The 72,089-nt window shown below is 39.9% G+C and overlaps 1 protein-coding gene across 1 annotated transcript; it reads left to right on the top strand.

Moving 5' to 3' along the window:
* Window positions 1–22,433: 22,433 nt before the first annotated feature.
* On the top strand, window positions 22,434–44,987 carry DIO2 (iodothyronine deiodinase 2). The gene is made up of 2 exons (XM_063439722.1): window positions 22,434–23,204; window positions 39,257–44,987. Exons 1-2 carry the CDS (start codon window positions 22,983–22,985, stop codon window positions 39,794–39,796), a joined length of 762 nt encoding a protein of 253 aa, XP_063295792.1. The 5' UTR covers window positions 22,434–22,982; the 3' UTR covers window positions 39,797–44,987.
* The last annotated feature ends 27,102 nt before the right edge of the window (window positions 44,988–72,089 follow it).

Genomic DNA, 72,089 nt, shown 5'->3' with positions numbered 1-72,089 from the left:
TAAATAAAAATAAAATAAAATAACAAAATATATTATATATATATATATATATATATATATATATATCTAGAAAGCGGCATATGTTTTTCTATCTAACTTCATACATTTTTCATCAATAACTTAGTAGCAGCTAGTGGTTTGTGGGATGGGATATATGCATGTGGTGAGGAAGGACTGCTTGTTCATATGTCAAAGTCTTAAAGGTTTTGTCAAACAAATATTGGAAGTAAAATAAGGGTACATCAATAAAGATCTAAATAAAATACAACACTATGTTTCTAAGTCATCCAGCATTTGACTGGTTATTAGGAATAGTTTAATTTTGCTTTCAAATGACACCAAACAATATGTGAAAAGTTATAATCGGAACATGAAGGTGCGTGAGTGGGGTGAACAGTAGCATGGGACTTTGTCTCATTAATTAAATAGTACACACAGGCTTGCTTTCGTCCGACTTTCATCATCTACTTTTCTGCTCCTGACATATCACATCTTGCAGACGTAAAATTAGATGTTTTAATTTATTTTGTGCCCTTTCTGCTTCCAAGTGATTAATTTTTATCATACACAAAATAATATTCCGAAACGGTTGCAACTTTGCATTTGGTTGAAACAACAACAAAGAATTATGCATGAGTGGTGATTAGAGAAATTGGAAAACAGGACACAATGTCTCACTGTGTCCTAGAGTGACCGAAAAATATGAGAGAAAAGGAGCAGGATGAATCAGATCGTAAAAGCAGAACAGAATCCACAAATTCAGCTGCACATTTCCTGGTTAGTAGTAGTAATGAAGTAACACGTCAAATATAGGTACCAGCAATATTTAGTTTTAAAACTATAAACTATACGGGCATCATGCCAGAATAATGTCAGTCACTGTCAGTGCAAGGTAAGTCAATGCTTCAAGTCAATGCCAATACAAATGACTAAATACATAGAACAGCAGCCAAAAAAAATCTGCACACTATCCCAGATCCCTATGCACATTTAATGAACAGGATAGTAGTGGGCTAGTACACAGGTAACTTTTTTTTGCTTTTGCTCTAAATACTACGGAAAGACTAGATATTTATTCTATACGATTAATCGACTAACTAAAATAAATAATGCAGCCCTAGTCCCTTCTGAAAATGGTAAAACTATTCATTGCCTGCATTACTTCTCCTTCACCCTATGAAGTTAATACAGGTTGATTATCTATGCGGAGTACACACCAACTAATAGGGCGCTATTTATTTTTTACATTCCCACATCCCTGACATAACCTTTGCCCTCCACCCACAGACATAAGAGGGAATCTTACTTTACTGAAACATTGGATGATTAAGAATAGACTAACACTCTCCAGAATATACACCAGCTGCCATTACAGTCAAGCAGAACACATCTAAGATTATGGTCAGATGGTTTCATTCACAAAAAAATCATATCCCCTGCCCCCTACACCTCCTTTTTGTTTTAGGGGATGTGGATTGCTGGGTGCATAGCTATAACTTTTAGTGGGAAAGTCTGGCAATTAAATAGCTATGGTTAGTGCGACATTTGGAGTGGCCATCACTACGACATAGGAACTTTAAAGTGATACCTTCACTGTCTGGGGACTTCCGGTGACATTGCCATTGTGGGAGTGGTGGCCGTGGGGGGCAGACAAAGGCAAATTTAACTTACCTGAGCCTGACCATTGCAGGTGCAGCCATCTTCCTCCGGTCAGTACACTTTAGCTCCTGGCAATTCAGAGACAGGGCCAATTCCCTGTAGCTGTAACAAGTGACAACTGGGGCATTGACACGATTAGATGGCAATGGCTCTGCCCAATGTCTATCTTTATGTAATACTAATTTTTGCAAATGGGGGGAGAGAGGAGCAGGGCCTCTTTAGGAATTTCAGCTTTGTTTCAGACCAACTTGTTTAGTTGCTACTGTCTCTTCACGCTCACCAGTTGAAAAAGTGGCAGAAACATTTAGTTAGGAAGCTTACTGTTTCAATTATATATACTGATGACTCTTACTTATAAATTTCTTCAATCTGGATAGAGAAATTTCATACCCTGTTTAGATCCCCCTGTACTCTAGACAATAACCCCATGTCCAAGACTAGTGTGGTTCAGTATGGTCGTTCCACCACCAGCCTCAAATCATCTTTTCCTATATTTTCGTTTTTGAAGATCTGTTTATTATTAATTTATTACTGGTATTTATAAAGTGACAAACATATTCTGCAGCGCTGTACAATTGGGAAAAAGACAATACAATAAGAACAAACCAATACAACAGGTAAAGGGCCCAATTATTGAGGTATACGTAAAACATACATGATAAACAATGCTGACGTAAATCAAAGTGAATAATAGATATTTAAAAGTTGCACACAACATGTCAGTTGTGAAATTTAATTTTAGAAATTACACAAATAGTGACTGTATTATTAGAAAGTGTACAGTAAGATAAAAGCACATATCTAGAATGCAGATTGTCATATGTAGATACCAAAAAAATTAACAAAAATAAAAACAACACAGGGGGGTGAGGGGGGGTGGGGGGGCGAGGAGATACTAAAAATTGCTGTAGCAACATTATTTTGTCCAGAACAGCCCACACACGTCAAATGTTAAAGATTAAATATTATGTTCAGGGCAATCGAGACAGTGAATTATTATCTGCTGTGAACATGACAAACAGTCTCAGACTAAAATGTCTTGTAATCTGTGGGTGGGGGGATCTTTTAAAACCCCAAGATATCTGTAATGAATGTGCAGAAATCTATAGTGAACTCTACAATTTCTAAAATGATCGATGCCTTCATCAACTGTACTCCCATGAAACATATTTCCTCTAAGGGATCCAACTACCTCACTTGTTCTCTCTATACAACATGATTTTATATATATTCCAATTTTAGAAATAAAATTGTTAAAATAATAAAGAGCCTTCCCTTTGGAAAATCCCCTCCATTATCTCTCACCAACTAAATGGTTACATGGTTTGACTTTGCCAACACACGTTACGTTACCTTCTGAGGCATTACCTGTTTATCTCCACATTGCCTTTATTATTATTTATTTATTATTGCCATTTATATAGCGCCAACAGATTCCGTAGCGCTTTACAATATTATGAGAGGGGGATTTAACTATAAATAGGACAATTACAAATAACTTTCGGAAACAATAGGTTGAAGAGGACCCTGCTCAATCGAGCTTACATTCTATAGGAGGTGGGGTGTAAAACACATTAAGACAGGAATTTGCAGTCAAATAAGGTGGGTTGCCCTTTAGGAGAGAGCAAGAGACAGGTATGTGAGGTAGAGGTAACTATGGGAGGCCATAAGCTTTCCTAAAGAGATGGGTTTTAAGGCACTTCTTAAAAGATGCAAGACTAGGGGAGTCTGATGGAGGTAGGCAGGCTATTCCATAGGAAGGGAGCCGCCCGCGAGAAGTCCTGCAAGCGTGAGTTGGCCGTACGGGTGTGGACAACGGACAGGAGGTGGTCACGGGCAGAGCGGAGAGACCGAAAAGGGACATACCTATGGATCTGTGAGGAGATATAAGAGGGGCTAGAGTTGTTCAGTGCTTTATAGGTGTGAATTAGAACTTTGAATTGACTCCTATAGCATACAAGGCAAACCTCCAAATAATTGTCAACATTTACGACCCATCTCTTTGATAAACACCAGCATCGATAAACATTTTAAAATAAAAATAATGCATTTGGATTTTTACATTTATTCAGAATGGATTTATTTTAAGGATATGCTTTCAGATATTAATAAAAAAAAATAATAAAAAAATCTACCTAAAGGTAGTCTACAGTCTAAGGGTTGTTGGAATTGGATCAGTTATAAAGTATGAGGCTGTATATTCATGAAAAATTAAGATTTTTGGTAAATGAATTCCATGAATCCAAGTTAATTGAACTTGTGCCTCGTGCTACCAAAACAGCTCTCATGCGTTGAGTAATGGACTCCACAAGACCTCTGATTGTGTCCTGTGGTATCTGGCATTTTCAGCAGATTTTTTAAGTCAAGTTGCGAGGCCGAGGCTCCATGAATCAGATTTGTGGTTCCAACAAATTCCACAGATACTCAATCAGATTGAGATTCAGGGTTTTGGAGGCCAATTTTTTCAGTGTGGCAGGGTTTTTTTCACGGGTCTCTCTGTTATGGAGCGCCTTATCACTATGCACGCTAGGGATCGACCAATTATCGATTTTACCGATATAATCGGCCGATATTCTGTATTTTCGGCAATATCGGTATCGGCCCATATAGATACCAATATTTCTGATAATACATACCCATTACAAGCTCGAAGGTCCTGGGGGGCCGGCAGCAAGCGCTTACTTACCTTTTCAGCAGCTCCTCCAGCTCCCCTGTGTAAATCTTGCGAGACCCGCGGCCGTCAGAGCATTGTCACGGGTTAGCATGGCAACGCTCCGCACGGTACACTAGTCGTGAGATTTACACAGGGAGCTGGAGGAGCTGCTGGAAAGGTAAGTAAGCGCTTGCTGCCGGCCCCCCCAGTGCTCAGCCAATGCCACTGGACCACCAGGGATTAACATATCCCCCCTCCCTGGCCAGGTAAGAAGCAGGGAGGGGGGACAAAAATGTAAACAAAACATAAGTATTAAACATTAAAATAAAAAATGCCCTCCCTCTCCCTCCATTTTACACAAATCACATCCCTTCAGGAAAACACACACACTACACACTCTGTATATAATGCAGAGTGTGTAGTGTGTATATAATGTAGTGTGTGTATATAATGCAGAGTGTGTGCATATATAATGCACACACTACACACTCTGCATTATAGATTCACACACTACATTATATATACACACACACTAAATACACTACATTATATACACACACTATACAAACACACTGCATTCACTATACACACATTACACACACTGCGTTCGCTATACACACTACACACACTGCACACTTTACACACCACACAAACACACGCACTCTGCATTCATTATATACACACTACACAAACAGTCACTGCATTAACTATACACACTACACAGTCACTGCATTAACTATACACACTACACAAACACACCCTGCATTCATTATATACACACACTGCATCCACTGCATGTAGCTTGTATATTTTGTGCATTTACCTTTTAGAAATAGTTTATTTTTTCAAAATGGTAAATGCACAGAATATCGGCAAGTTATCGGCTATCGGTATCGGCTCTAAAAAAAATCAATATCGGTCGATCCCTAATGCACACACTTTTTTCACTTTATTTATGTTAAGATTTTTTTTTTCCTTTAGTACTTAGACAGCGATTGAGAACTTGAGGGAATTACTCTAGATGTAGTATAAGCATAGAACACACATTAAGGTGTTTACAGGAGATTTAGGGTCTAGAGACTAGGGACACCTTTACCAGATACCTCTAGTATTTATAAAGAGGTGCAGTCATTTGTATATATCCCTATCACCTATCTCCTTGTATGCATACCCTTCACTTAATATATTTTTTCCTGTGCTTATTTCTCACTGTTTAGCATATCTCTCACTATTCCTTTGAGTTTTGACTTTTGCCTCTGTTGTAGTAAGTGTTATATACATTTCCATGGGGCTTACAAACACAAAGGTGGAGATTGCTACTTTTTTACATTTGTATCCTGTGGAGTTAATGTGGCATGCTTAATTACCAATTAAAGCATTGAATATCCATGAATGTGTTTACATGAGACTGAAGGTCTAGAGACTAAGGATACCCTTACCACATACCTCTGGTAACCCTAGAGAGGTGGATTTAATTGGTTATACCCCTATAACCTATCTCTCTGCATATACCCTTCCTTTTATATATTTTTTCCTGTGTGCTTTGTTCTCACTATTTAACATCTCTCTCACTATTCCTTTTACATTTTAGTTTTTGCTTCTGGAAGATCACACTAGGCTCTGTCGTAACCAGTGCTGTATATACACCGTATATACTTGAGTATAAATCGAGTTTTTCAACACATTTATATTAACTTTCTTTAGTTGCTGCAGCACCTTGTCTTGAGTTAACCAATTACCATTATTCTGCAAGTTTTTAGTAGCAATCATTTGAACATCTACAGGGAGTGCAGAATTATTAGGCAAGTTGTATTTTTGAGGATTAATTTTATTATTGAACAACAACCATGTTCTCAATGAACCCAAAAAAACTCATTAATATCAAAGCTGAATATTTTTGGAAGTAGTTTTTAGTTTGTTTTTAGTTTTAGCTATTTTAGGGGGATATCTGTGTGTGCAGGTGACTATTACTGTGCATAATTATTAGGCAACTTAACAAAAAACAAATATATACCCATTTCAATTATTTATTTTTACCAGTGAAACCAATATAACATCTCAACATTCACAAATATACATTTCTGACATTCAAAAACAAAACAAAAACAAATTAGTGACCAATATAGCCACCTTTCTTTGCAAGGACACTCAAAAGCCTGCCATCCATGGATTCTGTCAGTGTTTTGATCTGTTCACCATCAACATTGCGTGCAGAAGCAACCACAGCCTCCCAGACACTGTTCAGAGAGGTGTACTGCTTTCCCTCCTTGTAAATCTCACATTTGATGATGGACCACAGGTTCTCAATGGGGTTCAGATCAGGTGAACAAGGAGGCCATGTCATTAGATTTTCTTCTTTTATACCCTTTCTTGCCAGCCATGCTGTGGAGTACTTGGACGCGTGTGATGGAGCATTGTCCTGCATGAAAATCATGTTTTTCTTGAAGGATGCAGACTTCTTCCTGTACCACTGCTTGAAAAAGGTGTCTTCCAGAAACTGGCAGTAGGACTGGGAGTTGAGCTTGACTCCATCCTCAACCCGAAAAGGCCCCACAAGCTCATCTTTGATGATACCAGCCCAAACCAGTACTCCACCTCCACCTTGCTGGCGCCTGAGTCGGACTTGAGCTCTCTGCCCTTTACCAATCCATCCATCTGGCCCATCAAGACTCACTCTCATTTCATCAGTCCATAAAACCTTAGAAAAATCAGTCTTGAGATATTTCTTGGCCCAGTCTTGACGTTTCAGCTTGTGTGTCTTGTTCAGTGGTGGTCGTCCTTCAGCCTTTCTTACCTTGGCCATGTCTCTGAGTATTGCACACCTTGTGCTTTTGGGCACTCCAGTGATGTTGCAGCTCTGAAATATGGCCAAACTGGTGGCAAGTGGCATCTTGGCAGCTGCACGCTTGACTTTTCTCAGTTCATGGGCGGTTATTTTGCGCCTTGGTTTTTCCACACGCTTCTTGCGACCCTGTTGACTATTTTGAATTAAACGCTTGATTGTTCGATGATCACGCTGCAGAAGCTTTGCAATTTTAAGAGTGCTGCATCCCTCTGCAAAATATCTCAATATTTTTGACTTTTCTGAGCCTGTCAAGTCCTTCTTTTGACCCATTTTGCCAAAGGAAAGGAAGTTGCCTAATAATTATGCACACCTGATATAGGGTGTTGATGTCATTAGACCACACCCCTTCTCATTACAGAGATGCACATCACCTAATATGCTTAATTGGTAGTAGGCTTTCGAGCCTATACAGCTTGGAGTAAGACAACATGAATAAAGAGGATGATGTGGTCAAAATACTCATTTGCCTAATAATTCTGCACTCCCTGTATTGCCATGGGTTTTTCTTTAATATATACGGAGGAGAAATAGTTACTGTATATACTCGGGTATAAGCCGAGTTTTTCAGCACATTTTTTGTGCTGAAAAACCCCAACTCGACTTATACTCGAGTCAATGTCTGTATTATGGCAACTTACATTGGGACTGTGTAGGAGGGGGGCTGTCAGAGAGCGTTTACTTACCTCTTCTGCAGCTCCTGTCAGCTCCCTTCTCCCCGCGCCGGTCCGGTCAGCACCTCTGTCAGCTCCCAGTGTAAGTCTCGCGAGAGCTTCAGGCTTGAATAAAGTAAGATTAACTTTATTTATGGAGGCATGAGGGGTCCAGGGGGCTTGATTTTTTTTGGAATTCTTTATTTTTGTTGTGCATTTGCTTAACATAGTCGCTTGAGATGCCACCGCAGCTGTCTCAGGCTTCAAAACATGAAACATAAATAGACATTTGGCATTGAAATACTCTACACATTTTTTTTAATTAGGTTCTTATGTTACAACATTCTATCTAGAGTTATCGCTAGATCGCCATAGTCTCCTGCCTGGAGGAAGAAGTTGTGCATGTTTAATATACTCTGTACGTCCAGTGTGTGACTAGGGTTCTGAGCAACTATTCCTCGTTCGGTGTAAGTGGTTCTTAGTGTTAGCTATGGCGATAAAGAAATATGCCCCACTTCTTGTCAGTGTGGCTTTGTCTAGGGCCACAGGTTATGGCGTGTTTGGTGTGGGCGTAAGTAACTCTGTCCCTGGGTTGCCCTATGTGTTTCATTGATACTCGTGTGGTGTCATGTGGTCAGTGACCCCTAACCAGGGAGGCCGCAGGGGGGCGTGATAATCCAGCGGCCCTGTTGCTGGCCCTAACATGAGAGTGGTTTTCTGTGTAGTGTGCTACTTGTTTGTGGCTGTATCGGTGTGTGGGTTTTTGCCGTTACAGTGGCCCTTTAATCCAGGGAGAGGTTGTGCCGTTCAGTGGTGCCTAGTTGAAAAGCAGTAAACGTTTAAAAAAATTGAAACCAAGTGAAAAAAATTATAACAGCAACGGCATCATTGGTGAGATTTGCCTGCGGGCTGAAAGGCAGTCATTGGTGTCAGGTGGCTGCCTCAGGGGCTCCTCTCCCCCTCGGAACAAAAGGGACAGTCCTGGTGGGGTCCCATGTATGGGAGCTGGCGGGCTCTTCTGTGTGGTCAGGTCCTAGTAGGAGCCCCAGTGCCCTGAGGAAAGAAGCCACCTGCTGAGTGGAATTGAGGTGTAGAGTGGTGCCGTCGTGGTCCACCGACAGTGTTTTTGGTGCTGTCCAGCGGTACCTCATCTTCGCGTCTTGGAGGCGAAGGGATCTTCTCCATTGGAGTGTGGATCTCGTCAGGTCCTGATAAAAGGTAAGACTCGCGGATTCAAAGTCCAGTGGTGTTTTGCCTTTTAAGGCATCGAGGATGGCATTTCTGTCTGTTTGGGTATGGCACCGGACAATCACGTCTTTGGTTGCGCAGGGGGGGGGGGGGGGAGGTGCCTGTGGTGATTTACGGATGCGGAATAACCCTGCAATAATAAATTTTTTGGCCTGTGCGTGTGGCAATATGGTGGCGACCAGGCGTCTGATGTAGTGTGGCAGCTCTGCCTGACTTATTTCGTCAGTGATACACCTAATTTTCACATTGCTTTTACGGCTTCTCTCTTGTACTGCATCCAGCTTGTTAATCAGGTTTGCGTGTGAGGCTTTTAAATAGGACACGGTTTCTTTTAGGCTCCTTCGTTTTGGACGTCTATGATGTCCTCTTTTGTGGTCTTCACTCGGTCTGTGACTGCTTGGACCTGTTTTCATTAAAGCCATGTCTGCCGCAGACATTTGTTTTAGCTCCATTCGGAGGTTTTTAAGGTCTAATTTTGTGGCTGGTGTCAGTGCATCAGGGTCAGCTTGTGCACCTTGGGATGGCGGGTGGCCTAGGGTGTCCCCCATGGCGAGCTCCGAGCATGTGGAGCTTGTGTCTGGGTCTGGTGTGGCAGCCATTTTCGGCACCGCGGTGTGCTGGAGCATACTGCTAATGTCCTGTGTATCTTTGCACGCACCTGTTGCTATAAGCTGGGATTTTCGTCCCATGTTTGCCGGGTCGGTGCCTGTGGCTATGTGCTCCGTGGGCGGTAAGGCAGTGGATGAAGACCACGTTGTGGAGTACCGTTTTGAAGAACATGTAGTTTGAGTAGGCAATGGTTGTGCGGCGTGCTTTTCCGTCCCGTCTGGCGGTATAAGGAGGGCATCGGTCAGTTGAGAGCTTTGTCCCCCTGCCCTGGTCGTCGGTTGTTAGGTCTGTAATAGCAGTTTTTGTCGTTGATTAATCGTGTTGTTGCCGGAGCTCGCTGAACATGCGACCACTCCATTCCGTGCCTAAGCTCCGTCCTCCCAGATGGTGATTTTAACACTACAGGGTCAGGAATATTTGTCTGTGTTCCTGACCCTATAGTGATCCTTTAATTTGTGGAAATTCAAAGTTTAGCAAATAGCCCTGTTAATATCCAGGGCTCTTGGCAGGGGTTTCAATCTTTGAGAATTTAATATAAGATTTGAGATTTTTTTTAAAATTACTTTGCATCAGGACAAGTAAATTGTCATGACGGACAAGTAATGTGGGATACCGCTTTAGTCCCTTGGACAAGGAGATTTTTCTAGATTCTACACCCCTATCTTATACTTGATTTACTTTTTGGTGGGCCAAACACTCTTGCACAGTTCTTTATGCAAGACAGCCACAAGTGACATATTTAAGAAATAATGTACAGGATCCACACACCCACAAAAAGCATGTTTATAATGTTACAAAGCTTCAGAATTTCACCTTTATTGTGGTGTGGGGTAATAGGTCAATAGTTCCCCAGCCACGATGACCGCAATAGTGTATGTTATTATGTGTGTCTGTCTGACTGTGCTGCTATTTGCTCAGTGATCAAATATTCTACTGTCTGTACCACGTAGCATCAATGAGCCAATGGAAGGCCTTCGCAGGGCAAGTAATAGAGCTTTATATAATTGTACAGATTCCACTTTCAGATGTCGAGATGGTCAGCCGCAGCACATGTAAATAAAAGTAGAAAACATAGTGCTCTCTATAAACAAAACCATACAGGGAAACAAATTGATATTACACACTTTTCCCAGAGCTCAACCCTTAAATCCCCACTGAGGATATATTACCAGGAGAGGTGTATTACAGATGAGAAGGTATCAAGGAGCAGTAATTAAAAATAAACTTTATTTTTAAATATAAAAAAAGAAAGGATTATAAAACCACGTGTAATATCCTTGGCAAGATTGTTGCTGCTACATATCTACGAAACTGATCTAGCGCTTGATTCACTGTTTGTATGACAACATTGCGGTATTGCCAGACTCCCCTGCCAAAAATAAAAATAAAAAATGAGCTGAGGGCCACAGGCTTTAAGAATTAACAAATCTTGCCTTCCAACTGTGTCCAAATGGTTCAATAATATACAATGTCTCCCAAGAAGACCATTTACAGCTGCAATTGATCTGTCTGGTCCAAGCTGACCAGCTAATTTTACCTTGGCTCTAAATACAGCTTTGAGACTCAGTTCAGACCCCATGTCAGTTTGCCTTGAGTTCACTAGCAGAGAAATACAAGCTGATATGATACACATAAACTTCAAGCAAATTACAGGTGCCAACCTCCATAATGCTGGAAAGGTGACTCCCCAGTAACCACTTAGTTCCCGGTCTCCTCAACCAGACAAAATCTGGCACCCTGATCCTGAACTCTTGACTGCAGGAGATATAACTGGCCTACAATATAGACAGCCTGTCTTATCGATAACCGATACTACCCAAAGTAGACCCTTTTTAGTGATTTGTTTGGGGTGATTCTGGACCAGTATCTATGGTAGGCCCTGGTTGTGACATATACAGTCCCTATAAAAAAAAAGGTTGCTGCTGGAGCTTCAGATAGGCTATTGACAGAGCAGTGAATAAGAAATTCTATATTGAACACACTGTGCTGAACTAAAGGGAAGATAAAAACGCAGGATCTTTTTAAGTAAGTTTATAAAGGGGCTATGTGAGTCACAGCCACGGCAGTGTGACTAGGGCTAAATAAACAAAATAATTAAACTCCTAAATGACCCAAAACGACCCCATTAAGCTAAAGTTGCGTTGATGGCAAATGACGGCCTGTAGTCTGCTGAAACCACATCATTACCAAATATACACCTCTGTCCATAGGACCAGTATAATCGTATTCAGCCAGTGGAGGGGAGCCTATGTCGAAATGGTTAAGTGAGAGCTATAATGTCTGTCCAGCTGGATTTGTGCGAAAGAATTGTGGAACTACTGTGGGAATTCCAGCAAGCCAATGGTTTTAGGAAAATAAGAGGAAGCACTTTAATGTGGAGTTATGAAATGTTGTAAGAATTGTTAGGAGCAAGTTCTAGTGTCTGTGGGTTCAACGGATGTGTAGGCTGCAACTTGCTATAGACATTCCATAGCATTAAACCAAGAATTAAAGGTAATGGCTGGTGCCTAGTGGTGTTGAGAATTTCAAGTGTCTTGGCTGTGTTTATCTATGAAATTTTGCCGATTTGACTGAAGTGTGCAGGAACTCTAGAGAATGAATTCACTTGCAATGGTTACCAGACTCCACAATCCAGTTTAAACAGGAGTCAAATCATGGATAACATCAATAATCTGTAGTAAAAGTCATGTGAGAAGTCAAAGACTCTAGAAAATTAAATAAAAAAACCCTAGGAATGCAAAATTAAAATGTGCCTTTAAGAATCCATTTTTAGTTCTGCATCTAAAACAAAAACTGCACAAAACGGTTTCATTTTGCTCTGGAGCCTTTGTTTCTGGCACTGTCACACGTGTAGGAAAGAAAAGAAACTGGCAGAACTTCACATTAGAAGTGGTTGCAGACTGGAAAGTGCCTTGGAACTAAAATGTGGTGTAATAATACGAGACCTTATTATTATACCATTAGGACAATGCTCTCAGAAGTCCTCTACAAAATGATTTTGTTCCAAAGTAAACAAAGAGCAAAAAGTACTAAACAGCTATAAAAAGAAAGAGCAACCTTCTAAAAATGTACTGCATGTGATAATCACAGAAATGCGCCAACAAGGTTGAGTCGGGACGGAAAAGGTCATCTCTGGGGCAATCATTGGCCAGAGGTTTAATAACAGTAGGAAGGAGGAAAACAGCACCTGGGTATTCTTCAATGAAAACATTTGTAACAATAGTTATCTCCCTTGGTGTTTTTTGTTTTCATTTTTTTTGGTGGGGTGCAGAATGAGGAAAAGTCACAAGACTAGGCTGATTTATAGAATCTCTTATTTGTTTTATGAGTGTGGATTTTTGCCAAAAACCCATGTTTTGAAAAGAAGCATCAGTTGGAGCCGACATAAGTATAACTGTAGAGGCATGCAGTGAGGTAACCCTTTAACCTCTGCGTAACCCGTAACAGTTATGAGTCCGTTGATATTGTGTCCAAACATAAATTCACACCTCTTCATTCACTGCAGACGTCTTTTTTTTTTGTATCACATCTTCAGGTAAGGATGAATCTGATCGCCCTCTTCACATATATACCTGTAAACCTAATCACAAACTACAGAAAGCAAGCTTCACCTCCATCCAGAAATCTGAAGCGGTCAGTGTAAGACATTTCCACATGATTTAAGCTCCACCTTCTGAACTGCAAGCTTTCAGGCAAACAATTTTGCTGAGGTTCCATATACATGGCAGCCTCCAGGAACGAGAAACAAAGATATCATTATCACCCAATTACTGGGTGATCACTGGGGACCGGGAGACGAAGGGATTTGCCTAAGATCACACAGCATAACACTGGAACCCACAACTTTGTATTTTATGTTGTTGTTCTAACAGAGCATACAGGGTCAATCAGTAACCCATCTCCTGTAATACCTCTCTGTATTAAAAACTTTTTTTTCTGTCCTTTTAACCACAGGCTGAGTTTACTCTTTTTATAACCTAATCTTAAGGAGGCTGCCAAGGACCGTGTTTGAGAACAAAAACAGACGTCTGTGCATCTTAGGCAAGAAAGTAAAGTTAAAAGGCAGAACATCTGCCACACTAAATCTTGCAGGATGTGGAACTGGCCAGAAAAAAAAAAAATAATAAAAATTAAAAAAAAAATCACAATTTAAGACAGGGAAGGATTTGTACCCATGGAAAGCAAGAGGTAAGGAACTATGGGAATTTCATATCTCAACCCAAGCACACAGGACAGGTGAAATAAGAAAGTCTTAAAAGCAAATAAACATACACTAGAAATTGGAGCAAGAGCGAAAGAGAGGTGGTAGTGGTTATGGTGCATAGAGTGTTACTTTACTATTAAGCAAAGTAGGCATAGATGTGGGGACACTATGGGACTAAATTGGGAGTTAAACTTTTCTAAAACAGGTTAACCCCTGGAGATAAGATAGCACTCCTACCCCCATAATAAAGATCATTGCGATTAACTTGTTATGGGGGTGGTAGTGTTCCCTTGATGTAACTGCCCATTGAGCAGCACTGGGATAATTATATAACCCATTACAGCAATCATAAATCCTCCCTGTTTTAGTGCAAAGCACATGCAATTAATTTAGGTTATAATTTCTGTAGATTTCATGGAAGAGAACTATTGTGACATAACTTGTTTAACCCCTTAAGGACCAAACTTCGGGAATAAAAGGGAATCATGACATGTCACACATGTCATGTGTCCTTAAGGGGTTAAATTGTTTTCCATGTGTCCAGCAATTCTTGCTCATCTGAAAAAAAAAAGCATACATTATGTTTATTTTAAAGTATTTTGATGTGCGTGTCAATTATACAACTTATGTTATATAGTGTACAAGATCCGATGCCCCATTTATATTTTGTAGGTTAGGAAGTCCGAAGGCTCTATACATTTAGATGCAGAGGCTGAGGATCTTGACCCTGTGATGTCAATCATGCAATACAATAGCCCCTCAAGGTTTTTCCAGCAGTCTGTTTGCCATACCTACTCTCTCTCGAGGGCCACATAATTGGAAAAGCTGCTTCTTGGTACCATTTTCCCCCAAGCACATTGCTGCTAAACACAATAACGCCTTGGGTAGCAAAAAAAAAAAAAAAAGTTTCCATGTCTCATATAATCTAGGGACAGAGTAAAGGGAATAAAGTGAAGTTAAATAGTAATGCCAGTCAGAGACAAATGGCCTGCATCTGTTTGGCTTTTAACAATATGCCTGATGATTCTACTGTCAGACCAAAATATTGGCCAGGTTAAAGATTGCAATCTGATCAAACAAACAAGAGTCAAATCAAACAATATAAAAAATGTAGCGAGATCAAAACTAAAGAACAACTATCACATTTTCAGCTGTAAAGAGTTTTTTTTTTCTGTCATTCAATTTTCGTTGAGTTATTGAGGTAAAAGGAAAATGTTCTACATGAGACACTTTTGTGCAGAATATGCAATAGGTAGAGTTTTGTCTCAGCACCAGTATCTATACCTCAGTTTTATACAAGACCCATAGTTTGTCAGCAATAAAGTCAAATTGCTCATAAGAAACAATATGCAACAAAGTCAAGTGGCTCACATGAAATGCAAAATTAGCTGAAAACAGCTGATGTTTAGGCATTCAATAATAAGAGCAGTAGTGTTGAGAAAATATAAGGGAAAGAAAGAATGAAAAAGAAACATTGAAATCAGACAGATAAACGTAGCCTAATAGGAAAGGTAGTGGTGTTGACAGCACACTTAAGTCCCTGGAACATTCCATTTTGGTTAACCACTGCTCAGTCTAGGGGCTTGACTATGGCACTTGTGTGACAACATGCACGTAAAGGGAAATCACCACCTGGCCTGCATGCAGAGAACAGATTGAGCACACCATACCATATTGTCTGGACTTTCCATACTCTGGAATAAGGCCAGAAAGCAAGCGTCTAAGGAGTGCTTGCCTGCAGAAATGTGTTCCTTGACCACAGTCTTTTCGAGACGGACGTTAGTGTTGAGGGGTGCAACCTCACAGTGCTTGCCTCCTGGAACGTGGCTGCTATTGATGCCTGCTGCTTGCTTCATAGCATTGCAGGCTCCTGTCTGGGTTCAGGGCCATCTGAACCGTGCTAGAGAGGGGCAATTTAGTTAGCTTTCGTGGTGAGGGTGCACTTGCTCCAGCCTCCATGCTTGCCAGCAGCCGCTTCCAAAATGTACCACAGAGAAAATTAAAGGCTTCTATGAGGCTCCGATGAGGCTTTGGAGGCCAACCATGGACTACAGAGTTGTGCCATTTGGAGCTAATCAGCATGACGCAAGCTTTGATTCAACATTGAGAAACTCTCTAAAAGTATGAAAGGAACATGCCAAGAACCACAGTCACTACAACCATTTTTGTACTTAGTGCTGCAATGTAAAACAGCCACTAGAGGGCTCCCGGAATCGAAACAGGCCTTTGGTCCGTTACCGGATGCTGGTCGTCTTGCTATCCTATGGGAAAATCTAATGTGAGCGCCGCCGATATTTGTATTTGCATATTAACGTAGGTCTCAAGTTTTAATTCACTAAAGTAAAGAAACATTTTTTTTTTCCTGTACTGTTACTTCATCTTGATTGCCTTATTTAAGAGTTCAGTTTACATTTCCTTATTCAAATGTGAAGCAAATTCTTAGACTTTCTTTCTAAGCTAAATGTGTTTCAACAACACATACACATTACAGTATAAAAATCATCACAGCGCCTAAAGGGGTATCAACTACACCTCCCTGATGAGGCCCAAAAAAAAAACGAAACGATTGGGCTTTGTTACTGTATCTCTCATGCAGAAAGTACTTGCCAGTTTTTTTTTGTTCTGGTCTGCCCTTGTGGGTGGGATCAGTGTAATATGTAAATTGTATAGGTTCTCTTTGTAATGGCACAAGTGAGCAAAAACATTTTTTGAGACCTGACCGGGAGCTAACTGAAGGGCAAGCTATTGAGGTTCTCCAAGTTTTGCCCATTCTCAGAGTTCTCATACACTCTGTTTTTGTTGCAATAACATTAATTTGAGTTTATGGAGTGGTCCTAATGAACCTTTTTAGGGAATATGATAGAGTAAATTGTACTAATTAGGGCATGTTTATCCAGGTTAGACTAGTACTCTAACAAGGTCTATGATAAAAAGGAGCTTGAACTCTGACGACTATAACCTTGATGAAGTCTTCAAATTGCTTTAATTTATAAAATTGAGATACTGTACTTTTCTTTACACATTTTGTTCTCCGGGGTATTTCATTTTCTGCTCAGTAATATTGAGCATATAAGCCATGAGAACATATTGTTAATTATCAATTGCATTTTCCTTTGCTTTATTACACCTATTTTCTTTTTTGTTTGCTGATTAAAGCACCTTCTTTTTAAAAGTCCAGCTACATTATGTTTGCCTTTTAATGCAGAAAAACAGCTTCCACTCAGCAGAGACAGTGTTTTTTTTTTTTTTTGTGTTTATTTTTTTACGTATATGTGTACAGTTTCATGTTTATGTTTTACTACCAAATAACGACCTCTGGTTATGTTTGTCTGGTGGGACCATCCTGAATTTGGAAATTGGTCTCAATCTTCTGGCCTTGTTTCCCTATGACCCGCTTCGGGGGGCACCAATAAAATGTGCTTTAGAAAGAGCAGAGCGGAACAAAGTAAACTCAGGGCATTCAGCTCACGGACACCACTGGCTAAATGAATTGGGCAAAGTCTACGGCAACAACCTATATGAAGACAAACTGTTGCCCTTATTCACAGACTCCATGTCTCTATGCTCGGACACTATCCATGTATACTCTAAGTAAACTTACATTTAAGGCCAAGTAAGAGCCATAGATCACACTATTATACAAACTAATAACCCTCATCCCACATCTCTATATGCACAATGGGCACCTTGTTGTTCATTAAATTTGTGCAGCTTTCTCACATCTCTTTATCTCTGGAACTCACTCCTGTCCAGCACCGGTTAGATTTCATTGCTCTGTTGCATCAAAAGAAAACTAAAAGATTAAATGTAACTCTGCAGTAAAATATAAACTAGAACCATATGTACCATGTGCAGCAAGCAAAACAGAACTATCATTTATACACGCTCCTCCTCCTGATACTACCTGTGGCATATAGTCCCTTTGTAAGCTATGTTCTTTTATACGCCTGCATTAACACAGCATGTCCTATCTTGATTGATGAGCATTTAGTACTTGTTGATGCCATCTATAAAAGCATTCTTAGAGAGTGGAAAGGTGGATGGAGGCACCATTAGATTACATAATTAGTCAAGAACACCATTTAAATAGGAAAAGCTGGGATTTATGAAAATGTTTCTGCCCCCTGTCAACCAATACTTGCATAAATAATCCTGACTAAGACCTGTTATGCATAAATTATAAAATTTGTGTTGCAGTGTTGTGGTAATCTCTCCAAACTGACTGGACTTTCAGCAGGTGCCAAACAAAAAGTACACAAGTAACAATGTTAAGTGTATTGTGTATAAGTCAGACGAGAGAGAAAAAAAAAATTAAGGTGTTGTGTTGGTTTTAATAAAATAACAATAGACTGAAAAGAGTTCCATGAGAAGCTGAAGTAATTTGGATTGTGTGGTTAGAGACTGACAGAACAGAGCCCTTAAATAAAAAAATAAATAATGAAATAAATGTAGAATTAAAAAAAAAAAAAAAAAAGAAGAAATAAATTAAAAAATCCAACATTCCAACATTGCTATTAAAATACTTAGCTCATATACAAGGAAACCCATATTCTGTTCACAGCATATGCAGCTGAAACACCACAGGGGAAGTGCGTGAAGTAGAAAGCTCTGTGTAAGGTACAGGGCCAGTTCTTTATCAGAAAGCAGCTGCGACTGCTTTGTACATGAATCTGGAAGCTGCGGTATGTTTACCCCCAGGACAGCAGTGTACATTTTTAAATATGGATATGTCTATGCAATGTATACAAATGAGGCCTGAAATCCCACTTGACACACGGTTCACCTTGAGATAATGTCAGTGCTTTGGGCCAACACTGTTTCTCTGTAAATATCAGATACATCAGGGCTTTCGTAACCAGTAGTAGCAGCTTTGATTCGTTGGGTCTGGCAGGAAATAGGGCCTAGTAATGTACTGAAGATAATGCATCACTAAACTTGAAGGATACATGGGATTAGCGCTCAGCATAGGAGGTAGAGGTAAAACTGTTAAAGGAAAGTCAAAACACATGGAGTAGATGTAAAGCCATCATGGCATTCTTGCCAAATGTCACGTTTTTTCAGGATAATCCGTAATCCTGGCTCCTTGCCTCAAACACTTGTCCCAAGTATTAAACCCGTACTTTCAATGAGTTTATGCCAGGAGTTGAAAATGCCTGTAATGTTTAGGAACCACACAGATATACTCAAGGGTTTCATTCAGCAGCCAGACTAGCACATCTAAAAACTATTATAAAATCAATGGTGCCAGCAGGAACATTTGCCAGAAGCCCAGCTCACTGGTGACTTAAAATTTTGCGCCATATTCTTGTGATGAAACATTTAATGTGTTCCAATGTGAGTATCTGTATTGACTTTGTATATTATTAATATTATGTCTGCCTTGTCACAAGGTACAGCAAGGTATGCTAAAGTAATGCTATGTGCTGCTATTGTCTCCATTGTAAGGTGTCCATGGAAATGATTTGTAACTTTAAACACTATGGATGTGCAATAAAAATGCTGACTGCTTTGTAATCTGACTTAATAAAAAACTATAGGTTGCACTTATGTTGTATGGTAAAATCCATGAATGACAAATGACTACATTTTTAAAAGTGTGTTGTAAGTGAAATATACAAACAGGGTTTTCCACTGAAGTAAGAATTCAAAGTAAATTTCAAATTATAAGGCCAAACTAGCCTAACCAGAAATTCAGGCAGGTCTGCTTCCATTTTAGCTACATTGGCCTTAAATTTGAAATTCACTTTTAAGTCTCACTTTAGTAAATTACCCTGGAAGAAGTCTGTGGCAAATGTGCAAATAATAGCAAACAATTTTCAGCCAGATGAGCATGATTAGTGGTTATAATATTTTATTATTATATTACTGACACTATAGTTCTAAAACCACAGCTTAAGCCCCACTTACCTTGGGTTAGAAATGTGATTTACTCACCTGTTTTCAGCATCACACGGGGCTACTCACGTCTGGCCCCCCCACCCAATCCGCCTCCTTGGCTGACAATCAGAAGTGATGATCTCAGCCAGTCACAATGCGTTCCCACAGGAAAGCTTCAGATTGGCTGAGATAGTCAATTCTGATGATCTCAGCCAGGGAGGCAAGATGGGGGGCGTCTCCAAAACACCCTGGCCAATCAGCATCTCCTCATAGAGATGCATTTAATCAATGCATCTCTATTTGGAAAGTTCAGTGTCTCCATAAATGTCAGTGCTGCACACTGTGTAGAACTGACCCAGCAAGCACCTCTAGTGGCCTTCTGAGGAGTGGCCACTAGAGGTGTTTCTAGGCTGTAAAGTAAGCACTGCCTTTTCTCTGAATATAAAAAGACAGGCATACAGACAATCTAGGCACCATAATCACTTAATCACACTGAAGTCAACATAGTGCCTGTAGTCCCCTGGCACTGCCCCTCTGTTCATTGTTAAGTCTTTGCAAATAGTTTAGGCTTCCTAGGTGCTGCAGCCTAGCCATCAGAGGTATCATGATGGCAGAAAGCATACTCCACCTTAGCTTACCTGATATCAGCAAAATGGTGTCTGTGATGGACTAAGAGCGATAGTTGACACTCTCCATCACTGGCACCCATCACTGCTTAAACATTAGTTTGAGCAACAATGAGGGGCCAGGCTGTAGGTTTGCAGGGACCCTCATTCAACATTAAACTACTGGAAAACAATAAGACTGAACAAAGGGACAGTTCCAGGGGACTCAAGGCATTATAACCACTTCAATGAGAAAAAGTGGCCAGAAGTGCCTTAAGTGCCTTAATTATAAATTAAACAAATGAGCAGCATTAGAAATCAAGGTGTGTGTCAGATTACTGAAATTACAAATGTGTATTTGTAACAGAGTACACAATAGGATGTAATCTGCTGTTAGATTACCTGGCAATGCAAAGCTATCTTTTTTGTTAAGTCACTCTTCTGGGATGCTGGGTGTATACAATAATTGAAACAGATCCAGGTTGAGGTGCAAGATTTTGAATAAATCCACTCCGTGGTATTGAAACCTAACTCATGCAGATTACCTTACTAACACTCTCTCTATATGTGTGTGTATATATATATATAGAAAAAATAAATATAACTTGGCACTCACCCTGTCTCAATAATATAGTTTTAAATGCCTTGGTGCTGTCCCACGTTGAGAGATATGTATGAAGAAATAAGGGAAGCACTCTCCGGTCTTAATAAAGGGTCAATCGGTATTTTATTTCCAACAAGGATTTACATTCTTAGATCGACGTTTCGACCCCTCAGGGTCTTCCTCAAGATCTTGAGGAAGACCCTGAGGGGTCGAAACGTCGATCTAAGAATGTAAATCCTTGTTGGAAATAAAATACCGATTGACCCTTTATTAAGACCGGAGAGTGCTTCCCTTATTTCTTGATTATATTTATTTTTTCGGTGATTGATTTGTTCACCGAATAAACACCTTTGAATAAGACCTCTGGAGTGCTCTTCCTATATCCTGTATATGTACCTACGCTTTGCAGCACCGAGGCTTTTTTACAAGTGAATCAACCTTAAGGTAGAGTGCCAGACTTTGAACAATTTTTATATATATATATATATATATATATAAAATAGCAGTACCTTGCACTCTGGCTTCAAAGTTCTATGACCGGGTGCACTATCAGGGCTCCAGTATTCAAGTAGTTAAAGTAGTTGGTTGCACTCACGGATTTCCATAAGAAATAACTTTTATTGAAGAGTTTAAAACAAGATCAGTCCTCCTTGTGGACTTTCATCATGATCCAATAAAAGTTATTACTTATGGAAATCCGTGAGTGCAACCAACTACTTTAACTACTATATATACACATACACACACTATATATATACATACACACATATATATATACACATACATACATATATATATACATACATATATATATATATGCATACATACATATATATATACATACATACATATATATACATACATACATATATATACATACATACATATATATATATATATATATACACATACATACATATATATATATATACATACATACATATATATATATATACACACTTAATACCGGTCGGTGTGGCACTTAAAAATATCCGAATGTGCAAGGCGATTTTATAAACTGTATTACTATATAAATAAGTAATTGAGCCCAAGACATGCATCCCTGTTCTTCCACTTGTACAGGTGTAGACATTCCTATAGACACCATTTATATCAACAACAATTTAAGATTCAAATAAGTCTCAAAAAAAAACAACAACAAAAAACATAGTGCACCTTTGAAACATCAATATAAATTCTGGTATAACTTATGCTTGTCTAAGAGATAGATTTGTTTGTCCTTTTATTACTTGACACACTACTAGTGAAAGTTACAGAGAATAAACTGCAATCTCACTAGGAGGGATCCCCTCTTTCTCCAGCCAGGTAAAGTCTCTCAGCTGCCTGAGAGTTGTGAGAGGCTGCAAGATGCATGGAGGGAGGGGTTTCAGTTTTATCCTCTCCTTTAATAACATAGTCCCGCCTTGAAAGTTTTTAAGCGGCTCCTTTCCCTATTCAGAGCATCCCCAGCCAAAGTAATGCCCTCTCCTACCCTGACGTCAAAGAACAGATCACAAGCAAGATTAGGGTTTTTCATTTCTCTTATTGCAGCAATTAGCCTGGGACTGTATAAAAGGGCTACAGAATGGGAGGGAGACAGCGGGAAAATCTGGGGACATAAAGAGATAGCTCAGAAACACAGAGAGCCAGAGGGAGGAAGAGAGGGGAAAGAGTGGAATTCACCTCGTATTTCTAGCTTAAGAGAAACTTTTTCTAACTTGCAATAAAGAAATGAGCTGAACTTTGAAATCCCCTGCTCAGCTGCAGTCAGCCTAATTTCTCTCAGAAAGCAGGAGCACTAAATACTGCAGACACCTGTTTTTTTGTTTTGCTTTTAAGCTCAGTTTGATGATTTCTTATTTTTAGCACCTTGCACTTCCACTCCTTTGGTGCAGGAAAACAAAAAAACAGAAATTACTTATTTCTAAAGGCTTGGGTTTTCCCCCCCATTATTTTTTTTAACAGAGTTAATGAGGGATATAGTGGCAGGTAGCGTTGCAGGTTGAGGGGGATTTCTGGGAAGACATTATGGGGCTTCTGAGTGTGGACTTGTTAATCACACTCCAGATTTTGCCAGGGTTCTTCTCTAACTGCCTTTTCTTGGCTCTGTACGATTCTGTTGTGTTGGTAAAACACGTGCTCCTGCAACTAAATCGTTCCAAATCCAGCCAGAGTCAATGGCGACGGATGCTCACCCCTGAAGGGCTGCGCTGCGTCTGGAAAAGTTTCCTATTGGATGCCTACAAACAGGTACGTAGGCTTACAAATAAATGCCCTTAAAGGAACAATCATATAATCTATGTAATGTTTAACAATGCCTTTTAGTCTTCTCTATTTATATTCATTTATCATTTACAAGCAAAAAGTTAAAAAAAAAAAAAAAAAAAAAAGTAAAAAAAAATAACAAATAAAAGTAAATGCCAATCTTTAGAATGTGTGCATGGGGAGTAAAATGCGTTCAGATTTCAGATTAAATATATAAATACATACTTAGTATTTTTAGCTGTTAATGCATTATCTTTAACTATGTAATTTAAAACATACATAATACAGCCTTCTACTTGTACTTATGTTGAATTCTAGAAGGACTTTAGCAGGTGGAAGAGAGAAATCTATGCCTTAATTCAGAGAGTTACAAAGATATTGTAATCCTTAGGTTTTACAAACAAAATGTCATCTCCTTATAGCATTTCTTGTGTATCTAATAAAAGCCGTTTTAGATTTGCAGCTCAGTGAAGCTCTGCATTTCAGAATGGGGCAAGGGAAAGAAAAAAAAAAAGAAAAAAGGCTGGTTTTATTGCTTAGTTGTCTGTACAAGATCTACAGATTTAAAGAGCTTCCGGTGGTTTGATAGCTACTCACGCTGATCATTGAAACAAACTGTCATTCAAACCTCAGCAGGAGCTTCACGCTGTGCTGTACGCAGATCCGCGTGTTCCCAAACACTGCACACAATGATCTGGGCAGCTGGCTGCTGCAGGGCTAAAACTGCTGGAAAGAGCTTGTAAAACGTACCAGAATGCATGCAGCTGCCACTACGTAGAGTAGAAAAAAAGTTTGGGTTAAGGTTTGTCGGGGCGGAGAGAAACCAAGAACACAAATAATGTGCTTTGCTTTCAGATTGTTGAATAATTATTTTAGTCTCTTGGCTAGCACACTTGGTTTGATTAATGCATCACAAAATGACAAGGGTTATTTAAATATGTATTTACAGTAAAGCACAAACGATCACAGGTTTTATCTCTCAATATAAAGACAACTAAGATTAAATAAAAGCATTATTATCTGGCAAACTACATTCAGAAGCCATTGCAAAGACCAAGTACACAGCTCTCATATGTTTTTGCAAGGTACAGGTCTGATTACAGTTGGACAGAATTTGCAAACTCCCCTTCTGTTCCCCACACACTCTGGTAAATAATTCCAGTACGAGAGTCGCAAACCCACCTGTAGGCTGAAACATGGGGCAAACTACCTCAATGTCGCCCTCTGCTGGCAGTCTCAATTTATCTGTAGAATTCACGGTAGACAAAGTGCATTTTTTGTGAACTAATTAATTAAGTGAATGCAAGATCCTGCAACATTGTAGGGAGCATATTGAAGCAGTCTGGACCAGTCTTGCATGCATCGTAATACACAGTTATACATAAAGTAATATTGTTTATCCTGCCATTATAAAGATGGACCGATAAAGATCAACACTGGTACTTGGAGGCAGACAAAAATCACAAGCATTGTTATTTATCTCTTGGACATACAGCGCTCCTAATGTAAGAAGGCAACGGCTATGTTTCTAAGTGGTGATTACAATGTAGGAGGGAGTGATGACAATGTAGGAAAGGGGTAATCCCAGTGTCTGGGGAGGATGTTGGAGAGGAGTGATAAAGCTGGTAAACCTTATGTGAGTCCAGATTACAAGTCAACTCCTATAATGTAAGCTAAATAAACATTGCAGAAACTAAAAGGCTGGACCACTCTACCTCGTTCTGGACACATATGGTGTAAATACGACACAGTGCATGCTGATCTGTTTCTAGTGCATGTTATACACACACAAATACAGATTTTTTACATGCACAGACAAACACCTCTCAAATTGCAGCATTCATGAAATGGCCAAGCCAATCAGCACACACTCCTTTTCAGTAGAGCTGAGCATATTGAACGTGTAATTAAATACTTGGCAGTAATCAAACTCATCCCATGGGATGAATAAAATTGCTGCCCAAGCTGAGAGCTGCTGTACTTGACCTTGCCATTAACTGACCACTCTGCTTAGTTTTGAGATTAACGCAGTTAGGTGAGATCATGGCACAGGCTCTTCACATTAAGCCGCAAAGGCATCTGTTATGGGAAATGCGGATGTGTACAAAGTGCGCAGGTGCAAGAAGCAAAAGTTGCTATAGTGTTTGGAGCAGCCATTACTTAGAAATGCATTTTTTTTCAAATGAGATGCTGGGTGTATTTATGAGGAGCCTGAAACATATAAAAAAAAAAGATTTTCTATATCATCAGTTGCTGGGTGAAAAGGACATCCCTGCATGTTATACCCATTGCATCATCAGATGATTTTGAGTAGCGTGATTTAGAATAATAATTTACAAAACTGAGCCCCTTTAATGATCTCTTTGACCAGTATTGGACATTACATGTTAATGTTACTGTCTAAATAATTTCCCCAGACAGACAACACATTTTCTTCTACCAAGAGTGGCTGCTGATGGCAGCTCACCCAATACAAAAGACTGGAATACAAAAAGACTGGTTCCACATTTGCCGGTAGTGTTCCATATTTGAGCAAGGAGGGTAGACGGTTACTCTCACATACAAGATATTTGATTTCACAGTTTCCTTCAATCCTGTTTATTTTTCTGTAAACAATTAATGAGAAAGTAAAATTTGAATACAAATAATCCAGATTTTTTAGAAATGCTGCAGGGCTGAATTCATTCTGTGCTTTTTTTTTAATATTTTGGCATTCATTTGTGGGTGAGTGCTTCAGTTTCCCCAGGGAATTAAATAACCTGCCAGCAGCATGTGTTCCTTTGGGCAGATCCGTCTGTTTTTGATTTGTGTTTAACTGCGCTCTAAAAACAACCATGAACTTTAATTTACAAACAGGTCAGAAACAGACCAGAAAGCTAACTTCTGCAACCAGTAAGAGTCAGGACTAGTACAACATGTTGCCGGCTTTTCTACCATTGCTACAACATTGCAGAATACACAGCCTGTTTCTCTTCCACATCAAGATCATTACAGGATACACAGCACAGCAAGTATTCTTGCCAGGGTTAAACATTACAAGATACACAGCCAGCTTCTTTCAGGGAACTAGAACATTACACAACTTGCATATGTTTTGTTTCTGAGCAACAATGCAGGACAGGCAGTGTATTTCTCTCCTAAACAGCATTTGCATTATTGTAAGGACAATTAAGGGAACACTACAACATTAGGAATACAAACCTGTATTCCTAAAAATATAGTGACACTGTCCCCACTGTGTGTAATAAAAATTAGGAAAATAAAGGTTTTACTTAACTTTTTCCAGCTCTGAAGCTTCCACACCTGCTGCAATGTCATCGAGGGGATATGGCTTAGTCCAGCAATGGTCAAATTCAATGCTACTCATAAAGGACCACCGCGCATGCATCCAATGCTTTCCTACATACTGTGGTGTCCTGTGAACAGGTTTTTACTCTGTCAGTGCAGCCAATGCAACTTTATTGACTGTCTGGAAGACCCAGCAATGCAAACATTGTAGTTTTTGGAAAACAGAAATGTTTTGTATTGCTGTGTTAAAATGACTGGAAAACTGCAACGTGGTACTTTCAGCATGTGCTAAGTAGCAATTCTGTAGCTACTGGATGCACATGCAGCCAATCACAAAATTCATATATGCACCTCTTATCACACTCCTGAATCGACCGCACATACAGCTCGATTCTGGGGAAAAAGTAAATGGGAGGAGGAAGTGAATGACTTACAGAAGGGGAAACTAGAGGAGCAAAAGAGATAGGAAAATGAAACCGAAAGGTTAAAGCATGACATGATACATAGCATGCTCCTCTCTCTCCCAGGGAGAGAATTCCAGAATTCACAGTCTGCACACCTTCCAGACCTACAACACAGTCAGCATCTTTCCTAGAGTTAGAATAATCTAGCAGCGTTATTTACTAAAGTGAAAATTTTATATGAATTAAAAGTTAATTTCAAAATTAAAGGGACACTTCAGAACCCAACTGCATCAGGAAGTCTGTGATTGGACAGGTACAAAACAGCTGGGCGGGATAAGTAGGAGAAAACCTTTACTGTTTTTAGATATTTCCCCAATGAAAAAATGCATCATTAAATGGATACAGGTTTTCACAGGGGGTATATCTCCTAAACAGTGATGTTTATTCTTACATTTAATATTTGGGTGGTAGAGTGTTCCTTCAAACAAGTTAGCTATGCCTCCAGTTCCAGTTCAGGTATACTGTCCTTAAATTGATAATTCACGTTGCATTCACACTTCAGTAAAAAGCCCTGTCAGGTATAGAGTCTGCAGATCATTGAGGACTAGAACAATATATAATACGTATTCATTCCTAGGGTTAGACATTTATACAGCCTACTTAAAGGGTTACTCCAAGCACCATGACTACCTCACTGACTTGAAGTGTTCGTGTACAGCGTTTTACCTTAAAACAATTCACATACTGGTTTTCGTCCCTCCAGCTGTGTCATTGGGGTGTCACCAGCCAGCCCAGTACTAGAGTTCAGGGTTGGCTAATGGCAATTTTGTGCAACTTTTAATTCACAGATGGTCATTGGTGGAGAACTGTCAGCTGGCTGAATGGAGACAGCCACGGCTTCCAAGGCTCTTACAGAAGTGAAGCACTGTACCATCAGTGAACATACCAAGTACTAAAAAAAAAAAAAAATAACAGGATAGATTGCCTGTTCTTCTCCCATGATAGAATGCTGCATCTCTCTATAGGTTAGAACATCACTTAACACATATCTTGCTTGTCTCTTAGGATTATTTAGGACCAGAATACATTCTACATCTTCCTTAGTGTTATTATTATTATTATTATTGCCATTTATATAGCGCCAACAGATTCTGTAGCGCTTTACAATATTTTGAGGGGGGGGGGATGTAACAATAAATAGGACAATTACAAGAAAACTTACAGGTACAATAGGTTGAAGAGGACCCTGCTCAAACGAGCTTACAGACTATAGGAGGTGGGGTATTAGAAACATTAGGACAGGAAATATCAAGTAGGAGTGAAGCAGAGCTGGAGGAGAGAGCAAAGCACTGTCCCATAGGAGAGAGTAAGAGACGGTATGTAAGGTAGAGATTACTCTGGGAGGCCATAAGCTTTCCTGAAGAGATGGGTTTTAAGGCCCTTCTTAAATGATTGAAGACTAGGGGAGAGTCTGATGGCAGTAGGTTAAAACATTACAGGACACCCATCCTGATTCTCTCTTGGGGGTAGAATATTACTAGACATACACCCTGCATCTTTTTCAGGGCTAGATCATTATAGGAGACATATAGAGCAGACCATTACCAAATACACACCTGATATCTCAGTCAGGGTTAGTACATTATAGGATACAGAGCATACATCCTCCTTGGGTTATAACATTAAAAAACACACACACAGTTCCTTAACAAGGGTTAAAACAGCCTATGTCTCCTGTACTGCCTCTCACTCGGGGCTGGAACATACATAATACATGCCCTGCTTTTCTTCTAGGTTTAAAATGTACATATTATGACGTGCATCTTTCTAAATCTGTGTCTCTCCAACGGTTAGAGCATATAGGATACAGGGCCTAAATCTTTTTGATGGTTAGAACATTACAGGAAAAACAGCATGCATGTTTCCATGAGTTAGAAATAGGACACACAGTCTGTTTCTCTCTCAGGGTTATAACATCCCCAGCCTGTTTTTCTGTGAGGATTAGAAATGTACAGGATTAGAGATCACCAAAATTGTCTCTCTCAGCCAATCCAATGCTTTCCTATAGGCAGATCAGGAGTGGAGCCAGATGTGAGAAATACTGTGCAGCACTGGAAAAAGTTCTCCAGATTAGGCAATAGTTGGCAAATATCGATAGAAGGAACACACTGCACACTATCCCCCTATAGCAGGTAAAATGCATAGGTTTAGGATACACAAATCCTCATAGGGAATGTGACAGGCAGCCATAACCAATCACTCCCTTTTGGAATGATGCCCACAAGCCAAACCCTGGTTTATAGGTTTGTTAGTGCAGAATCTATTTTTGGGACAATCGGGTACAGGTTCCTTAGGGAGTTTCCCTATTACATTTAGGTTAACCCATTTATATATTTATATTAGAAGACATTACTTCCGGGATGTATCTTATGTTCATAAAAGAACAATCCTTACACAGAGGGCAGCATGTCCTATTATAGGTTTCAATGCATAAGGTTCTCAAAAAGACAGAATCTTTAGCTTTTTAGTATCTCCCCTCCCCAAAAAAGTAAAAAGCAGATTTTTGCCTTTAATTAGTGGCAGAGAATAAATGGAAAAGCAAATGTATTGACAGATCTGCAATTTTAAGAATCATGTGATAAGAAGCTGCGGCTCTTACTCTGCTACATAAAAAAAAAAAAAAAATATTTAAAAAATGCTGATCCAAATTTGGAGAAACGGAGAAACTTCATCTTGCTGGCTAGAGTAGACGTGGTTACTGTACAGAGCTGTGAAACTTGGAAAACATATTGGAGAAAACATTGGCTTCATCTTCTACTTCTCTTGGATGCATAAGGGTCAATTGTTTTTTAAATGAAAAGACAGCCGTTTTGGTTTGGATAAGCCTGGCCCTTACTCATGTGGAAAAGTAGTGTCAAAGTAATCACATGTAACCATTTCGTTGCTGTAGCGCAAGGTCTGTGCTTTCCACATGTGCAGTATTGAAAGAGTGGTGCAGTCAGTATGAAGAAAGCACAGTACGTTAGTAGGACAGCAACGCACAGACAGGGAAAAATGAGCGTGCAACACAGAGTGCCAACAGTTGTGGTGTTTACGATGCTGTAAATTTTAAGTGCTTTTCTCACAAAAGTTTTCCAAAACCCATGTGGAGCGTGAGAAAAAAAAAAGAAATAAAAAGGGGGAAAAAAAGATGCTCCAAGGCTAAACAATAAAATAAAAAAAAAGTCAGATGGAAACAGTTTGGACACACTACAGGTCAGAAATGGAGCAGATGATAATTGAGTCCTTTTGGACAGAGTTAGGAGCTTACTAACTCACTCTAAACGAGGTGTCTGAGGATCGTTTCGGTTCTGTCACATCAGCGCAAAATATCAAAAAAGCTAAATTAACAGGTTTGGTAAATGTTAAAACAGTTTTAAGACACAGTAAAACTCACACATATAGATGGATATCTGTACTCTACAAGTGACCTGACAATGAAAAGCAGACAATGGTGATCCCATTTATAATTCAGGGACTTCAAATGGAATTGACGACTAATGTTGCATCAAAAAAAAAAAAAAAAAAAAAAAAAATTAAAAAAAGAAACAGTAAGCCAAAATTGAGCTTCCTGCAGCCAAGAAGAATCGTTAAAAGAGTTATACCAATATATTTTTTTTAATTCCTAAATTATAAGGAAAGCACACAATGAACATGATTACTACACATGATGTAATCCAAACAAACTCTGAATACAATGCTGAGATCGGTAGAAGGCAGGATAGATATTATATGTCTACTTACTGCAAGAATCACTTAACTCTGCTACCAAAACATACCATGCGCGGGAATACAGCACAAACATAAGGATGAAGCGCCAGGAGATGGAAAGGAAGTACTAAATAAAGATTTTGATGAGGGACAGGCTATGATGAGGCTATTCGAGCTGTTGTCAGTTTTCAGTACTCTCTTGCACCTTGTTTTTTTACTCTCCAGGTTAATCCAGATGTGGACCCCTTTCTCACAGTGCCTAGAGAGATATCAGCTATACCGCAGTGACGAGGCCCAACAAGGCTGAAACGATCATCTGGGGTTGCTGTATCTCTCATGCAGAGAGAGTTGGCATGCATTTTGTATTTGGACGGCCCTTTTAGGTAGGATCAGTCTGATATGCAAATTGACCTGGTTCTTTTTGTAATGAGCTAAAACCAGCTTGAGAACTGAGCAGGGTCCCACCGAAGGGCAGGTTATTTGAGCAATTGTTCGTTCTCAGTACTCTCTTGCACCTATCCGCCATACGTTGCAATTTTATCTGAGTAGAGTAATTTCAGATTGTTCAAATTATTTATCTTTAACATTTATACTGTTAAAAAGGTCAAGTAACTTAATTTAAAATATTACATTAATCTGCATGAACACTTGCATGTGCAGCGTCATATTTTGCAGCTTTCGCAATAGCATACAATATTTTGCATATCAATAGTCTTATCAAACCCAATACACCATTAATTATGTAAACGGCAAAAAAAAAAATCTTTTTAAAACATATATATATCTATATATATCTATAATCAAAACTAATGTCCAGACTGAGGGCTGTAATTATGTGTGTATGTTTATTTGTGTGAGTCTTAAATTCAACCTTAACTTGTTTTAGAGGCAGAAAGCCTCAACAAGATGGTGGCCCAAGGCAGAAAAAGACCCATACAACAGGCCTTATTTTATCCTGTATCTTAGCAGGTGAAGTGCTGAAATAAAAGAAGAAAGCGTAAAAACGGAAACAAAATAATGACCACAGACATCACAGGCAAACAAATAATTAGTCCTAATTGGTATGGTGTCAAGCATTGAAAGCAGTCCAGAGCACTAAATGGGCCATTGAAAGGTATTACAGGGCATTCTCAAGGCAATCAGCGGATTGCAATATAAAAAAAAACAAACAAAAAAAAAAACTTGCTAATATGTGAAAATAAGTATCTTGTGTTTTTGTTTATAATAATAAGATCTTTGCTGAACATTACACAATGCTATTTTTAGATGTAAATATGTATATATTTATTTATTGGGGGAAGAGAATAAAAAGGACCCAATAATGACTCACAACATGTCTTTGACATCATAACTACAACAGGAAGCATGTTTCAACCTGGAGATTTATGCTCACAAATGTTTGACCTTGGGCTGGAGTAAGAACCTGCCTGGGAGAAACCAGGTGCTGAAACAGATTTAAGGGGCTGTCGCCCCACTAATGATGTGAATTTACTAGCTGATATTTCTGGCTTAGTTTCAGTAATAAATATTAACCTATTATGTGACAGCAGACCTGAAAACGCCCCTTTTTCCGGTCACACTCAGCTTGTGTAGAATGTTGAGAACATGAGAAATTTTCCTTCACTTGGCTCATGTCTGTATCCAGGGAGGTTTACACTCCACTTTGGGCAGATCTCATTTTCTGAAGCATAAAGCAGACTCAAGAGGAATATGCCAAAGACATAAATAGACAAAAATATATATAAAACAAAACAAAACAACTGGAGACGGCTCACCACGTGAAGTGAACGGTTTAACTGGGCTGAAAATAATGCTGTGCATTTTTCCCCAGTTCACAGACAATGCAAATAAACATTTTTTTTTTTTTTATAAACTTGTAATTTAGATAGACATTTTATGCAGTATATAGAGAAGCTGAGTTCACGACATGATCATATATCCAAAGCTTAGTACGTTGAATGACTGCATCACATGAAAGCCCAGTTTCAAATAATAAATTACTTAGTAAATCAATGTGGATTGAGCATTTAACCCCACAAGGTCAAAATACACTTTAACATCAAAACAACCTGATCCCTAAAGACCTCCAGTCAGACTTTGAAGTCCTGCACATTTAGTTTTTGGCCCTACTACTCATCCCTGTGGTCAGCAATAGAGAAGTTATTTTAATTTTGGAAAATTAGTTTTTCATAGCATAAACAGCCATTGGTCTTTACATGGTTAAAGTGACATAATACATAGAAGGTTACTGCATTTGAAGGTAGGATTCAAAGAAACAGACAAAACAATTATATTGATAGAATTTACCTGGAAGGATTTGTAGTCATGTCTGTCCCTTTTTCTTGCACAGTGCCTCCAGGTAGTTAAAAAAGGATAATTGTCCATCAATGTTCAATCATTCCCAGATTACTCATTGGCTGATCTAGGAAAAGGACATGTCACTGTCAGTTGCACTGCTAGAGGGTAGAATCAATACATTAGCAAGGAAATCACTGCCTGAATCATGCACTTTTGTAAACTATTTAAATATAACGCACACAATCCTATGTCAAAAATGATCTAGCATATATGCTTAATCCCTTAAGGACACATGACATGTGTGACATGTCATGATTCCCTTTTATTCCAGAAGTTTGGTCCTTAAGGGGTTAAATTAGAGGAGCACTCTAAGCACAGTAAGAATTACAACTCATTGATGTGGTCATGCATGGTGCTAAGAGCCTCTAGAGAGAGAGACACACACACATTTCTTCCCACTTAAAGGGACACTATAGGCACCCAGACCACTTCAGTTGAAGTGGTCTGGGTGGAGTATCCTAGGTCCCTTAACCCTGCAATGGTAATTATTGCAGTTTTTTAATAAACTGCAATAATCTTTGTTATAACCCTTGAAGGATAACTCCACTGCTAGTGGCTGTCTACCAGAAAGCCACTAGAGAGACTTCTGAAGCAAAATTGAAAGAACATTTGGTTGCCTAACTGACACTGGACGTCCTCACGTTATACATGAGGACATCCAGAGTCACACAAAACCCAATAGGAAAGCATTATACAACAATTATCCCAACAATATTATACAATGCTTTCCTATGGGGTAAGTCCTAATGTGAGCACGGCATGCACATTAGATCTCCCCCGGAGGCTGAATCTCAACCTGTAGAATCCAGCACATTCTACTTCAAATTAGCTTTAAAGCCCACACAGGTTTTTATTTTACACCTGACAAATTGTTACATAGCTGAAAAGGGCTTTGTGTCCATCATGTTCAGCCTTTCTCACATTTGTTTTTGCGGTTAATCCAAAAGTAGGGAGGGGGAGGGAAACTCAGTCTGAAGCACTTCCAAATTTTACATTAAATTTAAAAAAAAAAAAAACATAAAAAAAAAAAAAATACAAAAAATAGAGATTTAGTGCAGTATATACACTCAGATTTTAAATACGCCTTCCACTATTTACCAAGTTCCCCAATTTTGGCAGGTCTACTCTAATATCATAGTAGCTGTTCTTTAACCCACTTACATGAGACATCAGTAAACTCTGGCCCTCCAGATGTTGCTGAACTACAACTCCCATGATTCTATGAATGAAACAGATAGGATGAGAATCAAAGGAGTTGTAGGTCAGCAACATCTGGAGGGACAAAGTTTGGGGAAGCCTGCTCTATGGGTTTTCTGCAATGAAAGGTTTATATAAAAAAAAAAAAAACACAAAATACAACAACTACATAATATATGAGGATACTAACAAGCCAAAAAAAAAAAAAAAAACATATAAAATAATGATTGCCTAATGGTAGCCTCAAGTACCCCTGGATCAATATGTATACATATTACACTCAAAATAAGGGCTTTATATAATAAAATAGGTCTTCATACCCCAGATAGAATGAATCCAACTTCATAAAAGAGAATGTGTCTATTAAAACAAAAGAAGTGCACGTACTTTAAAATGTAATGACTTATTATACACAACTTAGAAGTTCCAGAACACAAATATAGCAAATATCACCAGTCTCAGAAAGCTCTGCCCAATGTGCTTTGTCACATATGACTTCCTCAAAGGCTTCGGTGGTATTCCAGTAGTATAACAGCATAAAATCACATTTATAAAAAAAAAAAAAAAAATGTACACAACTATCCATATCGCCCCATTCCCTCACAGGTACAAAAGTTAATCCTTCACTGTCTTATTACTTATCTTATTACTGGGTGGCGGGAGTGATAAAAAAAAAAACTTGGTAATCAAGCTTATGCATAAATCCAGTTAAGAGGCTAACATATGTGAATAGATACATATATACTATTAATCGCATCTGTGGAAGAGAAAGTATTTAATATTTTATAAAAGAAGTAAAAGAAAATACAATATCCTATATTACAAAAAAACAAACTTGAAACCAATATTTAAACAATATATCCCACTACCCAAAACGTTCAAAGGTGAGTGCAGTGCTTCTATTTTTAATCACACTTACCCCTCAAGTATTTGGGGGAACAGAAAATTAATGAAAAAAACAACAGTGTAAAATAAAAATGAAAATACATTTGGTACAAAACTGACATTTGCTATAGGCTCTAAACAGAAACACCCCTGTGCCTTTAGGGTGGCAACCAAAAACTCCTAAAGAGATCTCCAGAGAATCTTCTCTTCAATTGATATTTATGAATAAAATTGAAGGAAACAATCTGGGTGCAATATGTATAGCAGAGTAAAAAAAAAAAAAAAGATGTGCACCAAATTAAAATTAGTGCTTACATTTTATGGAGCCTGTTATAAAACTGGCTCCAAAATAACAGATTAGTGTCAAATTGTTAGTGTGACACTTCTCTTAGGAACCAGCATCCATATTGAAATAAAGTCAGCAGACAAAGAAGGGGGGTTGTGATACTGTCCAAATCCAGTTAGTTTAAGGAAGTGCTTAGATTATTTGGGGATAAGGAAACACAATTATTAAAGAAAATCAGCTCAAGAATATCACATTACCTTTAGTGGACCTCCTCAATGAAGAAAAATAAGGTATTTTGACAGATGCAGAATTCAACAAAGACCTCAGACTTCTACTTTTTACCTGAAATCCAGCCTAGACAAATGGCCACAAAGATCGATTATTTCCAGTATAGATTTACTCACAGCACATCTGTCAGAATATATTGACCACTTCCTTCAACCTTATGTTTGAAGGATTCCATCCACACTTCTTTATTATTAGGGATTTAGTGAATTTGAAATGGGCACAGAAACACCAGTAGCTACTACGTCGTTCCTGTACGTCGAGTTTTCTGGTTACAATTAAATGTCTGTTAGGCCACCCTTTGTACAACGCTACGGAATCTGATGACGCTATATAAATAATAAAATAATTATAACAATACCTTCTCTAATGTACTGAAAGTCAATGAAGACTTAAAGGGGCACTCCAGGCACCCATACCACTTCTGCCCATTGGAGTGGTCTGGGTGCCAATTCTGACTACCCTTAACCCTGCAAGTATAATTATTGTAGTTTTTATAAACTGCAATAATTACCTTGCAGGGTTAACTCCTCCTCTAGTGGCTGTCTACTAGACAGCCACTAGAGAGCACTTCCGGGATTATATACAGATTCTGTGCTATAGCGTCGCTGGATGTCCTCACGCTATGTGAGGACCTCCAGCGTTGCTAAAATCCCCATAGGAAAGCATTGAAAAGCATTTTAAATGCTTTCCTATGGAGAGGTCTAATGCGCGTGTGCGGCATTGCTGCGCATGTGCCTTAGGTCTCCCCCGCCAGCAGGCGTGATCAGTCTCCCCCGCCGGCTGACGTGATGAAGGGGAGGAGCGTGGGCGGACACAGAAGCAGCTGCGAGGGACATCGTCACTGCCTCTGGTAAGTCAGTGAAGGGGTTTTGACCCCTTCAGCAACCGGGGATGGGAGGTGGGAGGGAGAGGGGACCTGCAGTGCCAGGAAAGCGGATTGTGTTTCTGGCACTGGAGAGTCCCTTTAAGATGATCTGCAAATACAATTAATATTGAAGGAGATTCAATTCATTCTTAATAACAACTACTACTGGTTTGAAAACTGCTTCTATTTATAAAAAAAATAAAAAAAAAATAATAATAATAAAGGGCAGAACTACAGGGACTAGGTTTGCCCCTAACTTCACCAATTTATTTATGGGAGAATTGGAATTGTGAAATTCTAAAATCACCAACTGATTATACTGAGGAGCAAATAGTGTTTGGAGCACATTTAAAACAATACATTTTTCTCCTTGAATGGCCTATAAATAAGTTAAATAGTGTATGAAATATAATGTAACAGCTTAACATAGAGCCTAAAAAAAAGTAGGCAGCCTAATAATAAACTAGCAAAACCAGAGCGCAATATATGAAAACACTTTTTTTTTTTTTTATTATGATTTTATTTTTGTTTACTTAATCATTATTATTGTGGACATTGCTTAGATAATACCATAACAAGAGTGTCTCATAAAATTTAAGACACGAGAGCAAATACAGTAACACACTGTGTACGATGGAAAGCCAATTCTGATATGAATAGTTGTTTGCCCAATAGAAAATAACCAGTCAGTGTATAAGATGCTAGTTTAGCTGACAAATGTCTGAGGTTAGATATTCTTCAAAATCCTTAAAGATAGCAGTCCGCAAAACACAGACATGGGTTACTATGGAAACCTGATTGCAAAAGTGTGCATTTAATTTAATCAACATAAGAACAGTGTATTTTATCCAATTTAGTTTTTAAATACACTTTTCTTAACATCTTGGTAACTTCAGAATGTTTACTTACACTGCCCCCTTACTAGGTTTTAAATACCAAGAAGACCGTGAGTGACTTTGTACCACTAATGAAGCCCAAAGAGGCAAAACATTTCGCCGTTGGAACTTTAACGTAAAACGACAAAAAAGTGACCGGACCCTATTTAACAAAACACAAAGGAACAATTCCCATCTCCACAATTTTCATCACCCAGAGACTGACAGAGATTCCTATTGCGAGCTACCTCAGGGACTGTTATGCCTGTAATATCCCAACAATATGTGAGAGCCCAATTTGCTTTGTACATTATATTTATCATGAATACATTTTAGAACTTTTAAACAATATTACCATATGGACCTTCTCCTCTGTTCCCCCTCACCTCTTTTTTGTACTTACATGTACACAGCTGAATGTAAAAGGAACAATTCACAGACCTCCTAAAAGGGGAACTGTCTGTTCCCTGAAATATATACCAAGTATACAAATATAAACAAAAGATTGCTTGAACACTGAGGAACCACTGGTCTTCATGGGTATGACCACACAGATTAAAAAAGAAACAAAAAAGATATGAGAGATTTGGAAAGGTTAGGGAGATACAATTTTATATACAAATGTTCCTTAATTTTATAAACCGATTTTCAAACTTAATCCAACTAACCTTAAGATCATAATTATTATTTGAAGGCATTTTTTTGCATAACTAAATACTACTTTGTTAAAATGCATATTTAAATATATATATTACATCATATGAGATAACTGCAAGGCATGCAAATCCCATAATGTTTTGCACATCTACACACTCAAGGTATCAAAGAAAATTGTTATGTAGTATGCATGTATTATTGCATGAAAGAAAACAGAATCATCACCTACTCCAAGGTGATAGCAAATATTTTTCACTGTTAAAAAGGACTGATTTATTTAGTAATTGTGAGCAATTGCTATCCGTAATCCTCTGCAAAGGTGAAAAGTGTGTACACTGTGTGGCAAACATGGTAATCCACACTTGCATTTTCCATTATCAGAGGGAAAACATGTAGTGAAATTTTCTAGAGTGAATAGATAGGAAGATTAAAGATGAGATGTTGGCAAGGTAAAGTAATGTAATTAGATGAAAGACAGGTGGAAAATATTAAAGTAATACTGTGCTTCAAAGGGAATCCACACTGAGAGCATTGGTCTGACATAACTTCCATTATTTCCGTTTGTACAGTACACTCTTTATAGAAAAGCTATTCTTCATATCCTGTTTGTTTGTGTGATTCATTCCTATTTATTTATATTCACTTGTCTTCAGCATGCCAAGCAATGGATATAGTTAACTCCACTTTTGGGGTTTTTGCAATTTCTTTGCAAAGACTTCTCAAAACAATATATTTGCATTTGTGTAAGCGGCTAGGGGAGTAGGTAGGGGAAACATATACTTGCCTAAATATACTCACCCTTTTCTGCTCCTGCTAACTTAATCTGCCAGGAGCTGCTGTCACTACTGTATTCTCACAAAGGTGCAAGCGTACACAATGTGGTCTGTGGATCATCCCCAGAGACTGTTAAACAAGGGTGCCCAAAAGGTAGATCCCCAGATGTTGTAGAACTAAAACTCCAATGATGCTTTGCATGCCTTTAGAATGACAAAGCATCACAGGGATCTACCTTTTGGGCACCCCTGCTGTAGAATATTTCAGATACATTCCAACAAAGTCAAAAAAGAGCTTTTCATAAATATTCTATTCTTACGTAAAGCCAAAAAGTGATAGAGCCCCTGTTTATAAGCATTTAAGAATTATTTTCACACAACATGTAACTCTTCTGTTTACTTTTTTAATAGGTGAAGCTGGGCGGAGATGCTCCAAATTCCAATGTCGTCCATGTAACAAGTAGAAGGAAATGTAAAACACTTGGAGGGCAGTGTCATCTGCTAGACTTTGCAAGTTCGGAGCGCCCCCTAGTTGTCAACTTTGGGTCGGCCACCTGACCCCCATTCATAAGCCAGCTGCCAGCATTCAGCAAACTGGTGGAGGAGTTCTCTGATGTGGCTGACTTTCTGTTGGTATACATTGATGAGGCTCATCCCTCGGATGGCTGGGCTGCTCCTGACACACCCTCCTATGAAGTGAAGAAGCACAGAAACCAAGAAGATCGATGTGCAGCTGCCAGCAAGCTCCTACAACATTTCTCTATCCCCCCTCAATGTCAGATCGTTGCTGACTGCATGGATAATAATGCCAATGTGGCATATGGCGTATCCTTTGAAAGGGTGTGCATTGTACAGAAGCAAAAGATTGTGTATCTGGGGGGTAAAGGGCCATTCTTCTATAACCTCCAGGAAGTCCGAAGATGGCTGGACCTCACTTTTGGAAAGAGATGAAAGGTAGTTGGATAAACTGCCATTAGTTTCTGGAGAAAAGACTGCAAAGGGAGGAATATCACATTGAGCCAGTGTATATTTAGTTCTAAGGATATGTCGGACATCATGAAGTCCTGTGCAAAAAGCATTTGCAATGTACATACTAGACGCAGTTGATATGACCAAAACACAGACAGTTAACTTCAGGAATCCACAATCCATATGTGTGAAATGTATTTTACTGTGAACTCTCTGCTCAGTCAGAATCCAAACAATTCTGCCAAGGCTTCACTAACTTCTAACATCAAACAACAGCAATAGAAAAGAAAGAAACAAACAAACAAACAGAAAAACAATGATCAGACTCCAAACAGGGTTTTAGAGTAAAGATTTGTAAAAAGAGAAAGGGTTTATTTTACAAAGAGGAAGAAGGGAAATTTAGAATATGTCAGTTTACAAAAACAAGCAAAGAGAAGCTGGTACAGACATCACTGCTTATCACTCAAGTTATTATTCCCGCAAAGAGATTGTATGCAAAAGTAGAGTTTATTCCCGCAAAGAAAGACGAGGAAGTAGTAGGGAGGAACAAAATTTTCTGTGCATTTAATGATTTTTTTTATTTTTATTTTTACTGATCAGGTGTCGCAGATTATAGTTTTCAGGGGGTTATGTTTAAACATAATTTATTTTGCTACAACAACTTTCTTTATGTACATGGATGAAAATCCAGATAACGACATTGTTACCTCAATAGGGGATACAACCGCATCAAAACACTCAATGCTTTCTGCTCTCCAAGAAGAGATGTTCTAGGGATTGCTACATGGGTAAGAGGGAGACAGATTATTGTTCATATCCTCAGAGCGCAGAGCCTAGAGAAGCATTTATATAGCCATAAATAGCTTTCTATACAATACTTGTTCCCACACTCTGAGAACTTCCGTACCAATTAGAATCATGCTTGAGGCACATATCTGACAGAAGAGGTAAAAAAATGTGAAAATCCATTCTCAGATTTTAAAAATATAAAGACTGATACACTACTTATTGCCCCGAGGCAACAACAGTGTAAAAGTCTGTAGGAATACTACATAGATCAGAATTATGGTGTCTGCTTACATACGTACACATATTGCTCTTCACTGACAATAACATAATGCTTACAACGAAATTCTCTCAAAAGCTTTTACATGGGGCCTGGAAGGTGACAATCTAAAGGAGTGCCTTACTAAATATGCAATACATTTCTAACAATTAAATAGTATTCAGATGCATAGCAGTGAGCTGTTAAAAATTCACAAAAACAGCAATTTTTCTGCTGAATTAAAAAAAAAAAAATGCTACAGTAACAGTTTGCAAACAGGCAACCCCCTAAACATTCAGACATATTTGGGCTGAGGATAATTTGATAAAATTGCTTCAAAGAGTGGGTGGTTAACTTTGCCATAATAAAATACAGGATAGATGGGTGGTAATTGAAATTAATAGATTAATTTAGTTGCACATTGGATAGTAAGGCGAATTTTGGACGTTCAAAATACTAACCTCTAAATCCAAACAGGTAGTGCTACAAGGAGCTGGCCACACTGAAGACTCATTTTCAGAATAGGACCAGGCCATCCAGTGCCTAATAGAATTGGCAATTTTGATGCTTATTACCAGAAGAGATATACCGTTACTACAATAAGCTAATTGGCAAACATTGCTTCTTTCAGCCACTCTTAAAGAGCTTATAACCCACAGAGGCTTTATCTCATGATTCTACAAATGTCCTGCCACATCTCCTGGAAAAGCTCATTATGCAGTCTAATTGCAGCATCTGTCTAGAACTCATGATTGGGAAACAAAAGGCCACAATACAACATAACCTCAGAAATCTGCTCTTTCATAAAGATATTGATATACAAAAAAAAACATCCAATATTTGATTAAAGATCAAGTAGAATCAGATAGCTTTAAATGCCCTACAATCGACTGCATTTAACTTACCTACTTCTACTCCCAATATAGCAGTAACCGATATCAGTTAAAAACAACAACTATTAACTAGCGTATCTATACCACACAAAATCATTTGCTCCTTATGGTTCTTAAGTGAAAATGATAACTATTTTCATATTATTAGACCAAGCAAATAACATGCCAATGCTGGGTATTAGAACTTGCTGAGAGATAGTATGTGATCTATTAGATATGTTCTAATGAGTATCCAGGAGTAGTTATGGTAGGTGTGATGTACCTTTAAATATGTTGTTCCTAAATTTAAAGGTACATCACACCTACCATAACTACTCCTGGATACTGATTGGAACATATCTAATACCTACTTTGTGTCTTGCACTCTGGGCTTTTTAGTGGAAGCCCTTTTATTGCAGTAGAATAGTACCCTCCAACATACTATTTTGCTCTAAATCTGAGAATTTAATTCTCAAACCATATCCAGTATTTGATCTATATTTTGATATTTTTTTCTAAATATGGGTATGTTAAAGAGAGCTGCAATAATTCTCTTCAGACAAGAAAAGGTTACTCTAAACACCATAAGAACTTGAGTAACCAGAAGTGGTTATAGCGCATGGCAAATGCAGCACTGAACTGCTAATTTTTGACACATTTGTCTTTTGTTTCCTGGGCACAGCTCAGCTCCCACCAATCGGCCAACAAATAACTTTGCTTCCAGGCTACCTATGCCATCCAAGTGTTGTAGGGAGTGTCGGCTTGGTCACAACTTGGGCCAAGCACTCTCTCTTATCTCAGGAGAGAGAACCAAGCTGCAGACAATGGCTATGCCAAAAGTTGCATATAACCCAGTTCACCACTTTTTCTGTGGTAGGACTGCTATCAGTTGACAGAGCAGAGCAATAATATCTAATCCTACACAAAACTACTTATACCAGGGGTGATCAAAAGGTAGATTTCCAGATGTTTTAATAATGACAACTTCTATGATGTTTGCCATTGTAATAGCATTCCGAATGCATGTGAAGCATCATGGGAGTTGTAGTTTTACAACATCTACCTTTTGGGAACCCCTGACATACCATAAAGCCTGATGTGCAGGAGTTCATGATATAGATTTTCTTCCTGGTGTGGAAAGGGACTGCCTACAGACAGAACCATTATTCAGTGAACCAGGGGAAAGTTTTAAGGTATGTGCCTTTTTGACATTATATTGAATGCATTATCTTTATATTGCTTTCAGCAAGTTCCCCTTTAGCAAGCAAATGTCAAAATCCTCAGAAGTGTTGCTTACAATGTAAAACAACAAATACAATCAAACAAGAACAGCAGATTTAATTGTACCATGATAAGATGCTGTATGTTCTGTGCCTAAAGCTGCAAATACAATTTTAACCATCTAGAAACTAGGTCTCTAGTAGAGATTTGTCACATGATTCAGTGGAGCAGAATTCTCAAGGTGACAAATTACAATTCTGAATGCAGAAAACAAACTTCCATCTTCTGACCGTTATTGACAAACTGTAACAATATATTATGTACTGTATTGATATCCTGTCGTACTGTAATATAGCAAAGTGCCATGTTCTTATCGCTGAACCTGACCAATCTCTTCTTCACCTACACAACTAGATGAACACCTCAAAGCATTCTGCAGGTCTTTTGAGTCCCAAGTGCACCACACAAAGAACAATAGATCATTTAGAAATGACTGACCCAGGACTGCTGGGCAGATTCTGAATAGGTGGTGGTGTTTGCATATTTATCTCTTTGATGCAGTTTTACTCAGATCGTTTTAGTTTACTACAACTAATGAATGTGTTGTTACACATTTGTTTTTGGTTTTCACATCTGGGAGGAGTGATCTCTCTATTTTTGTGTTATGTTTCCTATAACCTACCAGTTGTCAAACTATTATAGAGATGTCATAAATAATGGTCTTTAAAAAAAAAAAAAAAAAATATGACCTCAATGGGGCTAGATGCCAATGTATTTTCACTGTATGTATCAATACGATTTGCAGGTCAATAATACCTCACATGGTATGTATCAATGAGGTAAAAGGGTTAGTGATACCTCAATATCTTTATGTAAAAAAAAAAGAAAAAACACAAGAAAAAAACAAACACACAGATATAAGTTTTAAATGTGAGTGTAATATTACTTTGACATACCTCTTTTGCCTTTTACAGTTACAAGAAATCTGTGTTGTAGAAAAAAAACAAAAAACAGGTAATGGGTATAGGAGACTGGATTGAGATGAAATATGTATTCTGACTTTTTTATTAAGTAATCAATAAGAATAGATCTAGAATTCAAGTTTCAGCAAAATAAGAGAAGATATACATATAAGAACACTTAAAAGTTGTACCTCGGGTTATAAAAAGCAGACTTCCTAAAGCAAAAGCTGGGAAAAAATAGTCAAGTTAACCAACTTTTACATATCACTTTGAACTTGTTTTTATATGTGCTCATTTATATACAATGAACACAAGTTGCAAACATGACTCTCTTTAATACATCTGGACTAAGTTCATCATTAATCAAGGAGCACCATTATTTTATGTCTCTCTAGAGCTTAAGGTTTTTTGTTGTTTTTTATTAGCCTAAATGTTATTTTATATAATTTTATAGAGTTAGAAAAAAAAAAATAATAATACATGTTTATAACCATTTATATATCTGAACACAGTACCACTAATTTGTACACACCAATCTGCCACCGGCAAGCAGAGCACACAAAACCAAACTGTCCTGCGTGGCTTCTATTTTGCCAGTCACCATGTTACATTTGTATCTAAACAGTGAAAGGGAAGAGGCAGAGTGTGAAGTTACTTTGTGTCACTGAAGAATAGACAAGCAGGTGACCTTCAGTAATCTGCTGCAATGACTGGGTCACTACTTTTTTTTTTTTTTTTTTAAGTGAAAGAGGTCAGCCAGTACTGTGTGACCAAGAGACAGGTGGATGACAGCACATTACTATAGCTTGGTGGAGAAGCTCTGGCGTGGGAATGAAGGGTGCCATAGAAAGAGTCCAAACTCTGTTGGTACCTGGATAGTGTCACGTCACTGCCAGGCTCTGCCCAGATATGGTTCAGATGCCAATATCCAACTAAGGGAACTCTCTCTTTTTATACTCCAATTTCTCAGTTGTTATACAGCAAACAATCCAAACTGTGCTTTAAAGGTGATCTAATAAATATCAGAATTAGTAAATGTTTTAACTTTACTTTAATAAAATCATGAAATGAAATCTTCTTTGTGAGGGGTTTTTCTTTGGCATATAATTTCACTTTAATAGATAGTTATTCAATCAGAATTTGATTCAGAACCTTTCGGTACAAGAATTAACTTGTCATGTGTGACTAATTGCACATTTACTTTCAATGTTGCATGTTTCTTTTGGTACCAAACTCACAGTAAAGGAGTAAAATAAATGTCCCAAATGCTCTGATGTAAAATAAATAAATGAAGAAATTATTAATGTGGGCAACTCTCTAATTTACATTTATCAGACAACTGTTTGATTCCTATCACGAAAAGAGAAGCAGCTTCTAGAAACATCTGGTAACACAAATTTGAACTTCACATTAAAAGGTCACACACCTGCACATCACCCACCTACCTGTTTAAGCTATTAAGAATTAGCCAGAAGCATAACTGACATATATACAAGATTAGAGACTATTTCATATCTTTACAGAGAGGATGTTTTGTCTTCTGTGCAACATAATGTTATCTGGCAAGTCTGACCCATTTATAAATGCACATGAATATCCGTTCTGAACATTACACTAGTAAAAACCCCAACAGGATGCTGCCTTGCACGAGAAATACATCTGTAACAATGAGGAAGTGATCCTCTTCACGATGTGTGGCGAAGAGACATTATTAAATTGTTGCTTATTTGTAAGGTTGGACCAAAACTCACAATTTATCCTCGTGGGAACGCATACAAATAAAGATTCAGTAGATCAGAATACTTTTTATGTAAACTTTAACAAGAAGGTTTCTGTGGTAACAATTTTGCTTCTTAAAAAAGGGCCACAGTTTACTAAACACTTCTGTGCAATTATATATTTATATACTAATAAAAATAAATCAATACATAATAATAAAAAATACTGTTTTCAGGGTTTAACCCCTTAAGGTCCAAAACTTTTTTTGCAAAGCGTTTGTTATCTTTTTACCATGTATTCATTCCACCATATTTGCTCCATTTCTGTTTAAATGCACCCATACCATACATATCATTTTTAAAATACCTTTTTCAAAACTAAATATGAAGCAAATATTAAAAAAAAGAGGAACAAATACAAACTTTTTTCCCCCTCAGTTTTGCATGGAATAATTTCTACACATTAAGTGCAAGTAAGCAATATAAATAAAAAAAAAAATAACCCAAAAAAAGATTCACCAACTAGTCGTGATTATTAAAATGTCCTATATGTCTAGGATTTCAATTATTTTTAAGAAGTTATAAAACAAATACTGCAAGGAGTAAATTACGGTTTTAAAGCATGCTGAGATTATAACTTTAATAGTAACCACTGATTCCAACACCGCTACACAAAAGTATATATTTGTAGAAAGTACATCCCCCCCATGCTATGCAACTAAGAGAATTTTGACACTTAGTTTAACCCCTTAAGGACACATGACATGTGATACATGTCATGATTCCCTTTTATTCCAGAAGTTTGGTCCTTAAGGGGTTAAAGGACCACTCTACGCACCCAGACCACTTCAGCTTAATGAAGTGGTCTGGGTGCCAGGTCCCTCTAGGATTAACCCTTTTTTTTTCAGAGAAACTGCTATGTTTATAATAGGGTTAATTCAGCCTCCAAATCCTCTAGTGGCTGTCTCACTGACAGCCGCTAGAGGCGCTTGCGTGATTCTCACTGTGAAAATCACAGTGAGAGCACGCAAGCGTCCATTGGAAAGCATTGTAAATGCTTTCCTATGAGACCGGCTGAATGCGCGCGCAGCTCTTGCCGTGCATGCGCATTCAGCCGAAAGGGAGGATCGGAGGCGGAGAGGAGGAAGAGAGCTCCCCGCCTGGCGCTGGAATAAAGGTAAGTGATTAACCCCTTCCTCACCATCCAGCCCGGCGGGAGGGGGTCCCTGAGGGTGGGGGCACCCTCAGGGCACTATAGTGCCAGGAAAACGAGTATGTTTTCCTGGCAATATAGTGGTCCTTTAAGCTGACAGAAGGGACTCAGAGGTATCCTCGGTACCTTTAATGCATGATGTCTATGCCATCACCGGGCATGAAAGCCCTGCACGACATCATAGACCGCCATAAGGTCCCTAAGTGGTTAATGTAGAAAAATAGGTACAAATTATCTGAATATTAATTCTAAGTTATGTTACAGAACTATATAATGGCATGGTCAATGACAGGAGTCCAGTTATTAACACTGACCCTTTATATTCAAGATCTATTTATAAAGACTATATCAATTAATTCACAAAACATTTAATATATATGAAATCAAGGAAGTCTGATTTAATTTTGTTTTATTAAATTTTTTTTTTTTTTTTTAAATTGCCCTCCAGTATATTATAATAACCCAAGATTGAATCTGACCAATACAATGAGAAGGCTACTTTGATAATTCCTGTGTATTGCAATTATAGATCTCACTTCTCAAAGGCACTTTTCAGGGTTGAAAGGACTGATATATGTATTCCTAACGCTATAAAGCCCTCATGGCCGTTAAGGTTACCGGCCCATACCTGCAGTGAGGAGAAAAAATATAAAAAAATAGTAATTTTACTCACCTTTTCTCCCTAACCTTGCTGGCCCTGCCTCCTTGACAGATCACCAAGAATGATGATCTCAGTCACTCCAATGCTGAGATCAACCCTCTGCTATTTCAGAAGAATTGCCTGGCTGTCAGGCCAACATTTATACCCAGCAATGGAAAAATAACCATTATGCAGGATGGAAAGGATTTCAGTTGCAGAAATAAAACAAACGCAGAGGGTTATGGATTTGGGCTATAGTGCCCCTTTAAATTCCTTAAGCCTTTCATGTACCACAACATACAGGTATACACATGGAATCGGTTATTACAAGTGAGTAGTGGTAAACAAGGAGAAATGTTAAACTCAACCATTTAAAAACAACATTAAGGTAAGCGTTGAAATAGCTTTTAACATCCACACTGAATGTGTAGAAAATATACCACAAGGATATAAAAAAAAAAAAAAAATGCCTATTTTGGCTAGTTATTTCTTTCTCCACACTTCACCCAACTAGGGGGGCACGCATATGGGTTATAATAGCCCTGCATGTCAATTCTTGTAAGGCAACTAACGAGCCAGATTACATCAGATGAGACAGCACTTCCAAGCCTTCTCCCTGAAGAAATGTATTGCTTAATTCAATTCAGCTCATTAAAAAAACTCACCTACTTAGAAGTTTAAAATGCACTTGCATTAACTGATTCGCAAAAAGGAGGAAGGGAATGGACCACCAAGAAACACAAAGGCCGTAAAACCGAAGAACAAAACACACTGTGCGGCACCACACTGCTTCTACAGAGCAGGCTGTTCATAGACTTATATGATTGGCATTTATATAGCGCCAACTTTACATAGACCTTTACAATAATATAACAAGACAAACTTACAAAATATTACAGGAACAATTGGTTGATGAGAACCCTATTCGAACGAGCTTACAATCTAGAAATTAACTACATTGGGTAAGTTTTATATACTTATCTTTAGGTTAATCCCTAAACCCTAAATTGTAAGCCAAATTGTAAAATTTAGCTAAAAAAGGTTTAATCGGATATTCAAAAACTCAGCTCAGTCACAGCTTGGCTATTTATTCACTATGGTTTAGAAATCTGGCATTAAATGAATAATTCCACTAGTATAGGAATGTCAGGAAAACATATCAAAACTAAAAGTCAGGACAGTATATCCTAACACAAAGACATTTTTACTACCAGAAAAGATGTGGATGAAGAAAGAAAAGAAAAGACACAGTTGAGGTTTGCATAGGGGACATCCTTAATGTGCATGGCACATAAGCAGGTACCTGGAAGAACAACTGCTCTAACATAGAGAGCAGCGATCTTTTCACATGGCGGAGTATGCCGAATTACAGCTGTAACGGATCGATGGGCACCCCAACTGGGTACCTCCGTTGAAGGAGGCTCCTAGCGCTTCCTGAGGACTCAAAGCACTGCAGCAGACACCACAACCACCGGACCGGAGAAGCATACAAATGCTTTCAAGCATATGAATGCTGTAAACAGCTGAACAGGAAAAGCACACAATCAGCTTACACTCCTGGCAATCAGCATACAATCCAATTCCCCCAATAACCAGACGACACTTCGTTTTGAGGTCAAGCAGAACTGACTGAACTGGCACATACAGCCTCTTTTATACAATCCACAAACATAGTACAGCCCACAGGGCTTTGAAATACAACCAATCAATCCGTACAATACACACAGACACTCCCACACAAAATCCTCCCCTCTGCCTGTGATATGATTACTGAACACAATGGGTAATATAAATCTCACAGGCAGAGAAATACAGTTTTCACAAAATATTAATAACTTCCAAAATATACATGCCTTACATTTTCAGAATCAGCATGCTTGGAATATACACATACTCAAAAATCAGGGCAATCGGTTCAGGGGTTAAAAAGTTAAGGGAAAGTCCTATTTGACCAAATGAAGCATGGCCTTTCTGCCCAAAACCAGTTTCACCGAGTCTTCTATCCTGGAGATAATTGGGAAGAAATCCAATTATCTCCAAGGACAGAGGCAAAACTCCATTAGCCACATGGTAGCAAAATACAATAAAATACATTAAAATATATAACTGTGCAGCTATTGCATAAAACAATTACATTCAACATATCCCCAGATAGCTTAGATCTGAGCGCACATTATGACTGAATGGCGCTCAGATCACATACATACAGTTGAATTGCCATGGAGCCAAAGTCTTTCACATAGTCTTTCGTTATACGAATGGGGTCCATGGCATACCTATCTGGGGTAACACTGCTCACATAGGGAAAGTACAGAATGACTTGGCTTTCCTAATCATCTCAAATAAATAATATTAAAAATACACAAGGAACATGTGTATAGGGTACCTATAGTCCTAAAAATAATTTAATTTTTGGTATCATAGGTTCCTTTCTAGCATTGTGACTACTGTCCACCCCTCTTTATTGACACAAATTTAAGATACATAAATATTACTCCCCTAAATGCTAGTGTCAATATTTCTCAGCTACAGCTGCACCCTCCACCTCCAAAGATGTCAGGATATATGAGATCTCATCCAATCCAACACTGCTATGAGCAGCAATAGATTGCAAGACAGAGTAGGATTTGCTTCTGGATGTGGAAACGCCTCTAGTGGCTGTCTAGTGGCCATCAATGTAGACATCGCTGTTTCTATAAAACATCAATGTCTTACAATGAACATTTGGAATGACAGGACCACTGCACCCAGTCCACAGCAGATCAGCGACTCCTCATTCACAAAACTGACTTGAAAATAACCTTTATAAGCCAGTTTTGAGAATAGGGAGTTACTGATTGGCTGATAGTGTCAGCTGACCACTCTTGGCCAATCAGCGGTGACCCTGCCCGACAGCACTCTGCACTTCCTAAACTGAGATTTCAGAAGCCGAATGCCGTCTGGGGTGAGTTGAGATCGTCGAGAAACCATTCGAGAACGCAGAGATAATTAATCCCGACAATATTAGCGAAAGATGCAGCTTCTCCCTGAGAACACTGGTGCGAGGAGGAAGACAAGGTGAGTAAAATCCCTTGCAGCAGGGGCACGGTCATCTAGACAGAAAGTAGGGCAATATAGCATTAGGAATACACATTTGTATTCCTAACGCTATAGTGTTCCTTTAAAGTTCTGCCAATACTTGGACCTGTAGACCAGCCAAGTGCATCTGACCACCACTCTGGTGCTGAAACAAATTCTATGAGAAGCAAGACATGATTTGACAATGTGTGCCAGTACACCAAATACATGCACCCAAATTCCAAGAAAAATACCAGCCATAGGCACCCATCCTAGATATGCATAAGCAAACAGAAGATATCCTGGACATCACATTCATGATGATGTAATTTAGGAAAATAATATGCTATGTACCGATTACCTGTCCTACATTGAGCACTTTATATGAACTGTTACTGCATAATAGTGTTAAGGATTAGGGATAGTAAAACAATATATATTAGATCACTTTTAACCCCTTAAGGACCAAACTGGAATAAAAGGTAATTGTGACATGTCACACATGTCATGTGTCCTTAAGGGGTTAATGACCATTTTCCCTTTAGAATAAAGTGAGTTATTTAAAGCTTCACTTAAGAACTATGCTAACCAGGCCCGGACTGGCCATCGGGCATACCGGGCAAATGCCCGGTGGGCCGCGGTGGCCATGGGGCCGAGGCCGGCAGGGGAGATCACAGGATCTCCCCTGCCAGCCCCTGCAGGGCTAGCGCTACCCGAGCGCTGGCCCTGCTGTGTGTCTCCATGAGCCGGTGGGGAGATCAAAGATCTCCCTCACCGGCCCAGAGACACTTCCTCCTGCAGGCTAAAGTTCACTCTCACCACTGGACCACCAGGGAAGGATGCAGCACGGCACCCCTCTTCCCCCCAGGAAGAACAGTTCCTCCCCCCAGGCTAAAGGTAAGAAGGGGGGGGGGAGAAATATAACTTTTTTATTAACAAAAAAATATATATTTAAATTTAAATATACATTCACACTCACACACACACACAGCACCCCCAGACAAACACAGCACCCCCACAAACACAGCACCCCCAGACACACACACAGCACCCCCAGACACACACACAGCACCCAGACACACACAGCACCATCAGACACACACAGCACCCTCAGACACACAGCACCCAAACATACACAGCACCCAGACACACAAAGCACCCCCAGACACACAAAGCACCCCCAGACACACAAAGCACCCCCAGACACACAAAGCACCCCCAGACACACACAGCTATATATATATATATATATATATATACACATACACATACATACAAGTGTAGTGGCACTCACCCTTTCAATGAATAAGTAAAAAAACTGCCTTGGTGCAATCCCACGCTGGGTATGTAAAGCAAGAAGGAAAGAGATGCACTCTCAGGTCTTTGTAGAAAAAAACTCGATATTATTTAATAACAGGTAACATACATCTGATCAACATTTCAACCTCTTCAGGTCTTCCCCAAGATCGAAGAAGTCGAAACGTCGATCAGATGTATGTTACCTGTTATTAAATAATATCGAGTTTTTTCTACAAAGACCTGAGAGTGCATCTCTTTCCTTCTTGCTCTTTCCTTATAATATATAAAATAACCCTCAGTGAGTTAACAGACTAAGAAAATTAGAAACCTAGAATGTGACGGCACTTAAAAACACCCTCACACACAGCACCCCTCTTACATACACACACACTGCGCCCCTCACGCATACAATATGTCCAAATATATATATATATATATATATATATATATATATATATATATATACACACACACACACACACACACACACACACTACAGCACCGATCACACTGCACCACTACATACATTACACTCCTGATACACGCTAGATCCCTTACCCTATATATGCACTCTTAATCCTCTACACACACACACAAACAATCTCCTATACACACTCTGGGTCCTTTACACAGTAGATCTCCTACACACACACACACTACATTCCTTGTCAGCAAACACATACAACATTCTCTAAACACACCCTCTCTACAACCCCTATGTCACCTATACACACACACTACAGCCCGTATGCACACACTCGCTACATCCCCTATAACACTATGCTCCCTATACACACACTCTCTACAGCCCCTAGCCACACATATTACACCACAAAAACAAATGAAATTGACCTATTTACACAATACCACACCACACTCTACACACACACAATCCCACAAGCAGGCTCCAAACACATGCACCATACACTTTCCTGGCCCTTTTGTCCTCTGGTATCCCACTTTTAGAGACACCAGAGACAATTTAAAAGCAAACACAGCGCAAGCATGTTATTAAATTTGCTTGCACTGCACAGAACAAATTCAGGGCCTTTTTCTAATGCCAGAACTCTTCAGCGGGGCTCTGCGCATTGAACTAACATGCTCACTTTGAGAGGGGGCGTGCTTGTCATTAGTGATGACAAAACACACCCGCTTTGGCCCCGCCCCTTAGGGGGCCGCTCTGATTGAAAAATGCCCGGGCCTCATTTTTTTCCCAGTCCGGCCCTGATGCTAACCTTGCCCTGGTGGAATGCAGCAAAATGGCGGTACTGCCCTCCAGACGTTTCAAACATACATGAAAATTATTAATTGATTCCAGACTGATGTATCAGCTTCACCCCTTAACTGAAAGAGCTTAGAATTGAAGATCATTATACAAGGCTATTTCATGTACAATAATTCTTAATTATATTGTTTGATTCCCTTAACTATTTGTTACCCATGATTACACAACCAATATTTTGTTAAACAAACACGCTTCTAAGCAATAAACCGACTCCTGTAAAACACACTTTTTCACACAGGCACCTTATGCATAGAGCTAGATAAAAATTAATAAATATGAGGTTTAAACCACATGGGAAGCTTTTGTAAATAAAGGTTCATAACCAGCCTGCTTGTGTAAAGAGATTTTTTTTTTCCAGAAGCAGCACTACAAAAATAAATAAAAAAATATATATAATCTTATGTCAAGACACGGAGGCTCATATTGCTTAACCCTTTTTTTTTTTAATTCTTTATTTTGGTTGTGCGGGTAGGTACATCATAACATCAAACGCCACAATAACGTGCATATATATTAGTATGATTGACATTGGCATGGGAAATCGCACAGTTTTATAATTATGTATTGAAGCTTAGCATAACATGTGACATGCTAAGATAATGTTAAATATGCATATAACTGAAGAATGTATTACAAGAGTATTATATGTTTTAAGCAGGCAAAATACCTGTGTGGGTCGGTAGGTATTCCTCACCTGAGAGGTCATCGGAGAAGTCCGAGCAGCCTCCGTGGAGTGCCGCCATGTTGGCTTCACTTGCGCCTCGGGCCTGCCGCCACATGTCTCCTATGGTGAGTCCCGGGTTGGTTTTCCCCAGATTTTTTTTGCCGGTTTTGCGACCCATGGTGTTAGGGTGTGTGTCGAGGGCTTTTGCCGTGGTCTGGTTGCAGGTTGGATGGGCGTTTGCCCGTTTTTTCTCGCTTGGGCCTCGGAGCTCTAGAATAGTGCGACCGCTTGTCTTGGTTGTTAAGCTCTGCCTCTGCTTAACCCTTTTTTTTTACTGTCTACCAATAGCAGCAAAGAAACAAAGTAGAAAAAAATATAACAAATACAATGGGACACCAGCCAATCTCCATCCAGGTCCCAGTATAACAGCAAGCACAACCTGTCAAGCTTTCACTTTCTTTGATGCTCCGCACAAGATAAGTACTAAAAAATGTTTACTCTTATCAGTAACTGTTTTTTCTCATTACCTTTATCTGTTTTGATTACTTATTATTATCTTCTAGACTTTTTTTTTTTCCTTCCTATTTATTAATTCTGTTTAACCCCTTAAGACCGCAGGACGTACTATGCCGTCCTTATTTTGGTGGCTCTAAACGCCGCAGGACGGCATAGTACGTCCTGGGCGGTCTTCAGCCCCACGTGGCCGGCGGAACATGGCCGCTGCAGATCGCGGTCGGGGGGCATGCCTGGCCCCCCAGGCAGCCCCCCTGTGCCTGGGGACCACGGTCTGCAGCTTCCGATCGCAGTGACAGGCTGTCACTGCGATCGGTATTTACCATGTGTCAGCCGATTTGAAATCGGCTGACACATGGAGCCGGCCGCATTCTTCTGCAGCAGATCGCGGTCGGGGGACATGCCTGGCCCCCCAGGCAGCCCCCCTGGGGTCAGTGACCGCGATCTGAACTGTCAGGCTGCAGTCTGATCACACTGACAGGCTGCCATAGCCTGTCAGTGCGATCAGTGTTACTATGTGTCAGCCCATTGGCTGACACATGTAACTGCAGCCATTAGCCCCCTACAGATCGCGGTGGGGGCATGCCTGTACCTCCCAGGCATCCCCCTGTGGCCAATTACCGCGATCTGTAGGAGGTGATCACAGTGACAGCCAGTCACTGTGATCACTGTTAGTATGTGTCAGCCAATGATCTCAGATCACTGGCTGACACATTGTCTCTGCTCCTCTCCTCACCTCACTTCGATCTGAGAGAGAGAGGCAGAGAGATCGTGGTTTTTGCAGCTCCTGTGGAAAAAGAAAGTTTAAATTTTTTTTCAAAGTTTTAAAATTTATATTTTATTTAACCCTTTCAGTGCTGATCACAGCATATTACTGTGATCAACCTGATTAGGGTATTTATTTATTATTATTTTTTTGGATCAAAAAAAAATTATTTCTAATTTTTTTTGATCCTTTGTGTCAGTCGCAGCAACCCAAATCTCCATTACCCTTTCCCCGCTGCCGTGATCACTATACTGTACAGTATATCTGCTGTACAGTACTGTATCAGTGATCACTGTGATCAGAGGGCTCTCTGATCAGACTGACCTTTTTTAGGGTTATTTTTACATATCAAAAAACAACCCTTTCAGTTTTAAAAAACTTTTTTGGGTCAAAAAAATTATTTCTAATTTTTTTTGACCCTTTGTGTCAGTCGCAGCAACCCAAATCTCCATTACCCTTTCCCCGCTGCCGTGATCACTATACTGTACAGTATATCTGCTGTACAGTACTGTATCAGTGATCACTGTGATCAGAGGGCTCTCTGATCAGACTGACCTTTTTTAGGGTTATTTTTACAGATCAAAAAATAACCCTTTCAGTTTTAAAAACTTTTTTGGGTCAAAAAAATTATTTCTAATTTTTTTTGACCCTTTGTGTCAGTCGCAGCAACCCAAATCTCCATTACCCTTTCCCCGCTGCCGTGATCACTATACTGTACAGTATATCTGCTGTACAGTACTGTATCAGTGATCACTGTGATCAGAGGGCTCTCTGATCAGACTGACCTTTTTTAGGGTTATTTTTACAGATCAAAAAATAACCCTTTCAGTTTTAAAAACTTTTTTGGGTCAAAAAAATTATTTCTAATTTTTTTTGACCCTTTGTGTCAGTCGCAGCAACCCAAATCTCCATTACCCTTTCCCCGCTGCCGTGATCACTATACTGTACAGTATATCTGCTGTACAGTACTGTATCAGTGATCACTGTGATCAGAGGGCTCTCTGATCAGACTGACTTTTTTTTAGGGTTATTTTTATAGATCTGAAAATAACCCTTTCAGTGTACTGATTGCAGCTGCCTATACTGTGATCAGTACATTTATATTATTTTTTGAGGGCGGGTAGTAGGTGTTAGGCAGGTAGATAATTAATTACCCACTTTAGTATATAAATTAATTAATTTGTCCCCCTAGAATGGCACGTCGCTACTCAGCCGAGGAGGCGTATGCCATTCTGGCAGGCAGTGATAGTGACACTCTGCAAGACAGTGACACTATCACTGCCTCTGACATTGAGCCTCTGAGTGAGACCTCAAGTGATGGTGCCCCACCACCACTCACAAGAGGACGCTCAGCAAGCCCAATGCCAGGCGGAGACTGGGTGCCTCCAAATATGATGGCCCCAGAAATACCGCCGTTCACTGTTACACCTGGCATCACTGTAACAGTGGACGACTGCGAGCCAATTCGTTTTTTTGAGCTCTTTATGTCAGACGATATATTTGAGCTCATGGCTCAGCAAACAAATTTGTTTGCTATGCAGTATCTCTCTGCACATCCGGGGTCCCATCATGGTCGCAGGAATATGTGGAGACCCACGGATGTCGCAGAGATGAAGCGGTTTTGGGCTTTAACCCTAATGATGGGTATTGTAAAAAAGCCCAGTATCAGGTCCTACTGGAGCAAGCAACGTATCCTGGCTACACCTCTTTTCCCTGAGGTTATGTTGAGGGATCGCTACCTGTAACTGCTGCGATTCCTTCATTTTAATGATAACTCGCTGTGTCCCCCTAGAAACGACCCACTGTTTGACAGGCTATATAAAATTCGGCCCTTTATTCAACTCCTGTCAGACAAATTTTCTGAAAATTATGTCCCCGATAAAGATATTTCAATTGACGAGTCCCTTATGAAATTTAAAGGTCGACTGCTATTTAAGCAATATATTCCATCGAAGCGGTCCCGATATGGCGTTAAATTTTATAAATTATGTGAATCCTGTACTGGTTACACATGGGCGTTTCGCAGTTACCAGGGGAAGGATAGCCATCTTGACCCACCAGGATGCCCTGATTCTGTGGGTACAAGTGGCAAGATTGTTTGGGATCTAATCCTTCCCTTGTTGAATAAGGGATATAGGCTATGGGTTGACAATTATTATACCAGTATAGAATTATTTAAAAATTTATATTGTTTTGAAACCCTAGCCTGTGGCACAGTGAGGAAGAATCGCAGGGGTTTCCCCCAAGCCCTGGCAAGTGGCAGAAGCAGTAGAGGTTCCTCTTCAGCTCTCCGCCAGGATGAGTTGCTTGCTCTTCGCTTCAGAGATAGGAAAGATGTATACATGCTGTCTACGATGCATGACGGAAGTACAGTGCCAGTGTCTGTGAGAGGTAGCACTGAGCATCTGGAAAAGCCGAAGTGCATTGTAGACTACAGCAAGTTTATGGGGGGAGTAGACTTGGCTGACCAATGCATACAGCCCTATCTGGTGAACCGAAAAACTAGGACCTGGTACAAGAAAATTGCAATCTACGTGAGCCAGATTGCAATTTTCAATGCCTATGTCCTCTATACAAAAGAGGTCATAGGTAGGCCCTGCCCTTTCCTCGAATTCACATTAAGCATTTTGTCCCGTATGTTATTTACCCAGCCCCCCAATCCCACTTTGGAATCAGGAGATCTCCAAAGACTTTGTGGCAAACACTTCCCTTCCCGAATCCCATCCACCCCTAGTAAAAAAGCTCCCCCAAAAAAGTGCCGTGTTTGCTACAAGAAAGGAGTCCGAAAGGACTCCAGTTTTTATTGTCCAACCTGCCCATCTCTACCCGCCCTCTGCATAACAGACTGTTTCAAAGTCTACCATACAGAGCTGAATTTCTGAATCACTCTGTATGGGACTTTGGCAGTTTGTTTGCTTGATTTACCTGGATTTCTGACCTCGGCTTGTCCTGACTACGCTTTGTTAGCTGCCTGTACCGACCCATTGGCTTGTTTTACCGACTACTCTGAATTCTGGATTCCCCTGACCTTGGCCTGTCCCTGTTTACGCTAGCCATTCTAAAGTGGCTACACCAAACAACTCAAAATACTACATTAGTAGTACTTGAAATGTGACTTCCCAATAAAAAACTGATCACAGGGTTAATGCTGTGATTAGCACTGAAAGGGTTACAAAAAATAGTTTTTTTTTTTCGTTTTTTTTACTTCTCAAACTTTTCGCACAGTGACTCTCTATGTGATATCAAAGATCTATCTGCCTCTCTCTGCCTTCAGATCAAAGTGTATGTGGGGTACTGTTCTATTCATGTGATATAATAAAAACCTGGAAACATGGTACATGTAGGTACTGTTATATTCAAAAGACAGTGTTAAATCAAAATACTAAGTCTCTAGTGCACTAACTAATATCAGGATTATGACATTTCCAGTGAAAATGCTATTTATCTGATTAAAAAGACAAAAATCAAAGTAGAAATCACTACATGGGCCCAGCATTTCTGTTAAAATGGCTAGACCTAACATCTCAAATTATGCCATTTGTTATACTCTGGGGTGCCTACTTTTGAAAATGGTTTGCCATAACGGTGGGAATGTTATTACCCAGGCTGCCATACTCTCTGAAAAGCTACATAGGCCCAGAAAATAATATTGGCAAACTTACAAGCTGAAAGGGCATCTAATATATTTCGCCCTGTGACTTATCAGTAAAATCTGAAATAATAGTACGTGGGGGTACCGTTATATTCAGAAGACAGTGTTAAATCAAAATACCAAGTCTCTAGTGCACTAACTAATATCTGTATTATGACATTTCCAGTGAAAATGCTATTTATCTGATTAAAAAGACAAAAATCAAAGTAGAAATCGCTACATGGGCCCAGCATTTCTGTTAAAATGGCTAGACCTAACATCTCAAATTATGCCATTTGTTATACTCTGGGGTGCCTACTTTTGAAAATGGTTTGCCATAACGGTGGGAATGTTATTACCCAGGCTGCCATGCTCTCTCAAAGGCGAGATAGACCCAGAAAATCACTTTGTTAAATTGCCAACTTTGAAAAGGACATCTAATATTTTTGTCCCCATGACTTCCCCCCCAAAACAGAGAATCTAGTACATGGGGGTACTGTTACATTCAGGAGACAATGTTAAATACAAATAGTGAGGCTTTGTTGCAATAACTCATATCAGGAATATGAAATGTCCTGTGAAAATGGAGTTCATGTGCGTGAAAAAGCACAAATAAAGCTATAACCCCTATGTGGGCCCTTCATTTCTGATAAAGTGGTTAGACCAAACATCTTGCAATGCACCATTTCTTATACTCTGGGTTGCCTACTTTTGAAAATGGTATGCCATAATAGTGGAAATGTTATTACCCAGGCTGCCATGCTCTCTCAAATGCGATATAGGCCCAGAAAATCACTTTGCCAAATTTCAATGTAATAAAGCCTAAATGGATAAGCCGTATATATGACCGTGTAACTTTCCAAAACACCATAAAACCTATACATGGGGGGTACCATGGCGCTCGTGAGACCTCACTGAGCAGAACTAGGAGTGTTTCAGGGCAGTAAACTATATACTAACAATAATATTATCAGTGAAAGTACAGATTTTATGTGAAAAATGCAAAAAAAAAAACAAACAAACACTAAATTTGGCTAGGGTATGTGCCCAAGTGGCTACTAGAAAAGACTGGGCATACCCCATTTTGAATACCCTGGGATGTCTACTTTTTCAAATGGTATGCCATGATGGGGGTAATTTTCATTTCTTGGCTGCCATACGGTCTCAAAGGCAGCCTGGACACTGCAAACTAATCTGACAAATTTCAAGGTGAAAAAGCATAAATGGATAAGCCGTATATATGACCCTGAAACTTTCCAAAACCCCATAAAACCTATACATGGGGGGTACCATGGCGCTCGTGAGACCTCACTGAGCAGAACTAGGAGTGTTTCAGGGCAGTAAACTATATACTAACAATAATATTATCAGTGAAAGTACAGATTTTATGTGAAAAATGCAAAAAAAACAAACAAACACTAAATTTGGCTAGGGTTTGTGCCCAAGTGGCTACTAGAAAAGACTGGGCATACCCCATTTTGAATACCCTGGGATGTCTACTTTTTCAAATGGTATGCCATGATGGGGGTAATTTTCATTTCTTGGCTGCCATACGGTCTCAAAGGCAGCCTGGACACTGCAAACTAATCTGACAAATTTCAAGGTGAAAAAGCATAAATGGATAAGCCGTATATATGACCCTGAAACTTTTCAAAACCCCATAAAACCTATACATGGGGGGTACCATGGCGCTCGTGAGACCTCACTGAGCAGAACTAGGAGTGTTTCAGGGCAGTAAACTATATACTAACAATAATATTATCAGTGAAAGTACAGATTTTATGTGAAAAATGCAAAAAAAAAAACCAAACACTAAATTTGGCTAGGGTTTGTGCCCAAGTGGCTACTAGAAAAGACTGGGCATACCCCATTTTGAATACCCTGGGATGTCTACTTTTTCAAATGGTATGCCATGATGGGGGTAATTTTCATTTCTTGGCTGCCATACGGTCTCAAAGGCAGCCTGGACACTGCAAACTAATCTGACAAATTTCAAGGTGAAAAAGCATAAATGGATAAGCCGTATATATGACCCTGAAACTTTCCAAAACCCCATAAAACCTATACATGGGGGGTACCATGGCGCTCGCGAGACCTCACTGAGCAGAACTAGGAGTGTTTCAGGGCAGTAAACTATATACTAACAATAATATTATCAGTGAAAGTACAGATTTTATGTGAAAAATGCAAAAAAAAAAAAACAAACACTAAATTTGGCTAGGGTTTGTGCCCAAGTGGCTACTAGAAAAGACTGGGCATACCCCATTTTGAATACACTGGGATGTCTACTTTTTCAAATGGTATGCCATGATGGGGGTAATTTTCATTTCTTGGCTGCCATACGGTCTCAAAGGCAGCCTGGACACTGCAAACTAATCTGACAAATTTCAAGGTGAAAAAGCATAAATGGATAAGCCGTATATATGACCCTGAAACTTTTCAAAACCCCATAAAACCTATACATGGGGGGTACCATGGCGCTCGTGAGACCTCACTGAGCAGAACTAGGAGTGTTTCAGGGCAGTAAACTATATACTAACAATAATATTATCAGTGAAAGTACAGATTTTATGTGAAAAATGCAAAAAAAACAAACAAACACTAAATTTGGCTAGGGTTTGTGCCCAAGTGGCTACTAGAAAAGACTGGGCATACCCCATTTTGAATACCCTGGGATGTCTACTTTTTCAAATGGTATGCCATGATGGGGGTAATTTTCATTTCTTGGCTGCCATACGGTCTCAAAGGCAGCCTGGACACTGCAAACTAATCTGACAAATTTCAAGGTGAAAAAGCATAAATGGATAAGCCGTATATATGACCCTGAAACTTTCCAAAACCCCATAAAACCTATACATGGGGGGTACCATGGCGCTCGTGAGACCTCACTGAGCAGAACTAGGAGTGTTTCAGGGCAGTAAACTATATACTAACAATAATATTATCAGTGAAAGTACAGATTTTATGTGAAAAATGCAAAAAAAAAAAACAAACACTAAATTTGGCTAGGGTTTGTGCTCAAGTGGCTACTACAAAAGACTGGGCATACCCCATTTTGAATACCCTGGGATGTCTACTTTTTCAAATGGTATGCCATGATGGGGGTAATTTTCATTTCTTGGCTGCCATACGGTCTCAAAGGCAGCCTGGACACTGCAAACTAATCTGACAAATTTCAAGGTGAAAAAGCATAAATGGATAAGCTGTATATATGACCCTGAAACTTTTCAAAACCCCATAAAACCTATACATGGGGGGTACCATGGCGCTCGTGAGACCTCACTGAGCAGAACTAGGAGTGTTTCAGGGCAGTAAACTATATACTAACAATAATATTATCAGTGAAAGTACAGATTTTATGTGAAAAATGCAAAAAAAAAACAAACAAACACTAAATTTGGCTAGGGTTTGTGCCCAAGTGGCTACTAGAAAAGACTGGGCATACCCCATTTTGAATACCCTGGGATGTCTACTTTTTCAAATGGTATGCCATGATGGGGGTAATTTTCATTTCTTGGCTGCCATACGGTCTCAAAGGCAGCCTGGACACTGCAAACTAATCTGACAAATTTCAAGGTGAAAAAGCATAAATGGATAAGCCGTATATATGACCCTGAAACTTTCCAAAACCCCATAAAACCTATACATGGGGGGTACCATGGCGCTCGTGAGACCTCACTGAGCAGAACTAGGAGTGTTTCAGGGCAGTAAACTATATACTAACAATAATATTATCAGTGAAAGTACAGATTTTATGTGAAAAATGCAAAAAAAAAAAACAAACACTAAATTTGGCTAGGGTTTGTGCTCAAGTGGCTACTACAAAAGACTGGGCATACCCCATTTTGAATACCCTGGGATGTCTACTTTTTCAAATGGTATGCCATGATGGGGGTAATTTTCATTTCTTGGCTGCCATACGGTCTCAAAGGCAGCCTGGACACTGCAAACTAATCTGACAAATTTCAAGGTGAAAAAGCATAAATGGATAAGCTGTATATATGACCCTGAAACTTTTCAAAACCCCATAAAACCTATACATGGGGGGTACCATGGCGCTCGTGAGACCTCACTGAGCAGAACTAGGAGTGTTTCAGGGCAGTAAACTATATACTAACAATAATATTATCAGTGAAAGTACAGATTTTATGTGAAAAATGCAAAAAAAAAACAAACAAACACTAAATTTGGCTAGGGTTTGTGCCCAAGTGGCTACTAGAAAAGACTGGGCATACCCCATTTTGAATACCCTGGGATGTCTACTTTTTCAAATGGTATGCCATGATGGGGGTAATTTTCATTTCTTGGCTGCCATACGGTCTCAAAGGCAGCCTGGACACTGCAAACTAATCTGACAAATTTCAAGGTGAAAAAGCATAAATGGATAAGCCGTATATATGACCCTGAAACTTTCAAAAACCCCATAAAACCTATACATGGGGGGTACCATGGCGCTCGTGAGACATCACTGAGCAGAACTAGGAGTGTTTCAGGGCAGTAAACTATATACTAACAATAATATTATCAGTGAAAGTACAGATTTTATGTAAAAAAAAAGAAAACACAAAAAAAACCGCTAACTTTGGCTAGGGTTTGTGCCCAAGTGGCTACTACAAAAGACTGACCATACCCCATTTTGAATACCCTGGGATGTCTACTTTTTCAAATGGTATGCCATGATGGGGGTAATTTTCATTTCTGGGCTGCCATACGGTCTAAAAGGCAACCTAGGTCACTCAAACCAATCTGTCAAATTTCTATGCAGAAAATAAAATAATGGACAAGTCGTATATTTGACCCTGTAACTTTCCAAAACCCCATAAAACCTATACATGGGGGGTACTGTTTTACTCGTGAGACATTTCTGAATACAAATATGTATGTTTTATTGCAGGAAAACCGAATAGTATTCTGACATTAACAGTTAAATTGCCATGCTGAAATTGAAAAATAACAAGATTTCATAATTTTTTCAAGTTTTTTAGATTTTATTCATATAAAATGGAGTTCCATACATGAATGTTTGATATTAAATGAAAGCCCTGTTTCCCCTGAACAAAATGATATATAATAAGTGTGGGTGCACTTAGTATGAAAGAGGTAAATTATTGTTGAACAGACATATAGTAAAATTCTGTGGTTTGTTTACATTTTTTTTGGATCACAACTTGTACATTTGGCTGCGGTCTTAAGGGGTTAATATGATATTATGTTAAAATTATATTTACCTTTGAGCCCCGGGTTCCAGACCTTCCTTTGGGGGATTCTTACATGTATTTCTCTCCTCTTTTGAGCTTTGCTTTATTGCTCCTATCTTCATATCCTTTATTGTATTCTTATTTCCTTATTTTCCTGTTTTGGTCTCCCTACCTTCTTCCTGACTGTTTGGTGCCGTTTTGCGCCCCTTTTTTCTCACTACTGTTTGGCTATTTTTGTGTGTCTGAGTCTACCCCTTTCGGCTAAACTTGCCACAAATCTGTGCCGTTAGTTAGTTTGACCAGCATATGGTACCGTTCAACTGTTTTGCCGTGTACTGACCGTTTGTCAGTTTGTTCCCATGCGTTAGTCCTGTTTCACCAAGCTTCCGGTTTCGCGAATTGGACGCGTTTGCGTGATTTTTTGCCACGAATCTCTCGAGACTGGTGGTGGCCATTTTCTGATCTTATCCATCTTTCTGGCTCTGTTTAACCTCGTGTCTACCCTGTCTGCTGGTCTGGGCCCTGGTGAGCTCCTCTATCTCTCCCTCTCTGGTGTAACTAGTCTGGGGTGATTTACTCCTACTAGTTTGTACTATTATTTTTTTTTTTTTTACTGCAGCTTTGTTCAGGGTCTAGTATTCTACTGGGTTTTTATTTTTTGTGGGTCTCACATAATACAATATGCCCAAGTCTAAGGTGCATAGCTGCCCCCCTTCCCCTGGTGAGATGGATATACCTCAAGGCTTGGGGAACCCCATCTTCAGTTTCTAGTTCCCCTTCATCAGTGGTTGGCCCTATGTCTCATCCTAATGAGGCTCAGTTCCTGGCACTACAGCGCTCAGTCACTGACACCATTATGGCAGCTATGGGCTCTATGTCCTCTGCCCTCTCCCAAACCATCTCCCAGGCCTTACTCTCGCGCCCATTGGCCGCAGAAAGTTTGGACCCACCGACACGCCGGCCGCGTTCTGGTTCGGACCCTTCAGGGGGTGCACCCAAGAAGGCTACTGCCAAACCCAGGCGAATCAGAAATCGGGTCTAGTGAGGAGGCTGATGCTGAGCCCTTGAGTGACTCTGACGCTGAATTATGTGAGCAAGGCATTGACCTTCTGACCCCCGCTCAGCTGGGGGTGGCTCTCGAAGTGATTCCCCGGCTACTGTGGGCTCCACTCTCCTGGATCCGTCTGGAGAACCAATGTTCGACCCTGATGATCTCCATCACCCAAAGTCGGCTGAATGGCTCCCATCGAAACCATGTGGCACATTACCTAGAAAACTGGGTATGGCGCCCCCTCAGCAAGGCGACTTGGAGTAAGCTCAGGGCTGATTGCCACAGCCTTTGGTGCATAAAAAAGTCTGTGAGACCTCAGTTGTTGACCCCAAAATGACCCAATTCCTTACTAAATTGGGGTGGAACCCTTGTAAGGGTCTGGAATCAGAACTTAAGTTGGTCCAAGATAAACATTTGGACGTATTTGGTCCCTTGGCAAAATTATTTGACCTGGCAGAAGACGCCGGAGCTGAGAACAGGCAGGTTGACCCGGAAGAACTCCGTGGCTGGGTACAGAGAGCAATCTGCATTGCGGGCAGAGTTTCCACCTCCCTGTCCATATAACGGCGTAAAGCCATTCTCTTTAAAATTGGCCAATTTTGCCCAATCTCGCCCTCACCGAGGCGGGTAAGGACGCCCAGGGCCTCTTGTTTGGGGACTCCTTTATAAAGGACCTGGGGCGGTTTGTTGGGGCCTTTACAGCCCTTGATAAAACCCAATTCTCCACGAAGAGGGTATTTCAATTGTGGATCTCTACCAGGGCCCTTGATTCAGTGCTGCTTGACGGTCCTCACTTCTTCCCAGCGTGTTTCGCATAAGTTGGCTAGTTTCCACCGCAGGCTTGAAGTTGGTTTCTTATTGTGATGTTCTTGGACTGCCATTCACAGGATTTCGTTACTATGTTTTTCCGACTGTTCGGATTGTCTGTTGGTTCCTGTTTTCGGTCTCTCCTCGTGATGTTTCACATTCTCCAAAGAAAGAGGAAGCTTGAGAAGTGGTAATTGCTGTTATACTGGGACTTGGATGGGGATTGGCTGGTGTCTTATTGTATTTGTTATATTTTTTTCTACTTGTGTTCTTTGCTGCTTTTGGTGAACAGTAAAGAAAGGGTTAAGCAATACTCGCCTCTGTGTCTTTCATAAAATCATGACTTTTTGTCATGAAATAGCAAAATTATGTAATTTTCCCCCCTCAGCTCAAATCTTTGATAATTTACTGCATTTAAGAACCACGAAAGCCACCCAGACCACTCCATCTCAATGAAGAGGTCTGGTACAATGGCCTTGTAGTTCTAACTCATTGCAGTTTTGTAGAAATGTATTACTATCAGGAAACAATTAAGTAAAGTAAAATTAATTAAGCAAATTTTATCAAGGTGGGGGTCTACCACACCAGACAGGACCCAGGGTGCAGACAATTTAAGGAGGCCTCTGAGACAACACCGCACATAGTAGCCGGGTGCAAGATGTTAGAAGGGACAGCATAGACTGAAAGGCACAACCAAGTTGCTGGGATTGTGTACCAAAATAAACAATCTCCCAGATGGGATACACCACAAAAAAAGTGGTTGGGAATGACAGGGCTAAGATCCGGTGGGACTTTCAGATCCAGATAGACAAGCAGGTAGTGGCCAACCAACATAACATTGTGGTGGTAGACAATAAATGGAAAGACCACAGTAGTGGTGGATGTGGCATATTTCCAATGACAAAAATACAATTCTTAAAGAAACACTATAGTCACCAGAACCACTGTAGCTTAATGTAATGGCTCTGGTGTCTATATCCTGTTCCTTTAAGAATTGTATATTTGTTGTTAGGAAAAGAAAAAAAAAAACACTAAAGTTTCTGCTATCTTGACACTAGAGAGTCTCCTATCTTCATTCAGCATCTTCACGCTCTGCATGGAGGAGCTGAACATTCCCCATAGAGATGCATTGATTTAAAGCTTCTCTATGAGGAGATGCTGATTGGTGCAGCATTTTGCGGCGCATGCTCAATAGCTTTCCAATGCTTTCAAAAATATCTCAGCCACGGAGGTATGCCAGCCACAGCGAGACGGGCACGTTGTTGGAAAAAAGGTAAGTAAAAACACCCTTCGTATGTGACCAAAGGGGAGCTAGTGACCTAAACATGTACATGCACTGACAGATAGAGACAGACACACATGCATACACACACACAAACATACAGAATGACACACACAGACATATGTAAACACACACACACAGATTCATAGATACACACAGACAAATACAGATACAGACATATACACACACATAAAAATAAAAAACGTATATTGCCACCCTCCTCTTACCTACCTTGTAGGCGCTTTCCTTGGATCCAGTGTGACTGGGAGCAGGTTACAGTGGGGCTGGATGAGGCTGATAGGAGTGGGCTGCCGTTGATCCAGATTCCCACTCTCCTGTCTCTGTTACCTCAGTGCGCCGGGAAGAAGTGAAAGGAACTTAACTACTTCCTCCCAGCGCTGAACCAGCGCAGGGGAATGGGTCTGAGTGCGGGCTGGCAGCTCTGCCGAATGAGTGGGGCATGCACAAGGCTCTGCAGAGCGGGCGGTCGGCTCTGCAGAATGGATGGTTGGCAGCTCCGTGACCAGAGACATCTCAAGCTGTTAGCTTGTCCTTCTCCTACGCGGTCCCTGCGCCAGGCGGAAGTAGTTACAAAACCCTTCACTTCCACTTGGTGCGCAAAGACAGAGAGACAGGAGGACAAAGGCGCTGACAAATGCCCAGCTCCAGGAAAAACAGTAATTCTACTTACCGTAAATTCCTTTTTTCTTAGTATAGTGGCAGTACTTACAAGTGGGATGTGCCTTCAGTCCCCCTTCTTTTTGAAGATAACTGTGTGCCCCGCCTGCTGCTCCTATAAATCCTCTACCTTAGAGGAAAACTCCAATAATACAAATAACCCAACGGAGACTGATTACTGCAAAAGTTATGTAATTCATACAAAAGAGGAGGGAAATATAACTAAGAAAAAATGAATTTACGGTAAGTAAATTTACTGTTTTTCCTCTCGTAGAGTGGCAGTACTTACAAGTGGGATATAGCAAGATCCCTGCAAAACAAACAAAGGGTGGGAACTTAGAAGGCACTGCCTGTAGCACCTTACGCCCAAAAGCAACTTCAGAGGATGAGAATATGTCCAGCCTATAATGCTTAATAAAAGGTATGCAACGAAGACCAAGTAGCCGCTCTGCAGATGTCTTCAGGTGAGGCAGCTGCTCTTTCTGCCCAGGAAGTTGTCATAACCCTAGTGGAGTGGGCCTTCAATGGTAATCCAATCGGAACCTTTCTGGACTGATAAGCCAATTTAATGGTATCTGTTAGCCATCTGGATAAAGAAGGTCTGGAGGCAGTACTACCTGCCCTAAAGCCTTGTGTTCTCTGAAGATAAAATGTCCCATGCTCTTCTAACATCAAGGAGATGCCACCTTTTTTCAAGACCTGACAAAGGAGATTGTCAGAAGGAAGGCAGAACAATAGGTTGGTTCATAGATTTACTTGAAATAACCTTGGGCAAAAAATAAGGCTTGGGGTGCAGGACCACTTTGTCTTGATGAAAAATAGTAAATTCAGAAGCTGAAGAAAGAGCCTGAATTTCCCCTAACCTTTTAGCTTATTGCTACTAGGAATGCAGTCTTGATAGTAAGACGTTTCAGGGAAACCTCTTGTAACGGTTCAAACAGTGGTTCACAAAGGGCTTGAAGAACCAAGGACAAATCCCAGGTAGAAAAAGGAGAGAGCTTGGGAGGACGCTTCAGACGTATGGATTTAAAAAAAAACTGCGGATCAGCAAGTCTGAGGCAATGTCACGAACAAGGAAGTCTGCAAAATCTGGCCCTTGAGTGTAGAGACCCAAGCTGGCTACAAAACCATCCTGCAAAAAAGATAGAATATCCGGGATAGATGCTTCAGCAGGATCCGAACCATGCAGGGAACACCAGTTCCTGAACTTCATCCAAATCCTAAAATAAATTCCTGCAGTTGATAAACGGACCAAAGACAGCAGAATGTCACACAAACTGTCTGAAAGACCTTGCTCGCGGAGAATCAACCTTGCAGCAGCCATGACGTCAGGTGAAACATTTCCAGGGTCTCTATTGGAAGAATCACATCTTCTATGACGTTGGTATAAATTGGGAGAGACCAACGTGAGATTGTCATGTTTTCAACTTCAGAAAACAAACTTCTGTTCAGCCAGAAGGGCAGGATAGCTAGAATCCTTGCTTTCTCCCATCTTATCTTCTGAACAGTCTTTGAAATTAAAGCTAAAGGAGGGAAAACGTAACCCATGTCGTGGTTCCAAGTGATCGACAGGCCATCTAGGAAGTCTGGGCAATCTCGTGCCTGAAGGGAAGCGAAAGTCAGGACTTTCCTGTTTCTCCTTGTGGCCGCAACGTCTATTTCCGGTAAGCCGAAACAGGTAACCAACTCCAAGAAAATTTGGTTTGTAAGGGACCAGTCTGCCTGAGACCAATTACGCCTGCTGAGGTCGTCTGCGATTATGTTCAGAGACCCTTTGATATGAGTAGTCGAGATCATGATAAGTCTTGATTGGGCCCAAGACATGATGCGGTAGCATAGGTCCTGTAGAGATTTTACCTTTGTGCCCCCTTGGTGATTTAAGTAAGCCACTGTGGTGGCGTTGTCTGACTGGATCCTTGCTGCCCGATTGGCGATAACTGGACCGAAGGACTTTAGAGCCTCCCACACTGCTTTCAACTTCAAGTTGGAGGAAGCATTTTTTTTTTTCCAATCCCAAACTCCTTGACTGAAATGAGAACCTAGATGGGTGCCCCATCCAGTTTGGGAAGCAACTGTAGTAATTGTAATCCAACTTTTTGTGCAAAAGAGAGGCCTTTTGAAATGTTGTTTTTGTCTTTCTACCAATTTAGTTGTTTCTTCACAACTTTGGATAGGTGAAATTACAAATGCCTGGGTACCTTCTGTGATGGTCTGAATATGTGTTACCATCTGTCATTCCCTTTTTCCCATAAAACAATATTGCCAATAACCCACAGGGTAAAATATCGCTGGTAAGGTATAATAATCCACACACGAGCCAAAGCTTAATGCTGGAACAAGTCTGGTTTAATGGAAGCAAGGGCATTTAATTTATACAACATCAAACTCCTCCAAGCCAGCGAGATAATTGAGTTTTGGGAACATATTAAACTCAATTATCTGCTGGTCAGAAAAAGTTAACAATTTCACATTTTTCAGAAATATACTTTATACATATACAAACCCCACAAAAACTCTGGGTAGACCGGGGTAGCTGAGCTTGATGGGAGCAACATACAAAAAATTCAAGCAAATCCGTACTTTTCGAACGGCACCGTGTGAAAGTTTGACTGGCTTGCCATGGGGTTATATCCGACAAAGGGTTCCATAGAATTGGCAGCAAGAGTCGGTCTCCGTTCGGATGGATTTATACGAAAACCGACATAGATGAAGTAAAGCTGGTTCGTGTAGAATGCTCCTCTTGTTTGAAATTCCCGAACGCCACTCGTCTACCATATGGGGAAATAGTACGAATGGGACTTCTAGAGAGACCGGGGGTTCGTGCGAGTGCCATACCCAAAACAGTTCCAGGCACTCGAAGACCAAGTCCCGCTGGCCGCATTCGGGAGACAAGATGTCCGCCGTCCATTGTTCTCACCACGTGCATTCGTATGCACGAAATGGTGGCCACCTACGGGCATTCAATTTGTCTGTGGTTTCCGTGTTCCACGTTCTAATTAGTACCCAGGGTGGTCTTCGTTCGGTAAAACTAATGTTTTACCGAACAACGAAAAATAAACAAATAATCCAAGGGAATTAAATAGCAGGGAGTGGAAACAACTGAACTGGGAAATCCTTCACAATGGCCCCCCTTTTACTCCCTGCTCCAGCAGACACAGTTGGACCTTTCCGGGTCCAGAAGGGGCTGGCAGGGCTTCCAGAGGCTTTTTGGACAGCAAATCAGTTTGTTGTGACAGCCCATCTGCATTCACATTTTTTTTTCCCTGGACGGTAGTGGATGGTGAAGTCGTAGGGCAAGGCTCCACCGCAGCAAATGGAGACCCGGTTGAGCCAGATTAGGGGGTTGTGGTCAGTGATGAGAGTGAAGGCATGGCCATACAGATAAGGAGTCAGTTTCTTGAGGGCCCAGACTGAGGTCAGGCACTCCTTCTCAATGGCCGCGTAGCTGACCTCCCTAGGCAAAAGTTTCCGGCTCAGATAGGCTACCGGGTGTGGACAATAAAGCGTTTGTTAGGATCTGGGGCAGCTAACACAGGGGGATTGACAAGGACTTGTTTTAGAGCTTGGAAAGCCACCTCACACGCGGGGGACCACAGGGCCTGTCGGGGTAATTTCTTTTTGGTCAAGACGGTCAGGGGTTTGGCCAGGGCACTATAATCAGGCACAAAATGCCAGTAATAGCCGGCTGTCCCTACGAAGGCCATGACTTGTGTCTTGGTACGGGGAGTGGGCCAATTAGCAACGGCCTCGATCTTAGCGGGCTCTGGCCGTTGCTTACCACATCCAACCTGGTGGCCCAAGTACCTCCGCCATACCAATGTGACACTTGTCAGGCTTCAAGGTCAAGCTGGTCCCCCTAATCCTATTTAACACTGACCCTACATGTTCTAGATGAGCCACGGGAGGGAACTGTATGATTTTTGAGTATGTTATGGAGTATGGTGATTCAGAATATGTAAGTTTTATGGAGATTGTATGAATATTTTGGGAGTTCTGAATATTGTATGAAACTGTATTTTCCTGCCTGTGATAATTAAGTTAACCCATTGTGTACAGTAATTATATCACAGGCAGAGGGGAGGGTTTGTGTGTCCTAACTGGGAGTGTCTGGCTGTATTATTATGTGTTTGATTGGCTGTTCCACAAAACCATGTGGGTGGTAACTGTGTGTAAAAACTTGCATAAAAGAAAGTCCTTTGGTGCGGATTAAACAAATCATCTTGTACCATCATGAAGTTTCGGCTCATGTTTGGGGGATTGGAGAACTACACTCTGGGGATTGCGATAATCACTTTACTCCCCAGGGTATAATCACTAAGCTCTGCTAAGAGCTTGTTCCTATTCCTGCTCTCTGGAATTCGGAGAGGTCGACC

Source organism: Pelobates fuscus, chromosome 13 (genome assembly GCF_036172605.1).
Source record: "Pelobates fuscus isolate aPelFus1 chromosome 13, aPelFus1.pri, whole genome shotgun sequence".
Taxonomy (NCBI): Eukaryota; Metazoa; Chordata; class Amphibia; order Anura; family Pelobatidae; genus Pelobates; species Pelobates fuscus.
This window is presented reverse-complemented; position numbering and strand designations above follow the sequence as displayed.